Source organism: Dipteris shenzhenensis, chromosome 11 (genome assembly GCF_047967505.1).
Source record: "Dipteris shenzhenensis isolate YYH24624 ecotype China chromosome 11, Dip_SZ_1.0, whole genome shotgun sequence".
Taxonomy (NCBI): Eukaryota; Viridiplantae; Streptophyta; class Polypodiopsida; order Gleicheniales; family Dipteridaceae; genus Dipteris; species Dipteris shenzhenensis.
Window position 1 is genome coordinate 24370964 of NC_141606.1, and position 72089 is coordinate 24443052.

The 72089-nt window shown below is 43.5% G+C and overlaps 1 protein-coding gene across 1 annotated transcript; it reads right to left on the bottom strand.

Moving 5' to 3' along the window:
- Nucleotides 1-8418: 8418 nt before the first annotated feature.
- Nucleotides 8419-48840, bottom strand: LOC147896798 (uncharacterized). The gene is made up of 4 exons (XM_087381900.1): nucleotides 48502-48840; nucleotides 9989-10121; nucleotides 8882-9870; nucleotides 8419-8797 (listed from the first exon to the last, which is right to left on the bottom strand). Exons 1-3 carry the CDS (start codon nucleotides 48548-48550, stop codon nucleotides 8976-8978), a joined length of 1077 nt encoding a protein of 358 aa, XP_087238026.1. The 5' UTR covers nucleotides 48551-48840; the 3' UTR covers nucleotides 8419-8797; nucleotides 8882-8975.
- Nucleotides 48841-72089: the final 23249 nt, after the last annotated feature.

Below are 72089 nucleotides of genomic sequence, written 5' to 3' on the forward strand. Positions count from 1 at the left end.
ATGCCTACAACAAAGCTCATGAAGTGTTCTGAGTGGGGACTATCTCTAGTAGGAGGTTATGAGCTTTGCTCGCCCTATGTGAGGTGAAGCTAGGCATATGCCTAGAAGTGTTTGAGGCTATCTCCTCAAGTGCTAAACGTACTCCGATTACTCGCCTTGATCTTAAGTGCATGTGTCAATCAGTGCAGTTGAGGCCTCAATCTTAAGGGGTCGAGTCTAGCTCAATGCGGGGTCAAGGGGAGGTAGCCCCTTGTGGCCTCCCTGATGGGTTTTGTTTTGGTGTATTTTCAATGCATTTTTTCCCTATTGTTGGTCAAAAATATCTACAAAAAAGGCTGTGAAATTTTGTAGGTCTTTTTCACATCTAACGTGTAGAATTGACTCAATTCAATGCATAGAATTGACTTAATTCAATGCATAGAATTATGTTTGACCAAATGTGATTGGCAACTGAAGTAGAGATAACTAAAGTCCACTAAAACTTTGCCTCTGCACTTTTTGGATACCAAACAATTCAATGCGTAGAATTGATCATTTCAACACTTTGAAATGATAAAATTCAATGCATATAATTGATGTTGATTGTTTGGCTCCTAAAATTTGACTAGTAGTTGGAGTGGTTGTTGACTGACCATTGACTCGAGTGAACCAGGAGTTGAGTGACTGGTTTTATGTAAGTGCCAATTCAATGTATAAAAATAATCAATTCAACACATAGAATTATGACAATGCATCGCGTAGAATTGATTCTAACATGTGGGGTCGACACTTTTTTTCAAGAAATTAATTGTTTGTCAGGGGTGTTGTAATAGTTGAAATTTTTTTGGGGCAAGTGGCAATTTAACAAATATAATTGACAATTCAACACATATAATTGACAATTTGAAAGTTAGAATTAACAATTCAATGCGTAAAAATGTCATCTTTCGGAAAGTCCATTGTGATAGATTTTGTATGTGACCAACTTGCTTTTTGAGATTTTGGGTGGTTGTTTGGACTCAGGTTTGGACTATGATTAGATGGGGATGCATGGGGGAGTCTAATCTACCTATCTATGAAAGAAAAAACGAAAAGCAAGGGAAATTTGTTGTGGTTTTGACTTTTTAGTGAATTAACACAACGGTTAGAATTAACAATTCAACGTGTAAAAATGTCATCTTCTGGAAAGTTTATTGTGATAGATTTTGTGTCACCAACCTTCTTTTTGAGCTTTTGGGTGGTTTGGACTCGATTTTGGACTATGATTAGATGGGGATGAATGGGGGAGTCTAATCTACGTATCTATGAAAGAAAAAATGAAAAGCAAGTGAAATTTGTTGTGGTTTTGAATTTTTGGTGAAAAAGACAAACAACTAAGCTACAAGCAAAAATGGAAAATGAGCTTGCTTCCCTCCCTCTCTCCATTTCTTCCTACATCGGCTCTAGCGAAGCTCTCTCACTTGCTCATGAACCGGTCTAACCTCTCTTTTTCTCATTTTCTAACCTCTTTCTCTTCCCTCTTAACTCCACAACTAGCCTCTTATGAGAGCTAGGCTATGGGTAATAACAGGGGAAGGATAGTAACAAAAGAAACAAAGCACTCACTCCATGGCAATGGCACCAAAGCTGTTAAGAGAAAGGATCACCTACCTCTCTAATGTGTCTTGGGGATATAATGCAATGCCAATGAGGTGCTTAACCTCTAACCTACACCATGTCAATGCAAGGCGTCGATGCACTCCGATCCATGGGTTTTAAAAGCCATGGCCACTGGACTCTCTCTCGATGTTGCTCCACAAGAAGGGGAAGGTGGATGGAAAGGAGGAGTAGGTAGAATAAGCCTAGGTAAGGGTGAACAGAGACATAGCAACAATAAAGAGGAGGAAAGCAAGCAAACACCACACATCATTGCACATCATAAGGGAGTGGAGGAAGGTAGAAGCTTGTATACCTTGCAACAAAGAATGAATACCAAAGTCAAACACTTGGCCTTTATACTTGACCTTTTTAGGGTTTAGGGCAAACCCTAATTCCACTCCTTGACCTAATTCTCTCAAATGGCCAATATAGTTCTGAATTGAGATCTGATTGCATCAGCCTCTTCCTAGTAGCATCAGGAACAATATACAAGGGTTGAATACCTTCCTCTCTGTTTTAATTAGATGGATTTTTCATATTTACAAAGAATGATGACTATCGCATATGTACAAAGGGAAGTATCAAAATGTAGAGAGACCCATAGTTCCTCTGTTAAGCCCATTTATTGGGTTAATAGTGGTCCTCATCCCGTCCTCCTCCTCAATCCTTTGTTCTTTTTACTAGTCCTCCCTTACTCCTCTACACCCCATCCTCCTCCCTCCTCCTCCATGCATGCTACTTCTCCCTAAATCCTACATGCCTCCTCCTTACCCTTCTAGAAACAACCCAAGTTAAGCACTCCTCCCTTCTCCCTTCAACCTCCATGCATGTTATTATTAGGCCAGCTCTTCTCCATTTTGCTTCTATCACCTGCTCTTGTAACCTCTTGCCCATGCCTGCTTGTTATTCCCTCTTGATTCCCCCCACCCCCCTGCATGCTTCCTATTTCCTCTTCCCTCCTGCTCATTCATGCTCCTCTTAGTTTTTATTCCCTCCTTCTCCACCTACTCGTGGCACCATTTGAGTACATCTCCAACAAGTACCTTGCGAGCTTACAGTTATATGCAAGCACATATAGTTTGGGTTATAGGGGAACTTTTGAGTATGTGCTAGACAATCTCTGTTTGCAAGGGAAGATCACCTTGACTTTTGGGTGGAAGGAACCTTGTATCCTACCGACCTTGCCACCCAAAATAACCCTCCTTTTGTGAAATACATGATCTTGTTCAATTTGTTGCTCATGGGCATGTTGGATTGTTAGGTTATTGCAATCGATTAAACCATGCTCAATCAATGGATATGCAAGCAAGTGAGGTGCGTAGAGCCCAAGTAGAACAACTTGCACACTTGTATAATGCTACTATTGTTGAAATGCACAACTCCATTCAAGATCTTTAAATGCAAACAAGGATCTTCATGCCAAATTGGAGTTGGAGCGGAAGGAAATGCAAGAATCAAGCCATCAACAAGTTGAAATCATTTAATCTTTGAAAAGATTCTTGCAAAATGAGTGAGACAACACAATAGAACAAGTGTAAAAGGTGAAGGATACAACTTTGGGATTGAAGGATAAGAAAAGTTGTTTTGCATGCATTGGCACCCATTATTCGTACTCAAAAGAGGAGAAGCTATACTACAAGGTTGGTCCCAAATGTTTTGATGATTTTTGGTGCTTCATTGATTCTACTAGGATTTGCTTGTGGTATTTGCGCTTCATTGTTTCTATTATGATTCACTTGTGAAACTTCATGCCGGGTGTGATGGGTACAACGCACATGGAGACATTGAGCCTTCATACCTTCTACAAAACTTATTAAAGCTAGTGATGTCATTGGAATTTTGAAAGATCCAAGACACAAATGCTTGCGTGAACAAGTTGCTTGAGAAGTGATGGAGGACTTCAAGGGCATTGTATATGCAAAGGACATGCTTGGATCTTGTGATGCTATTGGTGTAAGTCATGAATCTTACATTTCTATTTTCAAACTATTGTAACTGAAAGAGAGAATGTACAAAAGAGAGATTCTTATCCAACCACAATGTTGACAAAGAAAAATAGGCATTGTCTCACAATAGCTTGGGTTGGGAGTATTGGAAAGATTTGTGTGAGTGCAGTACCAATCAGGCTTCAAATCCTCAGATAACGACTTTAAGAGCAAATTTTGTGGCAAAAGCTTGATGCACTGATAAAATTGCTTCGCTAAGGTCAATTTGACAAGATGTATTATGAAAGGTTTAGAATGGTGTTGAAAGAATTTGTGTAGTTGATGGTGAAATCATGGGGGGAGTCACATATAATGTATTTCATGGTAATCTTCTTTCATCACAATGTTTGTAAGTTGCTTTATATACATTTTGGTTGCTAGAATGATGTATGTACATGTCTCGGGCATATCCATGAATGGATATGGGGGTTTGCTTTATAAAATTTGGTTGCTAGAATGGTGTTCATACATGTCTCTAGCATATCCATGGTTTTGGGGGCCTCTACTCATTTGGAACACACAAGGCATTGAGAAGTCACATTATCCAGTTGGGGCAACCTACTTCAAGAACATAAGGCACCACTTGTAGCAATACATTGCACAAGATGTTTGATTGGTTTTTTAGCTCTTTAATAGGTAGAACTGTGAAGTGCCAAAAGGCAAAGGAATCGGAACTTGCAAAAATAGTTCATGTTGTATCAAAGAATAAAAGGAATTCTACTTGGAAGACATCTACTGGGAGTCGCAAAGTTGCATGTTGGTTGCATAGTACAATTAGACAAGGGAGTGGATGGATCCATTGAGAATATGTTGCTATCCTTTGATTGTTTATGGTCGTGTGTGTCTTGGTATAAAAGACGTGCGAGCGGCACAGGTTGGCATGCTCAAGTGTTGGGGTGACGAGGTGGCAAAGCCAAAAGGACGCTCGGGGGGGGGGGGCTTTAAAAAATGTTTGCTTCAAAAAATGCATTAAAAAGGAGCCTAAAATTATTATTATTATTAGCAACCACATATAGCTCAATCTAACCCTAAACTCTCACTTTTGTATGGCAAGAGAGAGATCCACTCCAAGACCCTACACTACTCCAACCATGGACTTCTCTCAGTAAGGTGAGCATCAGTCCTCCCAAGAATAACTCCTCCCTCTTCTACCCCAAAGCACAGTGAGCACGAGTCCTCCCATGAGGATGGTCCCCCACCATCACCTCCCAAATAGAATATGTTTTCTCATGGTATTGAGATGAACAAGGTACAAAGCATGCTTCTGAGGAGCAAACTCTATTTGACGAGTTGGAGGACATTGAGAAGCTAGCCGTTGAACATCCCACGAAGTAGACATCACGCAAGTCTATTTGTAATAAGGCTATTCAAGGAGGTGATTTTATGGGAATACGAGCTGGAGGACATTGAGAAGCTAGCCATTGAACCCCCCATGAAGTAGACATCACGCAAGTTTGTCTCTAATAAGGCTATTCAAGGAGGTGATTTTATGGGAATACTAAAAGAACAAATCCTTTCATATAAGTATAGTTGCGTATATTCTATCAAAATGATATAACTTTACATATGCAAGCTCTTAAGAGGCTTTACTAACAATATTCTAAGATTCCAAAAAAAGTTTACACGTGCAACCTCATGGGCAATAGGGGCCCCCAGTCAATGGAAAATGGCATTAGCGATTAGTTAAGGAGATGGGGAGGAATTATAACCCAAGGTCATAGGAGAGATTAATTGTGGAAATTGGCATAGCTTCTGGAAGCTTGAACGCACCACCTTTGAGATAGGATATAAGGTTGTGCTAGCCAACTAGTGGGAGCATGGTAGAGCTAAGAGCAAGGTAGAGGAAGGTAGAGGAGAGGGCGGGAGAAGGAGAGGAGGGAAGAAGAGTGGGAGGCAAAGAGATTAGATGCAACCAGAGAGCTGAGGATAATTGGGGAGTAGCATAGGATAATCAAGCGATTTAGGAAGAGTGAAGAGGATTTATTTATCTAAGCGATTAGGAAGAGAAAAAAGGGCCTCATAAGATTAAAAGTTAATCTTCTTGATTAGTGGAGGCCTATGAGGTATCATCAATGAGAAGGCTCAAAAGAGCTGACAATGGCATACATGAGGTGACATGTGCGTTTACTATGCCTAGTGCCATGGGTGGTTTTAATTTGAAAAAGGGTGGGTTTGCAAGAATACTATGGAATTGAGAAGAAAACTGCCATGGTTGGAGAGGGTGAATCGTGTGGTACCATGTGCTTAGTTAGTAGTGCAAAAAAAAGGTGGAAAAATGCATTTAATGCTTGTGCAAGTGGGTTGTCATGAGGTGGCGCAACGCATGGGGCAGCAAGATTGTCAAGGACTAGAGCACGCTACGCTAAACATGAAGCCAACACGTGTCTATCCCGCCCACCTTTAGGGGAAGGCACCCACCAAAAAGTAGAATTAAGTGATCCCCAAGTGAGATTTGAACCCTAAACCACCTAACACACACAAGAACAAGGAGCCAAATGTGATACCCATACGTGCCATATTCTATATATTCTAATATAGCTGCTCCTTTTCCTTCATAATTGCTTGCTAAACCACCATGAAATCTTGCCAAACCTGCCTTGCCCTCCATTATGACCCCTACACATAGGCTTGTATTAAGAAAAGTCATCTTTTACTTTTTAGTCCACTTCTCCCTAATGAGGCTTTCTTAAAAAGATTATGAGATTCCAAAAAAATTTAAACGTGCAAGCTTGTATACAACTTTATATAAGATGTTTCAACATCAATGCCCTTACATTAAGAAGGATGTAGCTCAATTGAAATTCATAAGATCTATGTTTAAGAAAAAAAAAATGGCACTAACCATTTATTGAAAATCAAAATTCTTTTTTTGGGGAAGTAAAGTGTTAACGATTACATTATAAAGAAAATGTTGATAGTTACAAAAAACAAAACAAAACCCTCAACAAACTCAATAGAGATGGACTAACATCAAGCCCTTATATATCAAGGCTATCTCAACAAAACCAAATTTCTACATCATATATCAAACTATGTTTCCTCATAGAAACTTCCAAAAGGCAAGATGAATTATTTCCAAAAGCGAAAAAGACAATTGAAGAATTATGCATTGGAGTAGGAAGGTTGAAATTCATACAAACAAAAAGCATGAGAATAGAGAAAACCTATTAAAGTAGTGAACATAATTTGGTTTCAAATTTATCATAGCATATATAGACATGAGCAAGAAAGGGGACTAAATAAAGGAGACACTAGAATCTTAAAAAGAATGCACAATGAAAGGAAAAGCAACAAAAAGATTTAGGCTAGTATCAACTAATTTTGGTTTGAGACTTCTTCCAAAGTAACAAGAAGCATCCAAAAGATGGGCAAAGAAGTTGTGAGAAGCATAATTAATGTCAAATAAAATGATCAAGCCATTGCACCATGGCCCTTCTTCTTTTAGCTGAAATGCCAAATCTTGTAACAAAAAAAAGCCTTGCATGTTGGGTGCCCATAGTGTGTAAACACCCTTAGATAGATTCCCACATTAAGCAACATCATGAGCTTCTTCAGGGGAGGCACTGCACACCTAGTTAGGTGCGATTAGGATAAAGGACTGCCGGTCATCTACAATCCATTGCTCCCAATTGGACATAGTTAGGTGTGCGGTGCCTCCCTTGAAGAAGCTCAATATGTTTTCCCAAAATGGAAATCTGTTAATTCTTTAGTGTGCTCTTGGAGTAGCCTTGGGCCAAAGTCTTAGAATATTAGGCCTGAGTGTTTCAAAGAGAATCTGACTTTCTTTGCCTTCTTTGCAGACATCCTGTCCACTGAGTCACTGCATGTGCCAGCAATGACTTGGGTGACAATGTTTTGGCCCTTTTGAATTTGGAGCATCAGAAAAATTCTCTACAGAACTACTCTGCGTTTCCTGCTATATATACACATATTGAATGGAGAAGCGAAAAACAGTGAAGACAGAAAGCCGCTGTTCTCAATACAGCAAGGATCCTCATCACCAATAAAACCAAACCTTTCTACCAAATTTGAGATCACAGAGTCTTCCAGCAATGAGAAAATGGGAATGATGGTCGACATGTTGGCTTGTCAGCAGTGCAAAAGGTGGGCTGACAAACAAGACGTGACATTTAAAGCCTTTTTTGGAAATCAAAGAAGGCAAGCTAAGGACGGTTAACGGAGCTCGGGCAAGGAGAGACACATGCATCATTGAAAGGAGTCAGAGATCCAAAAGTCTACGGATCTGTACGTCTACATACATAGAGTTACTGTACTGTGCATATACCAACTGCAAAAGCCACTTAGTAGAGATGGATGGAAGCCACTCGTAAAGCGACTATCATCAGGAAAAATTCAGCAGACGCACGCTTGATTCAGGACAAAGAACAGCGCTACTCCCAACCAAGAAACCTCCTTGATCCAGGTCCACCCTCCTGCCTACATGCCTATGTACCATTTGCAGGGCATCTCAAGAGTTTCTCTGTTACATTCATTTCCCAATCGTTGAATCGAATTAGCAGGGCACGTCCACTTACCTACCAGAGGTCTATCCAACAAGATGTACTCCAGCAAATGCACTAAATTAATCACGTATGACTTTAGCACTCTCAATAAGTAACATGTGAAAATTATTCCGCAAAAGTAAGAAGATATACAATGTTTCAATAACCATCGACCTTTTCTTAAAGCCAGAATCTTTAACCAAGCTGCCATAAAGATTAAAAAATATCAATTTATACTGCAAATTTTGTAGTCTTGAAAAAGATGAAACTTTAATGCATGTCAAAACCTCTTAATTGCTCTTAAAGAGGTCATTCTTCCATTGATTCTAAAAGCACTTCCATTATTTCATCTTTGAGAAATAAAGGTTTAATCTGCCAGTAGGTACAAGTGTTGCAGCTCACCAAGCAACTAAAGCTTTGGACTGCTATTACAAGAGCAACTCAACAAATGGTGTTAGCACTGTTGGTGCCAAATCAATCAACTAATGAAGACAGCATGTGCAATGTTGTGGGGCCATACATGAGAATCAAATAGAATACATCTTGATGTCCTGGAAGATGTAGAACCAATAAAGGTTCAACTACAAAGAAAATTATGAAGTTGCCATAAGATGACTTGCTGCATATGACCAATTGGAATACAGGAGATGTCCACATAGTCACCAAAGGACACCAACCACCAACTTCTCTTCACTGCAAATGACAATTACCATAAGAACGAAGCAAGACACAATAAAAGACACGACCACTATGACAAAAGAATTTACTTCTTTTTACCTATCATTTGGATATGCGCTTGAAAAGCTTTGGAATCCAACTTGCCATCTTCTTTTGTTTGGAAGTTCTTCTCACAGCTAAGAGGGGTGAAGTGTCATTCTTGGATGTTTTCATTGGATGCCACAAAATCAACTGCTGAATTCTGCAGTAATTGCACTACCCTTTCCTGAAGCTTATACAAATCAAATGTGACAACTCCATGTAACAACCTTTGATCAGTAGTACTGCCTTCAAAAATGACCACCAAAGGAAACTTGACCTCATAATCAGGGTCTCCAGCTTTACTGCACTTGTCAGGACTGAAATCTACATCCATGGTGAAGTGTTTATAGCCTTGTTTTCTTTCTAAAAATCGTAATTTTAACTTTGATGGTGCTGCTGTAACTCTGTCAAGAGAGACCTTAATGCCATACGCCACCTTAGCACCACCTTGTAACGTCCACTGTATAAGTTCTCCTTGAAGAGTGCTTAGTGACTCGTTGGCATAAGCCACTTCACCTATGAAAGGAGGGACCCTACTAATGGATCCCACACGCTGCACACAAAAGTCTGGTTCTTTGTGAGCACCAGTTGGTAATATTATCCTGGAAGACCCCAAACTCTGAATCACAGAAGCAACATTATCTTGAAGAATAAGTGTGGCCTGTGATACCAACGAAGTCATAAACCATCCTGCAATAGATTCATGGAGAAACGATGGATCTCCAAAGAGTAATGCTGCTCCTCCTCCTGAATCAATGAACTGAAAGGAAATCCTCCATGAGCTTTCTTGATCTTTATACCAATCATCGAATACAACAAAAGGCACATCATGATGGATCACAAAGGGCCCTCCTTCGCTGTTAGTTTTCACAGCATGCTCATAGCGTGCTATTGCAGACTTCAGCCCATTGTCAAGCTCTCTTCGAAAGTCACCATTGCGTTGTTTAGGAGGCTGAACTCCAGCTTGAACCTCCAACCCCAACACAGCAAGCTTCTGATCATAAGAACTGTAAGACAACAAAAAAATTAATATGCTGCAGCTTACCTCTCATTTCGATACTCAAAAGAAAGTGTCTTATGAGAGCCCATATTTTTAAATTAAAAGTATTTTCTTGGCACACTTACATATCAGGTTTGTCAAGATCAACAATGTATTTCTTGAAAGTAGCCTCGTCAATGTCTTCATGAAAGGCTGCTCTTGTTTGCAAATCATTAGCACATTCCCCCCACAACTCCCACCATTGCAATGCTTTATTTTCTGTGACAATACACACCATCATAAGAATCAGATTAGCAAATTAAGAGTTAGAGAAGGAGGGGGTATCTTGCAAGAGGGATAAAAACCAATGTACACAACAACATAATTTTGAGTAGTTAAAAGCTACTTATATACACACACAAGGAAATTCAAAGAAGCCAACCAAGAATAGTGCTCCACTCATGTCCCGAACTAATGTGCGCTTGATGTCTTAATCAAGGAAATTTGATGCCTAAGTCACAAATCTTGAAGACAATGGAGCACAAAAGCAATAGAAGAAGATCCCAAATATTGGCTTCATGTGACATCACCTGTTCACTAGATTCAACTCTATAACTACTGAGTAGATGGAGCTGAACATACCTAGATGAATCCGAAAAAATGTCCAAACTCATCACATAAAAAAGTGTTGTTTATAACTCCATGGCAGTCATCCAATAGATTATAAGCCATCAACTCCATTATGCATAGTAGGGACTAGCTACTATGACATCCCCACTAACGTCATAAGCTCCCAGTAGAGGGTGTAGAGCTTTGTACCAATGTGTGCTCTCATACCCACACAAAGTTCCGCATACTGTGTTTCTGTGAAAGCTCCAAAGATGCAAGGCAAACTCAGCCATAATCAAGGCTAGAACTTGAAGAAGTGCCAATCAAACCATAGTCCACTGCACTATCTTATGAAGAATATTTATTCTTTCATTTTAGTCTCTCAATTTTAAACTTGAAAAGATGGAAAGAATTATTACAAAACTAAGGGTAAAAAGAAGCCTAGGACGAATATTGGAAAAAAGTAGGGTGTGAAGGTATTGCCGATGTGGTTTTGAAAACTTCCAGAAATAGGAAAAAGTCAAGTGTGAAGGTATTGCTGATGTGGTTTTAAAAACGTCCATAAAGAAATGTGGACGCTCCTCTTAGTTCCCCCCTTTCCTCTATGTCGCCTCTTCCTCCCTCCTCTCCTCCTGCTCACTCAAAAACTTCACACACTTTTAACAAACTTCAGCAAGCAACTTCCATCGTGCAGAACTCTGCTACCTTAAGAGTTCTTTTGTGCGGGCCCTTGACACAATCTACAGCTAGCAAACTATCACTAGTTTTTAGTTCAACTAGAGGCAAGTGTTTACATCATGCGCAAGGCATGTGACTCGAGGATTCATATATTGACTTCACCATTTATCGCTCCTTGTGCAAGATGTTAGTTGTCTCTAATGGACAGAGGAAGAGATGGCACAAGTCAAGCTTCTTCATGTATGCACATGAATGGATTCTTGGCTTAGCCCCGCAAGACTAAACTTGCTCCAATCTCAAAGACCAAGTTGCATGGTGGATATCATATGGGTCTTGGGCTCGGGGCATGCCTACCTATTGAGTCACTCAACAAGGGCAGATCCAATTGGACGTCAAGATATGGCATCCAAAGAAAGTTGTACATTGAAGCCAGATCCTAAGGCATTAGCAGCTCGGATTTTGCATCTTGCAAGGAATCGCCCGGCTATGAACCTTTCAAACTCACATTCTACAATGCCTTTCTCAGCTTCAACTATCTCGAGCAAGAGACTGTTCGAGTGGCTTTTCACGTCCCATGAGTTTACACCTTACATGAACTATCTCCACAATAGTAGAGATCGCAGGCTACGAAAGATGATTGTTAGACAGGAGCTTTAGCTTGCCACGTTGACATTTTAATACTTCAAGAGCACAAGCTCTCCCTAAACCAGATTGCTTATGGGAAGATCCTTCTAGGTCACCTGCATTCGTAAGCATAGCAAGAGTGGGAGAGTTTGTATTCTATCCTATCATCTCATGTGATTAAGCATGGAGTTTGTACTCCAGTTCTTGCTACCCTATTGTCTCGTGTGATTGAGCATGGCATTCCCCCATATGTGCCTTATTGACTTAGGTTGGATATGAACGAGCAACAAATAAGCATCGTCAACATATTTGGTCCTGTGGAAGTGCAAGCTCAGGACTGTTCTTGAAAATTAGCTACCACAAGTCTTCCAAAGGTGGACTCAAGGATTTTTTGAGGTGACTTCAATAGTTTTGGAGTCTTTAGATGCATGACTCATAGATAAGAATGTTGAAAGAGAATCCTTCAACCAAGAGGACAACATGTCCTTTTACAGCATTGAGGAGCCAACCCCCGCATAAATGGGCTATGCGGAAGGACCCAAGGACATAATAAGACTCACCACCTTCTTGTCCACTGAGGTAAAATGACAGTAGGAACATTGTTGTATGCTAACCCTATGGAGGGATCTAACAAATCGGATGAATGGACAACTTTATACTTTCCATATAAAACACCAAGAGGGCTGAACCATACTTCTCATAAAGAGACAAAGAAACACAATACAAAGCTCCAAGAGCAATTTCCCAAGGAAGAGAATAAGGGAAAAAGGATGAGATGGAATCAGACGGATGTCTTTTGCTTGAAGAACCAAACTCACACCAAGATGAAGATGAGTTTACAATAGTTTCTTGATGGATTCAATTCACAACATCAAGGAGAAATATGATGGAAAAAGGAGACTATCTCCAATCAAGATATAAACATAAACAAACTGGTATAACCTTGTTCCAAGCAATAAATTCTCCTCTCTTCTACACATGTGCACCTTCTTAAATAGCATGGAGAAGATTCGAGGTTGAGGCTAGGAAGGAAAGACAAGATCCACACTTGGATTCATCTTTATGCCACCACCGCTTTGTGTAGATCTTCCTCATGCACAATGTAAACTGCTTCCTTCTAATCATGCAAATCAATCAAATCCATAGCTTTCATGAGGAACTCACCACCACCACATCTTGAAAAGAGAGGAGGAAGAAGAACATATGTGCATGCTCCAAGTGGTTGAGGTGAATCTTATTTCTGCATGATTGAAGAGGTCCACAAGATCAAGAAAAGGAGAAAGAGGAGAAGATAAGTGACCAAGCTTGTCAAGGCCATGCATCCACCCGAGGGTTGGGGCTGATCCACCACTCCTTCCATGAAGAATATGCATAGAGAAGAAGAGGAGAAGAAGATTTCGAAACTCTCTTTGCTTTCTAACTTTGCATCCAAAAAAAACTCGAAATCATGAAGAGATTCGTGGCTTTTTTACTCCTTCCCTTTTGGCTGAAAACACACACTCCAAAAAGCTTACTTGTGGCCCAAGCAACCCCTCATTAAATGCTAGTGTACCCAATCCATAGTCTTCCAATTGACCCTTGTTCTTGACCTTTTACCTTTGTCTTGCACTCTATTCACCCTTATTTGATCACAAAAATTCAGCCATCATATAGCCCCCTCCCAAGTCTGGAACACAAAGTGTTTGACATACCATGTAGGAAAAGCCAAATATAAAAAATAGTACATATATTGGTGTCATCCAAGGTGCTGCAAAAAACTGTCCACCAAGACACATCATCAAAAATCTGATCATATCTTTTCACCCTTAGGTTGGATTCCCAGAACTGTTAAAAACAAAGTTGTAGCCCACATTCCAAGCTTCAGTAGTTTTGAACAACTCAAAGCCAAATTCTAAGTTCTGAAATCTCAAAACAGCTCTGTTCTGTCTATAATAGAAAATAACTGCATGATGTACACTGCACTAGTGGAGCTTTGAAAGTACATAGCTTACACATATGATTTTGAATGACCACAAAACTTAGTACAGAGCTTCAATACATATAAAAGAGCACCTACTATAGGCTAGAACCTAACAACCACATGATGTTCATTATCAGTTTTACAAGTATTACATCATTCTTGAGATATAATTTTTCAATCGATACCCACTCACCCTCGAAGGGGGAATAATACCATCAAGATCTGCTAACAAATATGTGCCATTGTGATACTTTTCCTCCATAAGGAAGGGACCTTTCCATCAAACTCGGAACTTAATTTGGAAGGTGTTATCCAAACTACTACCATACCTTAGGACCAACAATCCCCTCTTGATCTTCTTGTCTTTGAGCTGGGCATCGAACCATTTTCTTCTTTTAGCCGATATCTCCTCATAGCATCAAACCGCTTCCTCTCTTTAGAGATCAAGTAAAGGCAAGCCCAAAGTCATAGCCTCCTGCTGCAAGTCAGGACCATCCACATGCTTTTGAAAGAATTGAAAAGAAGGCATCATTACCTCAAGAGGTAACACGGCTTCCTTACCATAAACCAACTAATAGAGTGAAAATCCCGTGCTGCTTTTTTCCGCCAACCTACAAGCCCATAAAGCCTTTGTCTAGATACTCATCCCAATCCTTTGGGTGCGCATCCACAAGCTTAAACAAAATCTTTTGACATGTACCATTAAATGACTCTACCAACCCGCTATATCTAGGGTAATATGGTATAGCATACTTGTGCTTCGCATCCAACAAAGCCTCCAACTCTCTCAAGATGTCTTTTTGGAATCCAATCCCTTGATCTATCACAATTTCAAGTGGAACTCCAAAGCGACAACACAAATCATTCATTAAAAATCTAGCAACCTCCACTCCTTTTGCACTTTGTGTGGCTATTGCTTCTAGCCATCTCGTCATATAATCTACAGCGGAAAGGTTGTACTGCTCACCCCTCGGTGTAGGAGCAAGAGGCCCAATGAAATCCAAATTCCACTTCTCAAAGGGAGCAAACGCCATGATAGTCTTTGCTGGTTCTGACATCAAGATTCTCTTTCCATGAGTTTGACATTGAGGACAACTTCTACACCAATGCACCACATCTCTATGCATACTAGGCCATATAAGCCCAACAAGTAAGACCTTCCTCTTTGCTACATCAGCTCCAAAGTGACCTCCACAACCCTCCTCATGAGATGCCGCTAAACAAGCACCAATTTCTTCATACTTCAACACCTTCCTCATCACACCATCTGAATACCTCATATACAAATCATCATTAGACAAACAAAATCTATTTGCTTTACGAACCTAAGCATATCTTTGATGGCGCTCCAAACTAGGATCACACTCCCCCATTGCCAACCATGTCTCAATGTCCTTGAGACTCTCCCTTCCTTTATATTGGGGCTCTTCAAACTAAACTGCAGAAATAGACGATGTCTTTTCTTGGGACTCCCCCAACTCATGAGCCCTCTTGTTATCCTCTCTCTTCACATGCCATACGTCAAATTTGGAAAGCCTTCTAATCAATCCTTTGAACTTGAAGAGCCATTGCTTCACCTCCTCTTTGTTTGCCTTCCATACACCTTGTACTCCCAACATCGTGGAATTTGCTTGTTCAAACTGCCCGTCCGTCTATGGATGGTAGGCTGAAGAAAACATCAATGTTGTACCCAAGTTTTCAAATAGACCCTTCCAAAATAGGCTGGTCATACGAGGGTCTCTGTCACTGACAATAGACTCAGGCATCCCATGGTACATATATGTTGCATGAACATTTGTGCCATATGATCTGCTGTAATTTTCTTGCGCACGGGGATAAAGTGTGCCTGCTAACTGAATCTACAAATTATAGTCCATATCCCATCATGCCCTGTGGGAGTTCGTGGTAGATCAAACACAAAATCCATGGCTATACTCTGCCAAGGTCTATCAGGAATAGGCAAAGGCTGAAGCAACCCTGCTGGTTTTTGCCTATCATACTTGGTTTTCTGGCATATCAGACATGCCCTCACAAATTCCTCCACATCTTTCCGAAGAGAAGGCCAATAGAAATAATGTTCTACCGCCTTTACTGGAATCAATGCCTCTATGGCCTGCATATGGAGGTGCATGACTCTCGGTTAAAACCTTTTGTCTCAACTGACGTGTAACACATAACTTGCCATGCATCATAAGAAAACCTTCTTTCAAGGTATAGTGCTCATGCTTGTGTCCCTCAATGAGCTGATCATAATTCCTTGCAAAAGCATCATCAATGGCATACTGACCCTTCATAGCATCCAACTCACTATGATAAGCAATAGAGACAGCATTTACTTGTGGCTTCTTAGACATAGCCTCGGTCTGAGGCTTCTTGGATAAAGCATCCGCCACTATGTTTTTCTTTCTTGGCACAGCCACTATCTGAAAGTGAAACATGGAAAGAAAATTTGCCCATCTAATGTGCTTTTCAGATAGTTTTCTCTGAGTGAGAAAATACATGAGAGATTGATGATCCGTCTGCACATAGAAATCAGCACCAAGCAAATAATGTTTCCACACTGTCAAGGCATGAATCACAGCCAAGAGCTCTTGCTCATATACATTCATAGAAATTTAGGCGTTCTAGAGCAACCTGCTCTCATAGGCAACAACCTTGCCATCCTGCATCAAAACGGCACCAATGCTGTGGCCATTGACATCACATTGAAGCACAAAAGGCTTCCTTAAATCTGGAAGAATTATTACCGGGTCCGAGCACAACCGTTTCTTCAATTCTTTGAAGGCCGCAATTTCTTTTGGTCCCCACTGAAAAGGTACCAACTTTTTCTATAAGGCATGCAAAGATGAAGCAATCTCTGCAAAGTTACGGATAAACCGTCTGTAATATGAGCAAAGACCCAAGAAGCTTTGTACTTCATGCAAATTCTTCAGGTGTGGCCAGCTTTTGATGGCTTCCAATTTAGCCGGATCCATACGCACACCATCCTGAGAAATGATGTGACCGAGGAAATGAATTTCCTCCATGAAGAACTCACTCTTTTTGCCGTTAATCATCAGCTTGTGCTTTTTCAGCTCGGCAAATACAATAGCCAGATGAGCTTCATGCTCCTTCCTATTCTTTGAATGCACAATGATGTCATCAAAGAATGTTCCAACAAACTTGCGATGCTCCTTGAAAATCCTGTCCATCATCCGAATAAACGTGGCAGGAGCATTAGTCAGACCAAACGGCATAACCAAAAATTCATACAATCCAAAAGTGGTTCTGAACGCCGTCTTATGTACATCCTCTGGCTAGATGCGTATCTGATGGTACCCACTCTTCAAGTCAATGCGACTGAAGATGGTTGATCCCTCAAGACAATCCAGTATGTCATCAATCCGTGGAATCGGAAATCGATTCTTAATGGTTATTTTATTCAAAGCCCTGTAATCGATGCACATACGCCACGATCCGTCTTTCTTATGTACAAGCAGTACCGGTGAGCAGTAGGGTGAAGAGCTGGGCTGCACAGTCCTTTTTTTAATAATTCTTTTACCTGGCTCATGATTTCCTCATGTTGTGCTAAACTAACACAGTATGGAGGCCTGTTGGGAGGGGAGCTGCCTGGGATGATGTCTATGGCATGATCCTGCTGCACTGGGTCTAGTCTTCTTGCCTGCAGCATCACCTCTTTTGTCCCCTTTTCCAGCATCAATTCCCTTGCTGGCTGAAGTGTCAGCCCTCTTCCTGTTGGGACAATCATAAAATTTATGCCCTTCCTGCTTGCATAGATAGCATTTACCTTCCTTGAAGAGCTGTTTTCGTTCCTCCTCCTTGGCTTTAGCACGGCCAACATCTCTCCTCTTTGCTGCACCAAATCTGCCCGGTCTATTAAAATTCTTAAAACCACCACCACTGGGTTTTTCACTCACATCTTTTGCTGCCCTATTGAAGTCTTCTCTGACTGGCTTTTTATATTCTTCCCTGTTGCTGCCCTTGAAGCCAGATACTCTTCCCTGCATCAACTGATAGGCAGTATTGGCAACTTCAATAAGATGTGACATGTTGGCATCTTTGGTCTTGATACAATAATCACGCAACTCAGATGGCAAACCACAGCAATACTTTTCCACCTACTCCTTGAGAGAAACAGTGTTGTAAGACTCAACAGGCAACAAGGCATTCCAAAATTTAGTGGTATACTCATCCAAATTGCGGCATCCTTCCGCCTTCAACTTATGCCACTGGGTCATTACTTCAACTTCAAAAGTTGAAGTCAACCAATGGGCTGCAAATAACCTTTTGAAGCCAACCCAAGTAGTTGGTGCTTTTCCCTGCATCACAATGTTAGACCACCATTGCAAAGCATTTCCTTTCAAGAATGTGGCAGCCTTTCGGATCTTTGAAGATTCATAAAAGATCCCTCCCATAAATGCAGTATCAAACTGCTGAATGAATGTCAAGGCTTTGGACCTATCACTATGCCCATGAAAAGGTTCAAATTTCACAGACGAACCACCTTCTTTATAGTCTTTTATGCGGGTGCGGGCATCCAAACCATCATATACAGGGGCCTGCAAGAAAGGAACCTGCTGTCCCTGAGGCACTACTCCTGAAGGATGTGCACTACCACCAGTAGGAAGAAGTGGGGCTTGCTGCCTTGCTGCATAAACATGGCCTTATTCATCATTTCAAGGGCTCCCATCAATCCCCCCCGCATCCCTGGCTGCATACCAAGGTTTGCATACATGGGGTTCTGCTGGGCAAGCATATCGACATCCATATTCTCCTCAGCATGGAAAATTGACCCACCACCAAAGAAAGATGATTGTGCCAACGGAGGGCCTATAGCTGCCTGCATCTGAGTAACATTCTGGGAATTGTTCCCATTATTTCCGTTGTTTCCTTGCACCACCGGTGTAAGTGGCACTAGCTTTGCAGGTAAAGAAGGTGGCATGGGTGGTAACTCCTGTGGCAAAGGTGGCTGAAATTCCGGTGCTACCTGTGGCATCTGAGTCTGCACCTACATCGTGGTCAACCGTACCATCTGGTCCATATTCTGTGTCAACTGATTTAACACCTGCATCATGTTATTCATCTGATTTAACACCTGCATCATGTTATTCATCTGGGCCTGCATACCTGCTAGGCCATCATCTGGGTAAGGCATAAAGTCATTATGTTGCTCAGCAACATCTTGGTACCCATCCTCGGGCTGCATGCTTCCTTGTGGATCCTGGTTGTTCTGGTCCATGTTATCCAAAAGACTAGAGCTGTACTATAAATTTCCAGCAATTAGGCTTCTCTGCCCAAGCTCAACCAAGGCTCTACCAATAGTATGACGAAGATGTCCTGGCAACGGAACCCTGAAACCGGGGTGGGAAATCAGTTTACAAGGGTATTTTAACCGTAGTAGTCAAGTCTTTTCTCACTTTCTCACAAATTAAATTCAACCAACAATTTAATCCATAATTTCCACAGATTGCACTGAAAACTTAAACACACAGGTGAGGCTAGATTGCCCCTGCTCAACAAGACACAGCACACCAGATTGGCCCCAAAAATCCCTGTTGGCGCCCCTTTCGGTATTTCTTTTTATTCAATTGGACAGTTCAATTACACAAAACACTACCCGCAGGTAAATTCCAATAACCTCGGATCCAGCCTAGCCCGGAAACAAACTTGTTGCCCTAACTGGGCCCTGTGGGTGCCAAAACTAGTGCAATCAATCAGTCCTCATCATAGGACAGGCCAAGCACAGCCAATACAGCATCCAAGAATCAATTTCCTGGTCAGCAACATGTACCAATCCCAATATAGGGACAATCCACCTCAGCCAGAGGGACAAATCCTCAGCAAAATCCAACCTGTATCCACGGAATAGCATGCATACACTCAATCCACACTGCCAGACCAGCAGCTATGATCACAAACCAACCCAGTTACCTCCAGAAGTGAACTCAAAATCAATCCTGTAGCCCACAGATGAAATCGCCTATGCCAGAGTGCTCCCAAGGTGAAAAACACAGCGTAAATCTAAAATCGCCCTGCTGAAATCTGCCCGAAAACTCTGTAAGATGATGCGCCCTGGCTTCTTTCTCTACTACCTGCTCTCTCAGATGCGAAATACAGCAACAGACAGCTAGCACACTGCCCTGGCAACTTGCCTTGCACTCGGAACTGCATAGGTGCTGAAAGATATGCGAAAATCTGCCTGGAAGTGATGAAAGACAGCAAACAGGGTGCGAATTCCAGCAAAAACTCAGCGTGGCAGCCACCAGTAGGAGTCGTCGACCTCTCCCCAGCCAGTGGTCAGCAGCAAGCCAGCGTGGAACAGTCTGGAGAGAGCCTGGGAAAGAAATCGCACCTCCTTCTTACTGCAAACTGACAAAATTCTGCATGCATACTGGCTGAAAAGCGTGGGCACCTATCTGTAGCACGAGTCCTTCTATTTTTGGGTTCCTGACTGCCAATTATGTGCCTCTGCTGAAAATAGCATTTTTAATTCATAAAAAGCAAGTGACATTAAACCACTCTTTTGTGTCAGACATTAAATGCTTGGGCCTAGTCCTTGACCCCCAATTAATTGCACTAGCACATGGCACCCTGCACATTTAATTTTCATGCACTTGTTGATGGAATTTCACCACCAAAATTAATTTCCTTATATTAAATGTGATCCTACTCAGTATTATCACGTCCCCGTGACAAAACAATCACCATGAAGAACATCTTCCACAATTCTATACACAAGCTGGCATAACCTTGTTCCAAACAATGAACTCTCCTCTCTTCTACACATGTACAGCTTAAATAGCATGGAGAAGATTTAAGGCTGAGGCAAGGAAGGAAAACAAGATCCACACTTGGATTCATCTTCATGTTACCACCGCTTTGTGTAGATCTTCCTCATGCACAATGTAAACCGCTTCCTTCTAATCATGCAAATCAATCAAATCCATAGCTTTCATGAAGAACTCGCCACCACATCTTGAAAAGAGAGGAGGAAGAAAACCATATGTGCATGCTCCAAGCCTTCATGGTTGAGGTGAACCTTCTTTCCGCATGATTGAAGAGGTCCACAAGATCAAGAAAAGGAGAAAGAGGAGAAGATAAGTGACCAAGCTTGTCAACACCATGCATCCACACAAGTGTTGAGGCTGATCCACCACTCCTTCCATGAAGAATATGCGTAGAGAAGAAGAGGAGAAAAAGATTTCAAATTTCTCTTTGCTTTCTACCTTTGCATCCAAAAAAACTCAAAATCATGAGGAGATTTGTGATGTTTTTGCTCCTCCCCTTTTGGATGAAAAAACACGCTCCAAAAAGCTTACTTGTGGCCCAAGCAACCCCACATTAAATGCTAGTGTACCCTCTTTTGTCCCCCTTGACCCTTGTTCTTGACCTTTTACCTTTGTCTTGCACCCTATTCACCCTTATTTGATCATAAAAATTCAGCCATCAACGACACCAAAAAGCACACCAATGCAGTAATCCCCATCACCAACCATGACAACAAGGCCACTGCAACCTTGGATGGTAGGCCTAGAGTTAGAATAATCACCAAGGAATGTTGGGAAGCTTGGGGCAAGCCTAAGTTCGAGGTGACATCCCTTGTGGTGAAACGAGCAAATGGGTCAATAGCAAGGTCCTTAGAAATTGTGAAGAACGATAGTATTATCACATTTTGTCTATCTTACAGACACTCATTTGTACTCATGAATTTCAAAAAACAGCAAGGCACCTATAATGTCATTCTAGGATGGCCCTTTATGCGACTCTCCCGACTAGTCCATGATTGGTCAACCAATTGCATGTACTTGAGAAAGGAAAAGGCCATTCTAAAGCTAAACTTGGCCACATGGAAGGCTCGTCCCATGAGCCACAACCTACTAGTATAAGAGTCAATTACCACCAAAAGATATTGCCTCAGGGAATGCCATACAGATGAATCACGAGGCAAGATCCAATGCATGCACCCTCCTTGAGCCCAATGACTCAGAAGCTCCCATGCAGCCTTAGACTTGCCAATTGACGAAGAAATGCAATGGATGCCCCCAACGATGACATATCGAGTGCCAATGTATCTATATACCTAGATGAATTCAAAAACATGCCCAAACTCATCACATTAAAATTAAAAAAAGTGCGGTTTATAACTTCATGGTAGTCATCCAATCGATTATAAACCATCAACTCCATTAGGAGCTACCATGACATCCCCACTAACGTCATCAATGCCCAGTAGTGGGTGTAGAACTCAGTATCAATATATGCTCTCACACACACAAGGCACACAAGAGCATACATTCATACAAAGGTCTGCGTACCGAGTTTCTGTCAGAGCTCCAGAGGGTCTGGGCAGACTCAGCCATAATGAAGGCTAGCACTTAAGGGAGAAGGCTAATCAAACCATAGTCCAAATTTACTTAATTTTAGTCTCTCCCAAATAAAAATAAAAAAGATAGAAAGAATTATTACAAAACTAAGGGTAGTAGATAAGGCATACGCACCACTGAAGATAGAAAAAATTATCACAAATCAGCTGGCCATAACTTGGACGAAAATTTCACAAATGGAAATTTGCATATCCGGTAGTACGGCAGAAATATATACCTAGATGAATTCGAGAACATGCCCGAACTCATCACATTAAAATTAAAAGAAGTGCAGTTTGTAACTTCATGGTAGTCATCCAATCGATTATAAACCATCAACTCCATTATGCACAATAGGGACTAGCTACCATGACATCCCCACTAATGTCATTAGCGCCCAGTAGTGGGTGTAGAACTATGTATCGATATATGCTCACACAGGCACACGAGCATACATTCATACAAAGGTATGCGTACTGAGTTTCTGTTAGAGCTCCGGAGAGTCTACGCAGGCTCAGCCATAATGAAGGCTGGCACTTAAGGGAGAAGGCTAATCAAACCATAGTCCAAATTTATTTCATTTTAGTCTCTCCCAAATGAAAATAAAAAAGATAGAAAGAATTATTACAAAACTAAGGGTAGCAGATAGGGCATACGCACCACTGAAGATAGAAAGAGTCATCACAAATCAGCTGGCCATAACTTAAACGAAAATTTCACAAATGCAAATTTGCATGTCCGCTAATACGGCAAAAATATATACCTAGATGAATTCATCACATGCCCAAACTCATCACGCCAATGTATCCCTTAATATAATAAATACTTATAATCAAATAGTCAATTGAGCTAATGTACACGAATCCAAAGTAAACAGCGAGGAAATTGAGAGAAAAACAACAAGAAATTTGAGAGAAAAGAAACAATAAATCCTATGCAAAGTCCATAAACATGGCCCAACTCGTAGATTTGGAGAATGACAAGGACCGCATAAATCCTATGCAAAGTCCCCTGGCAAGATTTGTGGTATAATTGCATGTATAGGAACGGAAGGCACAAGCACAAAAAATGATCGATAACGTGCTCTCCTTCAAGGTGTTTTACAAACATTTCCACCAAGTAACCCTCAACCCTACACCCTCTAGAATGATATGGGCAGAGTACTAGTGTGGTAGGTACAATTAATATACCATTAGTATGCGACTCCTTCAAGTACAATACAAGAACTTGTGATCCTAAGGCCATAGGGGATGCCCACCTCCTACCAAATCAACTTGTTACAAGAGAATAGCAACCATTTGCTTCCCAAATGATACATCTACAATCAACTTTTGTGAGAAGAACCCAAGCCTCACTTAAGAAGGTAACTATGAGCTCACCCCCTATCCTCATCATCTACAATACCTTCTACTCCCAAAGCCAAGGTAATACCACCACCCTCCAAAGCACCACGCCATAGTGGGTTCTCAGGGACTTCTTTGTAGGATTGATAAACGAGAGAGCAAATACAAGGTACAAGAGTCGATAGTTATCAGCCGTCACGTCAACTAGACTAAAATGAAAAAAAAAGTGCATAGTACTTATAGGTAGACCCTAGGACTAAGTGTCCTAGGTGTCACATAGGACTAAGTGTCCTATGTGGCATAAAAGACACAAAATACACTAAGTGCCTACAAGGCACATACCAGGGCCCATAGGGCATCACTAGAACAGGGTGAAGATGGCCTACAAACCCCCCTCCATGGTATGGGCTGAAGTATTTTGAAAAAGTCTCAGAATACCTGGTATTTTCTGGTCATGGTGACACATGTTCATCCAAAAGGATATAGCCACCTATGAATGTACAAGGTATGTCAGATCATGTAACAAAGGGAACCAAGTGTAAAGCCTGTCAAAAGACTTCGAGCTTAGGACGAGGAAGTGCCTTTGTAAACATATCTGCTATGTTGTCCTCTGTGGGAAGATAGGACAACTCCTTGTCTCCTACTGACAACCGCTCTCGAACATAATGATAGTGAACTTCAATGTGCTTGGTACGCGCATGAAACTTTTGCTCCCACAGCTCCCATGGTTACTATCCGGACAGTGATTGCCCTTGCTGCCCAATTCCATTGGCCTATTTTTCAAATGGATGTGAAGTCCGCATTTCTTAATGGAACCCTGGAGGAGGAGGTATACGTGGAGCAGCCATAGGGCTTTCAAGATCCAGGGTCCCCGTTAAAAGTCTACAGGTTGAAGAAGGCGTTATACGAGCTAAAACAGGCTCCCAGAGCTTGGTACCAAAGGATAGATGTATTCTTTCAGAAGATAGGGCTAAGTCAAAGCCCTTCTGAGGCAAACCTCTACTTGTTCATTGAGAAGGGGTTGTGATTGGTACTCATCCTCTATGTTGATGATCTTATCTTGACAGGTGACCATGTCAAGAAGATTTCCCAGGTCAAGGAGCTACTCATGACTGAGTTTGAGATGACTGACCTTGGGTTATTACACTACTTCCTTGGGATAGAAGTAAAGCAAGCCAAAGACAGGATCTGTTGGAATATGGAAAAAGAACTAGAACTAGAAACTGGAAATGGAAATGAAATTACAAGACTAAAAGACAAGAAATACCTTGAGAAGAGTGTAGACAAGACACAAGCTAGACTGATAGATTACAATGATGTGACCCATTGAATATATGGGCCAAAGTACAAGACATAAAGCAAGAGTGCTTATGGGATAATTGTAGAAGTGCCACATGGCACACACTCAAGACATAAAGACTAGACTTAGACAAATGTAGATTAGGAAATAGTACACTTAGTGTGCACTTATCTCCAACACCCTCCTTAAGTGGACACTAGGAGTAAGACAGAAAGACAAGACTAGAAGACAGACATAAAGACTGATAGACTGAGAGACAAGATAGAAGACATGACAGAACAAAAAGATCCTGAGACACCCCTCCTCAAGTGATATCCTCATATGGGTCCACAAGGGTAGGGACAAGATGGATCTAAAGCACAGTCAGATTGATAGACAAATAGACAGACATACAAGACTAGATAGACAGAAGACTAACTGTAGACAAATAGAAAGACCAAAACACTAGAACCCCTTGACCTACATCATCGGTGGTCAAGGTGGTAGACAAGACATAGAAGTAATCAGAAAGCCCACTTCTCATCATGTGAGGAAGGAACAGCAGGATCAACTGATGGAGATGTTGCAGCAACATGGGCTGAGGTAGATGCAGGAGCTGATGTAGAGGTTTTGGAGTAGCAGTCCCTCTCTCGGTGATTATCACGGCCACAAATGGTGCATGGATGAGCCTTGAAACAGTCCTTCTCCACATGATTAGTTTTGCCACAATGGGTGAAAGGCTTTCTTACCTTAGAACTTCCTTTCTTTGCTAAAAATGCAGTGTCAGTTACCTTTCGTTGTTGAGTTCTTTCTTCCTCTTGGAGAGCATTGATGATACCCTCAAGAGAAGGATTATTATGATACTTGAAGGTAGTGACAAGAGTATCATAGGAGTCAGGTAAGCTTTTGAGAAGCACAGCAATAGCAATATCTTCCGAGATGGGAGACTTAACTGACGCAAGCTGAACCATAAGACTGCGAAGATAATTAACATGAGAGGCTATAGTAGCTCCTTCCTGCATATGTAGATCAAAGAATGAGATCATAAGTGCAATTTTAGAGTTTTTAGATCGAGCTCCAAAAAGAGTATCCAGAGTGATCCATGCTTGAGGAGCAGACTGTATGTCGGAGATGTGATGAATGTAATCATCTCCAAGGCCGAGCAATATGATAGCATAGGCTTTGTCGTTCTTGACAGTAACAACTTGCTCAGATGGACCTTCGGGAGCATCAAGGTGAACAATGTCCCAAAGGCCTTCTTTCATAAGATGGCACTTGATTTTGATTTGCCAAGTATGAAAGTTGGACCCATTGAATTTGTCGATAGATATGAGAGAATGAGAGGAGGATGCCATGTGGGAAGGTCTTACCTCTTGCTAGGATGCAAGGGCAGTGTCTATTCCCTTACAATATTGCAGAAATAAATGAGAAGAAGAGATCCCAGAAGCCAGTTCTCTCACCACTTTGTCAGGGCCATAGCATATGACAGCCCATCGAAGCAGGAGGAACCAGCAAAAAAGGAGAGACTGTTCAGCAAACTGAAAGAGGCAAAGTGTAGTACCTTAAACCCGGGCAGAGGTAGAGGTGCAAAAGGATGCAGATGGAGTTGGAGAAGTCAGTCTGTGCAGGTACGGATTCCGTACGGACTGTACAGACGTACGGATGACAACGCAAAGTATGGACGACGTCGCAGAGTACGGACGTATACGGACGTACGGCGCAGAGTACGGACGACGGCACGGAGTACGGACGACGTACGAACGGAGTACGAACGACGTACGGTGGCGTACGGAAGAGTACGGAGAGCAGAGGTGGATGCTAGACTGCGCAGATCTGTCGGTGACAGCAGGTTCTGCGCAGATCTGACGTGACAGCAGATCTAGCGCTCAGATCTGGCTGAGCTGCGCAGATCTGAAGCGCAGATCTGGCGCAGAGATTTGAAGCGGGTGCAGAAATTTGGAGCAGGAAAACATGCAGCAGAGGAGACAAGAGGCAAATCTGAGCGGGGGGGGCAGATTTGAGAAGAGAGAAGACGGAGAAGAGGGATCAATCTAGCTCTGATACCATGTTGCTACATAGTTCTCAATAAATGCACGCATCTTAGGCCAATAAAAGGTATGCTTCACAAGAGACAGAGTCCGATTTATACCCGGATGTCCAGCACTAGGAGCATCATGACACTCCCAGAGAATCTTGGATCTAAGTTCCAGAACATCTGGCACACAAATCTTTCCATTCCGGAACAGCAAGCCGTTCCTAATCATCCACTGACCTCCCGCCGCCTGTACCGTAGGTGGCACAATCCCTGAGTCCTGGTCAACCATGGAGCTCCCATCCTGGACTCTCTGCCAATAAGAACTAAAATGACTATCAGTTGCGTATAGCCCTCTCAAGGATTGAAATAGGTCTGAGGATATTTCCGTAAATGACATAGCATTTACAAACTTGACTCGACTTAAGGCATCTGCCACACTATTCAATGAACCCTTTCGATAACGTATTTCAAAATCAAAATCTTGCATTAATTCTGCTCATCTAGCTTTCCGTCCCCTCAATTCAGACCCATCACACACATACTTAATTGACTGATGATCAGTCAATACAAGAAACTTCGAACCATACAAGTAGTGTCTCCAAACCTTAAGGGCATACACTACAGCATAGAGTTCCTTTTCTAGTGTGGGCCAACGATATTGGGTGTCGTCTAGCTTCTTACTCTCGAAAGCTACAGGTCTGCCCTCTTGGAATACAGCTGCCCCAATCGCAAAATCACTTGCATCGGCCTCTAAAACATAAGGCCGGGTAGGATTGGGTAATGCAAGAACGGGTGCTTCCTTGATAGAAAACTTCAAGGTTTCAAAAGCCTTGTTCAATGCATCATTCCAAGAGATCTGCTGGATAGACCTGCGTCCACGACCTTTCAATATGTTTGTCAACCGTGATATGTGAATAATCATGCACAGACTTCCGTAGAAATACCGTAAATCCTAGGAAAGAACGAAGTTGTTTCACAGTCTGAGGGATAGGCCATTCTAAAACCTTCTGGATACGATCCAGATCAATGCTAATACCTTTAGAAGAAATCTTGTGTCCTAAGTAAATGATCTCCTTCATAAAGAAGTCACATTTACTCATCTTGGCATAGAGCTTATGCTGTCTTAGAATAACTAAGACAATCCGGAGGTGTCCTATGTGATCCTCAAGCGTTCGGCTATATACCAAAATGTCATCTAAGAACACTACAACGAATTTGCCCAGAAAATCTCGGAACAAATCGTTCATCATCTGCTGAAAGGTGGCACGAGCATTGGTCAAACCAAAAGGTAATACAAGAAACTCGTAGTGACCATACCTAGTTCGGAATGCGGTTCTATCTATGTGTTTAGCATAGATACGGATTTGGTGATAACCCGTACGCAAATCAATCTTAGTAAAATACTTCGCTCCGGCCAAACGGTCTATCAGATCATCGGAACGAGGTAGAGGGTATCGGTTCTTAATTGTCACTTTATTTAATCGTTTATAATCTATACACATTCTCCATGTAGAATCTTTCTTCTTTCTTAAGAGGACAGGTGCATCCCAAGGTGATTTACTTGGGCGAATATAGCCCATATTCAGGTAATCCTGTAGCTGTGAAGCTAGCTCATCCTCCTCTAGCTGGCTCATCCTATAAGGTGGTACACTAATAGGTTGAGCCCCTGGGACTAAGTCTATGCGATGATCTACTGCCCGTTCTGGAAGTAAACCTTCCGGCAGTTGAGCAGGGAATACATCCTTAAAACTATCTAACAACATTCTCAATTCACGGTGTTCAAACACACTTAAATCATTCTTGTAAATTACAGAGACAACAAATGAAGAAAGCAGAATCAAAACACACTGATAGACATCATAATGAGAAGTGTTTAATATATTCTGAAGCTGCATCGCAGATACAATAGGTCCCTGAGAAGAGGGAATTTTATCACACTGAATACAAAATTGGGTGTCCTTATCTACAAAAGAAAGGGTATGCTCCGTCCATCCAATCTGAATATTATGGGTTTTAAACCACTCTATTCCGATTAACAAGTCTACATGCTCCAGGTGCATAACATAACACGTAAGAGCCCCTGTGTATTCTTGAATCCGGATAGGAAGCGCTTCAATCATGCGATCCCAAAACTGCTTCCCAGCTGGAAGCTACACCTCATAGGTGTGATCGCTAGGTATCGTGGACAGCCCCATCTTCTTCACAAATTTGTAATTAACAAAGTTGTGAGAGCTGCTCGGATCAAAGAGAATGTGAACTTGTTGGTCCCTAACTTCTCCATAAACTCGGAAAAGATCATGGGAACCAAACAACGAAGTATTGAAAGTGCAATTACAAGAAAGTGGGCAGGTAATGACATTTACAGAATTACCTGTCATCGAAACTTGGTTCGCTCCCTTGGCTGTGGTACGTGGACCCACCTGGAGCTTCGGTCCGAGCGCTAACTTTTGATTCTTGCGCTTTGGACACTCATTCTTGGTGTGGCCTCACTCCTCGCAGTAGAAGCAACGCCCTTCTTTCTTAAGCTTCAATGTGCGAAGGAAACGGGCTCGGCCATTCTTTGCCTGAGTCAAGTGTTTCTTGGAGGCGTTGTCTATAAACTTCGTCTCCCCGGTACCAATCGTAGACTGAAAGAACTTCCGTTTGTTCTTTCCACTCGTGTCGGAAACTGTAGTTGCCTTTGCACCGGCCATGGTATCATCATAAATACGCGCGTAATTCATGGCCTCTTGCAACGTTGTACATTTGTTGTTCTTAATTTGCAACTTGTAAGAATCTAGCAAACCATCCACAAAGAAACCTAACAAGGTCACTGGATCCATCTTTGTGGCTCCGGTCTGTAGATCCCGAAACCTTTGAAGATAAACCTCAAAAGTCAAGTTCAGCTTGGACATATCGAGGGCTTTGAGCTTGCCTACGATATCATAGTCGTCCTCCTTCTTCAGAAACTCCTTCTTGAAGACCCCTTCGAAATCTATCCATGTTACAGGCTTAGGTTGGAGTTCCTTCCACCATAACAAAGCCTTTCCTGACATGAAGCCAGCTGCAAGCTGTATTTTCTTGTCATCTGGGTACGGGTGGAACTGGAAGTGTACTTGCCACTTGTGCAACCAAGTGTCAACAACCTCCTTGGTTCGAGACTTCTGATCTCCGGGAAAAGGATCTAGAGTGATGTTCGGACCTAACACTAAAGCCATGGCATCCACGTGCGTGAGCGCCTGAACAGTGCTAGTCAGAAGTGTGAGGAGTCTGAATCCCTTGGAGTTGCTGCGTCAACCCCGTTTGATTCGCATTAACTTGCTCAAACTTTCCATCAAGAGCAGTGGTGAATTCACTGAAGGCTTTCTTCGTAATCAGATCGTCGTAGAGACCCTGGTCTTCCTCCGCAGGGTAGTCCAAATCCTGGTCACCCATGGCAAACTCAGGATTTACAGAATCAGCCATGTCTGAAATCTGATCTGAAAAGAGTAGCGAACTGAGAGAAGTGACCGGTGGAATCGAAGCTGGAAGGAGAGTGGAGCAGAGAAAAAAAAACTGTCCCAAGAGTATGTGACGAAAGAAGAGAAGCTGGCCGAGAAGAAGGGGTACAAAGCTGGTGAACAGCTCGTGTAGGTGAACCCGGAGACTCCCCCTGCTGGTTCGCTGCAGGCTGCACTGTACGGAAATCTGCTGCAGGCCGTACTGTACGGAAATCTGCTGCAGCTATAGCTGTACCTAGGTGACGAAATCTGATAGAGGTGTGAAGAGGACTTCTTGCGCACACGTGCCTAAGCTGTGGCTGAGCTTAGCGATCTCGCCAGGCTATAAAGAAGATGGTGCAGCTAATCTATGAAGCTATGCTTTCTAGAAAAGCCCAAACTTGGAGGGTTGATGCTTTTTTTAGCATGCACACCCTCCTAAACTTGGAGGGTTGCTGCTTTTTCTCGCCCCACCCTCCCAACTTGGAGGGTGGTGCTTTTTCGCACATCAGCCTCCCCGAACAGCCTGGCCGCACCCTGCTCCAGCCTATGGCGCACCCCCCTGCCTGGCCGAATCTCGCTCCAGCCTGGCGCACCTGCCTGCCTGGCCGAATCATGCTCCAACTTGGCGCACCTACCTGTGTCACCTAATCTACTGCGCAGCCTTGACCAGACTCGGAATCCCCTAGGGTTCCCCTCAACCCTTCATCTACCCAACAGCCCCTCTCACGCCTCTCCTCCAATCCTCTCCACTCTCTCCTAGCTACACCTCACACCCTCTCTTACCTGAACCTTCAGCAATCTCGAATTCCTCCTCACTCTCTTCTTCCTACCTTTTCCCTAAAGTCTGACCACTTCCCATAACTGATGAACCTACAAAAACTTTGCAGCACAAATTTCGAAATTAGGGCATACCTGGAGGAACAAATCGTCCAGAATTCTTGGAACAGAAGTTCCTACCTCAGGAGCTGGCTCTGATACCAACTGACACGTCCCAGCACTCCTGAAACCTCTGACCTGCAAGCAAACACAAGAACACACACACAACGTGAGAAATTGAGCAGGCTGCTCACCACTCAACCATGACATCTACGGGATGTGATCCCGAATCAGGAGATGTCCCCTCCGAGCCACGAGCTGAGCTACTGGCACGAACTCCCAACAGATCCAAACCAGCCTGGTGTCCCATACCACCAGGTGGCGCTGTGAAGCCTAGGATCTGCTACTGGGCCTTGGGCTACGCTATGATGCAGACGCGCGTCCGCGACTCAATCTAGGATCAGACCTAGCACCTGGGAACGAAACTTGCTCCCATCGGCTCCCTGAGAACTGAACCCCTGGGCTCCTTTTATAGACTCGGGCCCCAAGCGCCAAAAATAGCGAAGACCTCTAACTGGTTCGTACCCTTGCCACTCAACCCGAGAATCAAGCCTGCCTAGCTCTAAGCCTCCCCAGGCTACCTGAGCTAGTCTTGTGTACCCAGTACACATCAGATACCAATCTGTGCACATGACATAGGTTTACAGGTGCTGAGGTATCTAAAGGGTACTTGCACCTACGGGATCACCTACACCAACGGCATCAAACTAGGCAGGTTTTGTGACAGTGATTGGGCAGGTGATGTTGACACCAGAAGATCAACAACAGGGTACTGCTTCTTACTTGCATCTGGTGTGCCATCTCTTGACTGAGTAAGAAGCAACCCACAGTGGCCCTTTCATCTACCGAGGCAGAGTACAGAGCCGCATGTACCGCAACTTGTGAAGCACTGTGGTTGAGGTGGATTTTGGAGGACATGGACGCAAGTCAGGAGGACACAACAGTGCTGATGTGTGACATTCAGAGTTGCATAGCCATTGCCAAGAATCCAGTGTTCCATGCGCGGACCAAGCACATCGAAGTTCATTACCACTTTGTTCGCGAGCTCATCATCAACGACGTGATCGAGCTCATGTACTGCCCGACCGCCGACAACTTGTCCGACCTCTTCACAAAGGCACTCCCTCGAGAACAGATGGAGCACCTCATCAGACGTATGGGGATTGGCCCACAATTGTGACGTTGAGGGGGGGTGTTAGAATCTCACTGTGCCCACCTGTGAACCCCCGATTTGAGGGGACAAGGGACAGTGAGAGGTAGGAGGGCTGGGGAGAGACCCAGGCCGACATCAGAGGGAGGAGCACATGGCAAAGATAGGTGACCAGCACACAGGCTGGTCGCAGCCTGCAACAGCAGGTATGAGGGGGCTCTAGGCCTCACATGGAGGCACCTGCAGCAGCGCAGACTGGCCGCCTAAGGCACCCTTATATAGGGGCCTGTGGCTGGTCAAGTCGGCCCAACCAGGGCCACCGATGTCATGTGCACGGATTGGTATCTGACGTGTACTAGGTACACAGGACTAGCTCAGGTTAGCCTGGGGAGGCTTAGAGCTAGGCAGGCTTGATTCTCGGGTTGAGTGGCAAGGGTACGGACTATTTATAGGTCTTCGCTATTTTTGGCGCTCGGGGCCCGAGTCTATAAAAGGGGCCCAGGGGGTTCAGTTCTCAGTGTGTAGTTGGGAGCAAGTCTTGTTCCCAGGTGCCAAGTCTGTTCCTGGATTGAGTCGCGGGCGCGCGCCTGCACCTTAGCGTAGCCCAAGGCCCAGTGGCAGATCCAGGGCTTCACAGCGCCACCTGGTGGTATGGGACGCCACGCTGGTTTGGATCTGTTTGGGAGTTCGTGCCAATAGCTCAGCTCGTGGCTCGGAGGGGACATCTCCTGATTCGGGATCACATCCCGCAGATGTCATGGTTGGGTGGTGAGCAACCTGCTCAGATCTGACGTGGTGTGGTTGTTTTGCAGATCAGGGGTTTCAGAAGTGCTGGGACGTGCCAGTTGGTATCAGAGCCAACTCCTAAGGTAGGAACTTCTGATGCGGGAATTTTTGACGAAATTTTCCTCCAGGTATGCCCTAAAATTCGAAATTCGTTGATGCGTATTCTGCTGGGTTCCTGGGTTAGTAGGGGTGGACAGATGTTAGGAAAAGGAAGAAGAAAGGAGGGAGAGATTTCAAGTTTCCTGAAGGAGCCTGTGAGAGAAGGCTGTAGGAAGCAGGAGAGAGAGCAGAGAGGTAGGAAAGAGAGGGAAAAGGGCTGCGAGGGAGGCGGAGATGGAACGCCCAGGGCAGTACGGAAACAGGCGGGTGCAAGGAGAGGCTCAAAGGGCAGCGAACAGGCTGCGATCAGCCTGCGTGGAGGGTGCTTTTTTTCGAAAAAAGCACCCCCTCCAAAGCTGGGGGAGGTTGGCCTTTTTTGGAAGCAGGGCTTCCTAATAAGGCTGCCCTGCTCCCTATATAGATGGGGCAGGGTACCAGCCCACCCACAGCCTCGCAAAGAGCCTTGTAGCTGCCCCTCGAGTTGCGTGCCTGCCTGCTTTAGCCCTGCATCAGCCTCAGCCTGTTCGCACCTGCGCCAGTTATCCGTACGGACCTGTGCCAGCCATCCGTACGGATCTGTGTCAGCAAGCCTGCGCCAGCCCTGCAACAGCACTGTACAACTGCGCCAGCCCCACGTCAGCTGCTGCGAACCCTGCCTGCGTCAGCTGCCTCTGCATCACTCCTGTACCTGCAAACTGTACGGTCGCCGTACAGCCACGTCAGCTGCTGTACGGCCTGCGTCAGCAGCCGTACAGCCACGTCAGCAGACCGTACGGCCTGTGTCAGCAGCCGTACAGCCACGTCAGCAGACCGTACAGCCACATCAGCAGCTCGTTCGCCGCAGGATTTCGTACGTGCATCCGGTGGCGGGTTCAGCGAAGTTTCGGGATTCGTGGGCTTCCGGTTCGCCAGTTTTTCAGCATCTCTTTCCGTCAGCATCTCTTGGGACGGTTTTCCTCTGCTCCATTCTCCTTTTCGCTTCGGTTCAGTCAGTTATTTCTCTCAGTTTATATTCAAATCAGATTTCAGTTATGTCTGATTCTGCTAATCCCGAGTTCACCATGGGAGAGCAGGATTTGGATTACACTCCTGTGGGAGAGGAGGATCAGGGTCTCTATGATGACCTGATAACAAAAAAGGCCTTCAGTGAATTTACGACTGCTCTAGATGGAAAATTCGACCAGGTCAATGCAAATCAAACGGGGTTGACACAGCAACTCCAGGGGATTCAAGCAACTCTCACCCTTCTGGCTAGCACTGTGCAGGCACTCACGCATGTGGATGCTATGGCTTCAGTGCTAGGCCCGAATATAACTCTAGACCCTTTTCCGGGCGAACAAAAGTCTAGAACGAAGGAGGTAGTTGACACTTGGTTACACAAGTGGCAGGTACACTTCCAGTTCCACCCATACCCAGATGAGAAGAAGATCCAGCTCGCAGCGGGGTTCATGTCAGGTAAAGCATTGCTATGGTGGAAAGAACTCCAGCCTAAGCCCGATACATGGACAGATTTTGAAGGCGTCTTCAGGAAAGAGTTCCTGAAGAAGGAGGATGATTACGATATCGTTGGCAAGCTCAAAGCCCTCGATATGTCAAAATTAAACTTGACCTTTGAAGTTTATCTTCAAAGATTTCGGGATCTGCAAACCAGGGCCACTAAGATGGATCCAGTGACCTTGTTAGGTTTCTTCGTGGATGGTTTGCCAGACTCCTACAAGCTGCAAATAAAGAACAACAAATGCACAACGTTGCAGGAGGCCATGAATTATGCGCGCATATACGATGATACCATGGCCGGTGCCAAAGCAACTACGGTTTCCGACACGGGTGGAAAGAACAAACGCAAGTTCTTTCATCATACGACTGGTATTGGGGAGACGAAGTCTACGCACAACGCCTCCAAGAAAAATTTAACTCAGGCTAAGAATGGTAAGGCCCGTTTCCTTCGCACTTTGAGGCTCAAGAAAGAAGGGCGATGCTTCTATTGCGAGGAGCGGGGCCACACAAAGAATGAGTGTCCCAAGCGTAAGAACCAAAAGTTGGTGCTTGGACCGAAGCTCCAGGCGGGTCCACGTACCGCAGCCAAGGGAGCGAACCAAGTCGCGATGACAGGTATTTCTGTAAATGTCATTACCTGCCCACTCTCTTGTAATTGTACTTTCAATACTTCGTTGTTTGGTTCCCATGATCTTTTCCGAGTTTATGGAAAAGTTATGGACCAACAGGTTCACATTCTCTTTGATCCGGGCAGCTCTCACAATTTTGTTAATTACAAATTTGTGCAGAAGATGGGGCTGTCCACAGTACCTAGCGACCACACCTACGAGGTGCAGCTTCCAACCGGGAAGCAGTTTTGGGATCGCAAGGTTGAAGCGCTTCCTATCCGGATTCAGGCCTACACGGGAGCTCTTACATGTTATGTTATGCATCTGGAGCATGTAGACTTGTTGATCGGAATAGAGTGGTTTAAAACCCACAATATTCAGATCGGATGGACGGAGCATACGCTTTCTTTTGTAGATAAGGACACCCAATTTTGTATTCAGTGTGATAAAATTCCCTCTTCTCACGGGCCTATTGTATCTGCGATGCATATTCGGAATATATTAAACAATTCTCATTATGATGTCTATCAGTGTGTTTTGATTCCACTTTCTTCATTTGTTGTTTCTGTAATTAACAAGAATGAATTAAGTGTGTTTGAACACCGTGAATTGAGAATGTTGTTAGATAGTTTTAAGGATGTATTCCCAGCTCAACTGCCGGAAGGTTTACCTCCAGAACGGGCAGTAGATCATCGCATAGACTTAGTTCCAGGGCCTCAACCTATCAGTGTACCACCTTATAGGATGAGTCAGGTAGAGGAGGATGAGTTAGCTTTACAGCTTCAGGATTACCTGAATATGGGCTATATCCGCCCAAGCAAATCACCTTGGGGTGCACCTGTCCTCTTAAGAAAAAAGAAAGATTCTTCCTGGAGAATGTGTATAGATTATAAACGATTAAATAAAGTGACAATTAAGAATCGATACCCTCTCCCTCGTTCCGATGATTTGATAGACCGTTTGGCCGGAGCGAAGTATTTCACTAAGATTGATTTGCGTACGGGTTATCATCAAATCCGTATCTATGCTAAACACATAGATAGGACCGCATTCCGGACTAGGTATGGTCATTACGAGTTTCTTGTATTACCTTTTGGTTTGACCAATGCTCCTGCTACTTTTCAGCAGATGATGAACGATTTGTTCACGGATTTTCTGGGCAAATTTGTTGTAGTGTTCTTAGATGACATCTTGGTATATAGTCGAACGCTTGAGGATCACATAGGACACCTTCGGGTGGCTGTGCAGCTGGAAAGAGGCAAAGCAGTGGCATAGAATTACTGCGGAAAAAGAAGGGCTATGACAGTAAAGTGTGCTAAGAGCAGGGACAGCCGTTCGTACAAGTGTCGTACAGCAGCAGCAAGAGAGAACTAGGACTGGCAGATGACCTGTAAAAGAGGTGCCTGTTTGGCAGGGCCTTATATAGGCAGGAGGGACCAGTCTGATAAACACTGGTCGGGTCGACCAGTCTGCAGCAGGTCGGCCTACTCTAGTTGTTCTAAGACAGCATAAGCTTTATGCCAAGATGAGTAAATGTGACTTCTTTATGAAGGAGATCATTTACTTAGGACACAAGATTTCTTCTAAAGGTATTAGCATTGATCTGGATCGTATCCAGAAGGTTTTAGAATGGCCTATCCCTCAGACTGTGAAACAACTTCGTTCTTTCCTAGGATTTACGATATTTCTTCGAAAGTCTGTGCGTGATTATTCACATATCACGGCACCCCTGACTAACATATTGAAAGGTCGTGGACGCAGGTCTACTCAGCCGATCCCTTGGAATGATGCAATGAACAAGGCTTTTGAAACCTTGAAACTTTCTATCAAGGAAGCACCCGTTCTTGCATTACCAGATCCTACCCGGCCTTATGTTTTAGAGGCCGATGCGAGTGATTATGCGATTGGGGCAGCTCTATTCCAAGAGGGCAGACCTGTAGCTTTCGAGAGTAAGAAGCTAGACGACACTCAATATCGTTGGCCCACACTCGAGAAGGAACTTTATGCTATAGTGTATGCTCTTAAGGTTTGGAGACACTACTTGTATGGTTCGAAGTTCCTTGTATTGACTGATCATCAGTCAATTAAGTACGTGTGTGATGGATCTAAATTGAGGGGACGGAAAGCTAGATGGACAGAATTAATGGAGGATTTTAATTTCGAAATACGTTATCGTAAGGGTTCCCTGAATAGTGTGGCAGATGCCTTAAGTGGAGTTAAGTTTGTAAATGCTTTGTCATTTACGGAAATATCCTCAGACCTATTTCAATCCTTAAGAGGGCTATACGCAACTGATAGTCATTTCAGTTCTTATTGGCAGAGAGTCCAGGATGGGAGCTCCATGGTTGACCAGGACTCAGGGATTGTGCCACCTAGGATACAGGCGGTGGGAGGTCAGTGGATGATTAGGAACGGCTTGCTGTTCCGGAATGAAAAGATTTGTGTGCCTGATGTTCTGGACCTTAAATCCAAGATTCTCTAGGAGTGTCATGATGCTCCTAGTGCTGGACATCCGGGTATACATAGGACTCTGTCTCTTGTGAAGCATACCTTTTATTGGCCTAAGATGCGTGCATTTATAGAGAACTATGTAGTAGGTTGCCGGGTTTGTCAGGTTACTAAGGCCGAACGCCTTAGAAGCGCGGGTTTATTACAGCCATTACAGATTCCAGGTAATAAATGGAAAAGTCTTTCCATGGATTTTATTACTGGTTTGCCACGAACGCGCAAGGGTCATGACTCCATTTGGGTCATAGTCGACCGTTTGACAAAAATGGCTAGATTCTTACCTACTAGAACAACTATATCAGCTGTTCAGCTGGCTCACGAGTTTGTGGACCACTTGTTTAACCTGTATGGTTTGCCATCTGACATAGTCAGTGACGGGAACTCAAAGTTTACAAGTAACTTTTGGACACTTGTATTTGAGAAGTTGGAAACTACTCTAAGTATGAGTTCCTCGGATCATGCACAATCCGATGGCAGTACAGAGAAGGTCAACCAGTTGGTTGAAGACATGCTTCGGGCATATGTATCTAAGAGACAGTCTTCATGGGAAGATTATCTACCTATGATAGAATTTGCTTACAACAGTGCAAAGCATTCTAGTACTGGTTACAGTCCTTTACGGGGTTCAACCTAAGTCACTAGTTATGGTTGGATTAAAAGGGATTCAGAATGATGCTGCTAAGAACTTCTTGCAAGACATGCAGGAAATGTTGCAGTTTGCCAAGGAGTCTATTAGAAGTGCCCAAGATCGGGACAGATTTTATGCTAATAGACATCGTTCACCCAGAGAGTTCTCTGAAGGAACAATGGTATATTTGCGAATTCCTAAAGAATCCAAGAGCCTAAGTACTGGTTTGGTTCCGAAATTATCCCCCAGATACTGTGGCCCATTCAAGGTCATTAAAAGAATTGGACCAGTTGCATATCGACTAGAATTGCCTCCTGATGTTAAAGTACATCCAATCTTTCATGTCAGTAGACTGAAAGAAGTCTTGGGTGCAGATGATCAACTTGTTTCTCCTCATGAGATTATAGAAGTTACAGATTTGACTTTTATTCCTCACGAACCTGAGTGTATTCTTGAATTTCGTGAAAGACAGATTCGTAATCGTACTATCACGGAATACAAGATCAAGTGGAAGGATCGTGTTGAGGAGGATGCAACATGGGAGACATTACAAAACCTCCAAAAAACATTTCCAGATTTTTTAGCGAACTCAGGAATGAGTTCTTAGAGGAGGGGGAGTATGTCATGTGCACGGATTGGTATCTGACGTGTACTAGGTACACAGGACTAGCTCAGGTTAGCCTGGGTAGGCTTAGAGCTAGGCAGGCTTGATTCTCGGGTTGAGTGGCAAGGGTACGACCTATTTATAGGTCTTCGCTATTTTTGGCGCTCGGGGCCCGAGTCTATAAAAGGGGCCCAGGGGGTTCAGTTCTCAGTGTGCAGTTGGGAGCAAGTCTTGTTCCCAGGTGCCAGGTCTGTTCCTGGATTGAGTCGCGGACGCGCGCCTGCATCTTAGCGTAGCCCAAGGCCCAGTGGCAAATCCAGGGCTTCACAGCGCCACCTGGTGGTATGGGACGCCAGGCTGGTTTGGATCTGTTTGGGAGTTCGTGCCAGTAGCTCAGCTCGTGGCTCGGAGGGGACATCTCCTGATTCGGGATCACATCCCGCAGATGTCATGGTTCGGTGGTGAGCAGCCTGCTCAGATCTGACGTGGTGTGTGGTTGTTTTGCAGATCAGGGGTTTCAGGAGTGCTGGGACGTGTCAACCGACCAGGGCCAACCCTGGTCGGTTTATAGGGCCCTATGGTCGGCCACCAGACAGGGTAACCGACCCTGCTGGTCGGTCATCTGAAGGGGCCTGGGCAGAGCCTATAAAAGGCCCACTCCTACATTCAGCCCAGCATCCAGTGCAGTACAGAAAGCCCTTCTTCAAGGCTTAGCACTCAGATCTGGGATAGTTTTTGAGAGAGAGTTCATCAGTTTTCTCCAGCACCCTGCTGAGATTTGTATTGCTCCCTTGGAGCCATTTTCTGCCCACCATCCGGTGGATGAATATACTTTCTCTATCCGTCTATATTTGCTGTTATATCTGAGTGTGTTTTTACTTGCATCTATGATCATCTATCTAAGTTGAGTGTGTAAGAGTTGGAGAGATCTTGGGTGGAGGATTGAGTGATTCATTCCCTCTTCATTTCTAACAGATCCTGTCAATCAAGCCCCATCTTTGTCAGTGTCCTCAGCTGAGCACTCCAATGACCACTCAACACTGTTTGAGATATGGATCTCCCCAACTAACCATCTCTCTATGTCAGCCATCCTCACTATAACCTCTGGATCCACAAAGCACACCTCAGCAACAGTCAAAGAGGTCACCAAGAAGAGCTCCTCTGAGACATAAGGATCTTCTTTCTTCTGATCTTCTGACCCTAAGCTGGCCCCCTTCCCTTTCTGATCAGCCTTTTTCTTTCTGCACTTTTCACATGATGTCCTGGTTGGTCGCAAAGAGGCACTTTCCCTCATGTTTCCTTTTCTTCTTGTTGTCTTCTTCTGAAAAGTCCACTCCTTCATCAGTCTTCTTTTCCTATTTGGGCTTGCCTTTGCCAGGCCTACCCTTACCCTTACCTTTGCTCTTGTCCTAAGTTGTTAGGGCTTTATCGTCGGTACCTTCCAGCCTCTTTTTCTGAGCTTCCTGCTGCAACAACAAAGGCACTAACTCCTCAAAAGTAATCGGTGCCACTCTATGTCCTGCAGTTATAGTACCATAGCTCTGAGGGAGCTCTCCAACAATAGCCTCACCATCCTGGTCAAGCTCGAGGTCTGGCCTAGCGTAGCCAGTTGATTCCGTAGAATCTTCATCTTCGTTATGTGCTCTTGCACCGAAGATCCCTCATCCATGCCCATGCCAAAGAGCTCAGTCTCCAAATATCCTCGCCTCATTGCTCAACTCATACGTATCCTGTAAAATAGTCCATGCCTCGAAAGAAGTGTCAGCCATATGTATATGTCGTAAAACCTTGTCTGTCGTCATACCCACTATGATAGCCAAGGCCTCCGCATCTCGAATGTGCCATGGTCTCATAAGTATCAGATCTGGAGGTGTCATCACTACTGGAGCAGTCGGTGTCGCCGGTGTTGTCACTGCACCAACTCCACCCATGTGGCTATCTCCGATGACTCTCTCAGCACCAAGTGGCTCTTCACTTTCATCTTCCAAAGCAGGTAATTGGTTTCGTCCAACTTCCCCGCCATGGCAATGAACTGAGTAATAAAATATCCACAAGCAATATACTTGCCTGAACCTCTCCCTCCCTGCCGCAAGGGTACAATCCTCCAGACGTGGAAGCAAGAATCTCCAAAGCCTTTGAATCAGGATCTCCTCACCGAGGTCTTCCTACCTTCAAGCTTCCTTGCTAGTGATCTTCCATCCAAACTCCCCGGATCACCAAACGGGCTCTGATACCATGTTAGAAAAGCTGACCTAGCCCCACAGGTTGCTCACACAGCGGAATTACATGTGGTGGAAATTCTGGACTAATCACACAGCAGTGCTGACAGGGAATTCAAAACTTTCTTTACTTCAAACAGCCATAAAGCAAACTAGCAAATAGACTGTGCACAGGAGAAGATATAGAAGCAACTAGCTATAGTTCTGCCTGGTCATAAACCAAGCCAAATACAATACAAAAGTTCTTCTACTATCAGCTTGGCACCTCTAGATCTCTGAGTTTGTGTTACTCCTAAAGAGCTGCAGTAAACTCACTGCCCAAAGGTGTAGATGACCTGGTACAGTTTGCTGTCCAAAGTACAGCCCAACTATGTGCTACAGGCAAGCTCAATTTGCTACAGCCCCAATTCTTCCTCCCTGAGTAGGCCTGAAGAGAACTGCTGTTGCTGCTGCTCCTATCTTTTTTTGTGAAAAGTAGTGCTGATTATATTACTTTGAGAACATGATTACAAGAGGCCAGCCTTCCAGCCGGTGGGGGCTGCAATCACAAAACGGACGCAGCCCTGCACAATGTCAAAAATAAATATACAAGCCTCTCAGGGCGGAATCAACTAGGTGTGGGCAAATAGCCACAAGGGGGGGGGGGGGGGGGGGGGGGGTAACGCCACTTAAGGCCCTGCAAAGCATGCTGGAAGAAGAGATCATGTCGATCCAGGTCGCGGAGAAACCTCCTCCTCTTCTCTCGGCCGGCACGGGAGTCACCCTGAATTTGATCCCACTGACCCCTGAGCGTGTGGATAATCTCACTCTAGATGTCAGCCATGGTCTATGCAATTGAGGGTGTGGTGCCTCCGAGGACCTGCGTGCAGCGTGACGTCCAAATGAGCCAACCCACTATGCTGCCGATGATCTCCCAAGCTGGGGACCCGCTCTTGCGAGCCTGCATCCATGTCCATCATATGCTGCGGAATACCCTCAATAGGTCCCCAAGTCCCCTATGTGATGAAGTATACCGGGTCCTGGTGCCCTACCTCGAAGATCTGGTAGTGACCTGCTGCCGTATTGCACCAGCAAAAGGCACCCCAAGTGATCAGACCTAGCTCGTGGTACCGCACGAGCCAAAATCCCAAGAGCACACCTCCACACGTCCTGGGCGCGTGTACAACCCTAGAGGCAGTGCTTCGATGTCTCCTCTGTTTCCTGACATACTTGACACAGCCCCTCTTGCCCTATCTACCGCAGCCAGCTCCCAACTAGAAGCCCTCTGTGGGCAATCAGCTGGAGAAAGTAGGAAATCCGCCGCGAACGCCAGCTTGCCCAAAGGGTCTTCTAGAACGCCTGCAAAAACACCCTGAAAACACCCTGGAGATCCCCTGGGCATACCAACCTCGGCCGCTTAGTGGGGAGTCTACTCTGCATCCTCCCAAGAATCTGCTCGCCAAGTCTCGCGCTGTAGGAGAAGAAAGGGGCCGGCCCCTGAGATGGATCCATTGGTGGCCACTGCCACTCTCCCGGATCCCAGTCTACCTCTGCTAGGGCCTGGCCCTCCCATAACCATAGCCGCCACTACTGCACCTGTGTTTGCTTGATCAAGGCCTTCCCTTGAAGGCCAACCACCCGAATCCTCTACTAGGCGAGAAGGGGGTCTATCACCACCCCATCCCTCCAAAGCCGGCTGTCCTCAGCAACTGCGAAGAAGTGGACTTTGGAGTCTGCCAACCACCCTGCCACCACTAGTGGGATGCCACGCAAGGTGAATTGTCCTAGCCACCGTTCACCTCCCGGTAAGCGCTCCATCATCACTAACGGCATCATCCACTCTACAGGGATCGCCTTGTCAATCTCTGTCTGCCTCATCTGTGCACCTCGTACCCCACCTGCTGCTGCTCGCTAGCGCTGTCGCCTCCAAGTGCCTGAAGGTATCTCTCCAAACATGCAGGGATCTCGCAAGTCCCCGCACCCAGCCGTCCCAATCGATGTGCGTATCACTCTCCTAGCTGCTGCCATGTGCTATCCACCACCTGGCCATTCCATATGAGTGGCCGACGATCGATCTTCTCCTGACTATTGGGGGGGGTCTGAGTGAGGCTGAGTCGTAGCCGTCTGCAGACAGCAAGAAGACTACGAAGAAAGGGCGAGTGTGGCTGAGTGAGCGGGACAGCTGTGAAGATCCACCAAACCGAGGGCAACCACTCACCACCTCTCCTCGGGACACAAGTGCTAATCCCCTGCTGAAGCAAGAGTTTCCACGTCTGCCCCTCGAGGTCAAACCATGGATATCGAGCTTGCCCAACAAGGCCAGAGTCTGGAGCTCCGAATCAATGATGCCCAGGCCCCCCCTTTGACTGCAGAAGGATGACTATCTGCCAGGCTACCCTGGCTTTGGTATCTTTGGTGCCGTCAAATCCTGACGAAAGAAAATTCCCAATCAACCTCCTGAGCTATGCCACGCAAGACCAAGAGAAGCACCAACACGAGGCTGCATACCATGCTGTGGCAAGTAAAACCTGGTTGACCATAAGGGCCCGACCTATCAGTGAGAGCCGCGCAGTGCTCCAAAATGCAAGCTTCCGTCGAATGGATCAAGCACAAGTAGAAACTGCTAGGCTGGGGTAACGTCCAAGCCCACTTGGAACCCAAGGTAGCGTGTAGTCTAGCCTCCGGAGATCCACCTGAAATCAAAGAAGATCCCCCATTGAGAGCTGGCCCCTCGATCTGCAAGGAAACCAATTGACTTGTGCCAATTGACTTTCGCACCCACCACCAAACAAAAGACCTCCAATGCCAACCTCACCCTCTCCAAGGTCACCTGCAGCAATGATGCAAGATGAATGCACCCAATGAACACTGACCAAGGCCCCATTAAATAGGGCCCAATCTGCCCAGTAGGTGGTCGGCCAGACTCTATCCAGTTTCTTGCCCCAGTTGGCTCCCCAACTAACTCCAAACAGATCGCCTAACTTTGCCAAGTCTCTGCCAACTGTTTCCTGCCTGTCCAGCCTGCCAATTGCCTGCTCCATGGCTCAAATCTGGCCGACCCTCCTGTCTACACACAGTCGACCTGCTTCTGCCTGAATCCTGGCTGCTATTGTCTCTTGCTGCCGACCTGACAATTCTTGCTGCCTCTGGCTCCTGGATCTGACCTCTGATCTGCAGATCTCCTCCTGGCATGTCGACCTAACTGCTGGCCACGTAATGGCTGCCCAATATCCAACTGTCTTGCAGATATGTAACCTGATCTGATACACTTTCTGCACCCCGATCTGATCTCTCCTGCCTCGATGCACACCTCACAGATGGGGAGATGCCTAATCCAACACCCCCCCTCAACGACACATCTTGGCCCGACACTAAGCAGTCAATAATCATCCTCCTGTTCTGCCAGACCTGGTTCTGCCTCAGCACACCATTCTCCCTCACAGATGGGGACTCGGGAGATGCCGAGTCCAACAAGGTTCCACATTGTCATACTCGGGATTATGCGAGAAAGGAATAGGTCTAGGAGGTCAATTACCCCCAGTGCCCAAACCATTACCACCAACACGTGGCAAATCATCTCCGGATCTAGGAAAAACACGTTAAGATACATTAACTCCCGTTCTCCCTACATACCATGATTCCTTCCAGTCATAGCATACATAAGATTCTGATTTGCAGTCTATGCTCCTGGTTGAAACCCTGCCAACCGACTGGCTGGTGCATTCTGCTTGGATGTTTGCGGATTGATCATGGCATCAAATACCGATCCTCCACCAAAATGACTTTGTTTGTTTGTGGCTAGAGGAACAAACAATGGTTCTTCAGACTAGCCGTAGCTGAGATCTCCCGCTACCCCCCAGCCCCCTTGCCTTCTACCTCACGCTACTCTCAATCGCTCTTCGCGCCCCCCTATCTAGCATTTCGCGCTTCCCTCCTCACGCTTTGACGTCGTTCTGCTCATGAGGAGCTGATCGCCAATCTGCCATGCATCTCCACCAAGACCCATGAAAAGTTTGGGAGCTCTTCTGACGTAATTATCAACACTGGAAAGGCAGGTCTGACCCCTCCTCCCTCCAACACTATAGGAAGGTCCGACCCCTCCCCTTTGCCTTCCCTCTAGCAAGTGTAGCGAAAGCTTGAAGGGGGGGGCAGGGCTTTCTAGCATTACTGTGATCAGGTAATGGAGGAAATGCCTCCTACAAGTGCCACTGGCCATTCGAAGCTACTGCTGAGTAGAGGGTACCGTTTCTATTGATTCTTGGCCTGTTGGCCGCTTGTTGGTGGCTCCTTTGTGTTTCTTTTGGTGGGCAAAGACGTGCTGTAGTACCGGCTCCTCACGCGCAGGTTTTCGTCATTCCCTTGGTCAGGGCTCACATGTGCTTTCTGGCCCCTGCCTTGGTTGGCCGAGCGTTTAGGTTGGCGGCATTGTAGTGGCCTTCAAGCTAGTTTCTTGGCGCTTCCTCCTATCCTACAGCTCCCCTTTCAATCCATTTTCCTCCCTTTCGTCCTCGCCATCCCTGGGTAAACCAACTTTCTTTCAACCCCTCCAAGTTTAGTTTCTACCCCTTCTTCTTCTAGCAGACTCTCAGGTTGTCCTCGCGATATGGCAGCATCGTGCCCGAAACTAGTGGCCCCTCGTGACCCCCCCCTTCCTTCAGCCTATCACGTCACCTTGACAGAGCAACAGGTCACTCTGGTGAAGAGAGCTGCCACATACTTCATCGGAACCTTGGTGTATGGGCGGGTCATAGGTTACTCTCCTTCACAAGCAGACATCAAAGATTGGCTCCAAACCAGTCTATTCCTCAAGGACAGTCATACCAAGGAGGTGGCCCCCATGGACAGGGTATTTTTTGGCTCAGGGTCTCCTCTATGAGGGCTACGAGCGATATGGTGTCTTGTTCACCACTTGTAGTAGACAGGAAAATCATCACCCTCGTCCCATGGTATAGGGGCTTCTGTGCCTCAGATTTCGACACTCGTTTCCACACACCTCCAGTTCCCTGGTTTGGCAACAGAGCTCCGTGGGACTTGGGAGCCCACTTTGGGTGGGTTATGCAGGATAACTTCGCAAATGCAGTAGCCGCTGCAGGTGTTCCTTGATAAGAGAGGAACCAATGAGGATTTGAGAACCAGACCCAAGACCTAACGCACCGTTCAAGGTGACAGAAGTGGAGGGAGGGTTTTTTGCTTGAGATTGTGCATGATTTCCAAATGAACCAGAAAAGAAAGCAAAGTTACCTCCTCACCTACCAATAGACTACTGAGACATGCTATTCAAAGACCCTCAAGTTAGGCTCACGGTCTTCCAAAGATTATGGGTAACCTCATGATAGTCTTGCACATCAGACGTAGAGGACACCAAATTGGGTAGAACAATACACATGCCAAGGTGCATACGTACCTTTAACAAGTGTCACAAGTGTCGACTCAGTAGATAGCGATTTGACCACCGAGCTTCCAAAATCATATAGGTCCTCCTACAATCTAGTTGGTGAGCCAGCGGCTGCAACAACGCCCTCCAAGAAGGGTTGAATATGTGAATGCTCTAACGGCTTGGTATTGGGTTGCTCCTGTAAGATCTACGAAAGGAGATGTATGGAAGCGGGAAGGAGGAGGATCGGCGGTAACTGGTTGGGAAGACTCCAGCAATAGCTCTCAGAATGAAGACACCACATCAGAAATCTCATATTCTTTTGCAAGCAGACTCCCCATTAAAAATCTCATCCTCCTCGGGAATGTCAAAGGAACAACCCATGTTATGAGCTTTTTGCATCCTTTGAAAGCTAATGTTCATGATGCTTTGGTACTATGTGCGGGCAAGACTTATTGCACAACGGAATATAAGAGGCATGAATGAAGCCTCCAAGGAAACAGCCGGTGAAGAACACGGGCTGCTTAGGCTGGATCAGAAGTTTATTTGAATAGCTGCTGTAATGCAGTGGGTAAAAACGCAAGAGAAGGAAGCAAACAGGGTCTCGAGAACATGGGCTGGAAGGGAAGGCAGCAAAAGACACAAAATCCAAGGCATTTAAGGCAGAGAGATGACGATGAAGAGGCTGCAGATCCCAGGCAGCAGTGTGCTGCTAAAGGGTACAAGAGAGCGTGTACGCTGAGGGGGCTGCTAAGGGCGCAAACTCCAAACCACTTACAGCGAAAGAGAATGCCTGATCAGGGTTAAAGATGATTGCACAAACAGGGTTGTAGACAGGCCCGGGACCAAGGCTGCAGACAATCACTGAAGGTGAGTAAGCCATAGAGCCATACTTGCCGCAGTTGGCCAGGTAAAAGTTCCCCATGGTCCAGGCCTGGGGGCACAGCCAGTCGGGCCCCTTGAGGGCCCTTGGGCTGTTTTAGGGCCGAACTAATTCTAATGTGCGCCTTGTTGGGCCCGTTAGAGCCTGGTTTTGGCCTGCTTTGGGCCACTTTTAGAGCTAAAATAGCATGTTGCTTCGCTTGGCTAATAATATCAGGCTGATAATATTAGTCGGGGGTAGGGGAAAAATATCCAAAAATGTGAAAAAAAAATGTCACTCTTGCTTCCTGCGCTCCTATGTCGGACTGCAACCTTGTGCATTAGAACAGGTATGGCTTTGATCCCAACTACCACAAAGAGCAATGCTAACACATTTGGGCGGAATCCTGGTACAAACAGTATTATAGAAAAACTGCTTCACACTTACCTTAATAAGACTGCTTTACAACACAGAATAAAAAATAATTTGCACATTGAAGAGCCCAAGCATGTATAGCGTATGAAAGTACATTTCATACAAGATGGGTAGCCAGCCCTGCTGACCGTCAGAACTAGGGTAGAATCCACTCACGTGCCCAACATGGAGACTGCTGTGTGTTGCTTCCTATAACGCCCAGTGCTCTTGATTGCAGCAGAGAACACGGCAAATGGAATGCAAAGTGTGCACAACCCTACTTATACAGGCCACATCAACCCCGGGGCCTAACTTTCAGTCTGCTTGGCAATCCAATAAATGTCAGCTCAGCAAAAAGGTTAGCTCCTAGTCGACTATTTACTAATGCCCATAAAAACCACGTGAAGCCTCAAGAGAATATCCCGCAGATTCCCGCTGTAACGAATCCCATGCATGCCTACCACTCGGCTGTAATGGTGCCCTAAATAGCATATACATGTCAGCCCAACCCTTCCGCGCCACTTTAACATGTAGAAGAAAGGATCGGCAAAAAGAGCTACATCATCCCATGTCCACGACACTATAAGCGGATCAGGGCACCATCATCTCTCACCATAATTGCACGTTTTTCACGCCATCATCATCAACCACATTGCATCTGCGACAATCCAATTGTTCTGTGAAGGAGGGGGGAGGTGTGTACCTGTAAGATGCAAGGAGTCACCAACAATGGCTGAAGCAGGTCGGGGCATGGCGATTGGAGTCAAGCTAAATCTGCTGCTGCCCTGGTCTTTTCTCAGGAGACGGGTTCATCATTGGCCATAGCAAGTCGCATCGTTAAGCACAAATCTAAGCGCCAGCTGAAGAGTGAAACCCTAGCTTGTCACCTTGGAGAGAAAGGAGAGCAGACCTTGCATACGTGATTTGAGAAACTACGCTTTTGAAAGAAAGCTCCGTCCTAAGAAGACCAGTGTTTTACGTCCACTTGCGCACGTCAGCATAGCACGTAGTCATAAGAGTACTAGAGAAACCAGACACCTTTTCATAAAATCTCTCCATTAAAATGCAAGTTAGTGGGTCTCCGAAAATCTCTTTTACTCTTGATCAAGGTATGCTAATGGGCAATTAACCAATCATTCTCCTTCTCGCCAGTGCACATGTCTCCCTCTCCTTCTCGCCACTTTCACCCTCAGTCACACTTACTCCCTCACTAATAAAGCGGTTGTATGGCAGTTAAGAGTGCTGCATCTATAAATTTATAGAAGTTCCGCACGTTTTTTCCTTGCACCCTAAGGATTGTGACACATGGGAACATTGCACTCGTTCAAAATGGCACGACACATGTGGAGATGGCTAAGACCATCATCCGAGAGATCAAAATGCTAAAAATTTTCCTCACAAGTCTAGAACTTCTCTTCATAGAACTCATGAAATAGAATAAGTTCGGCAATTCATCTCTTAGTTCACATGAATATAAAGTGATTTCACAACCAACTTTTTCTCGAGTGTAGAATAGAACATTCAAAACATTACTCTCTTGAAAACTAGCACATTCTCAAAATGTAGTACGTACATCTATAAAGTTGAAACTAGAGTCAACAAAGAACCGGATGGAGGTGAAAAGATATTCACGTAGAGAAGAGCGAAATAGGGGGCCCTAGTTAATGAAAATCCCTATTAGTGCTCATTAACAGGAGATAGGTAGGGCACGATTAACGCAAGGCAATTGGGTTGATTTAATTTTAAGGGGGGGAGGAGGGGGGCATTTATGAGGAGAGGACATGTCAAGAGGGGCGGGGGGGATGCATGATGGGTGAAATTTGGGAGCGAGGAGCATTTATGAGGAGAGGACATGTGAAAGGGGTGGGCGTGTAAGGAAAGTAGTATATAGTGGTATTATAAGGAAGTGTTATATATCATTGGTTTGTAGCATAGTGGTAAGACTGACATGGGTGGAGGGGAAGGTTGAGTTTGAATCTTTTGGGGAAGCCCCTTTGATCAAAATTACTAAAAATAAGTTAATTGGGACTTCTTGGATGTAGGCTTAGAAGCTTAATTGACAATCCATAATTCAGCAGTGGTCAATCATATGTTAATTAGGTTCCATGTCACAAAACAAATGCCATTAGAACCAAATATGTTGCAACAAACACCTTCATGAAATGTTTAGTATGTTGGAGGATGTACTTAAAACTCTACCCGACAAAATATATATACATCACTCATGGAAAAATCGATCAAAAGAAGATGTGATATGGACATGCATATCACAAGTGACTCTAATTCTCAAATCACTTAGCCAAGTGGTGTCCCTTCCAATATCTTTGACAAAGATGCTCACACATTGTGATGAGCAAATTTTTTATTAACATTTTGCAATGGAATTATGGCATAGTGATCCCAATTTCACAATTGGTTCACTATCCAAAAGTCTTACAAACTTGGAGAGAACATGATGTCACATGCATGGTGATTTAATAGGCCATGGTGAGACCCCATGGGTGTCACACCATATTTTGAAGTTCTTGATGACTAGAGAGGCATTAAATCTTCATATGAATAAAAAAAGTGCAAAAGACGATAGATAGTCATGCGAAAGATGTGTAAAATGAGGCCACACAAACAAATAAGGACACTGAAGCTTAGATTACAATGGTAGAAATTGATGCAAATTTTGAAACAAGTTAGGGCAGACAAACGAAGGATGTCACAAACTGAGATTAGTCCAACTATCATTCCAATAGTTGACACATTCAAGAGGTTTCCTAATACATTGTTGCTTCAATTGGATAATCGTGGATCTAAGAATAAAAATTGGTTTGTCTTTGCCTATTTATATTTGTTGTTGGGACATACACATGAGTGTATTGATGCACTGTATATTCATTTTTTAAAGAAGCTTAAAACAAATCAAACTTTCACATTCCCTCACTTGATGAGAGGCTTCAATGAGTGCACTAGAGGGATCCAACGCATTTTCTTAAGTTAGAAGTGCAAGATTTTAAAGATTATGTGCAAGGCTAGTTATATTCAGGGGCAGACATATTAGTAAGTTGTTCCAAGCCATTGCAATCTAGGTGTCACATGAATGAAGAGATTCCCCTAATTCAATATAAGATACAACCCAAGTCATGTGAGTGGTCACCTATAACTCGAATTGAACTATGAAAGTGTGATGATGAGGGGACATCTATGATTCCTCAAGGGGTTCCTAAGGTTGTGCATGTTTATGAATACATTAAGGATAATATGCAAGTTATGCAAGGCTTAAATACCTTTGTGAGTTGGCAAATTAGTTTTGTGGAAAATAAAGGAGACAAATCAACTTATGCATGATGGATGTAGCCTATCATCAAGTATTGGGAGACCATGATTGGGTGAAAGAAAGATAAGGTGGTACGCATGACTTACGAAGATGGCAACCCCACAGAGTCCTTTTTGCCTTCACCATTTCTGCAAGACTCGATCCAAGCGTCACGTCCTACCATTCCATGTTTACATGTACTTTTTTTAAATACTTTTATTGGTGATCACCCTCAATATATAATACAAATGTTTTTTTATATCATAATATTATTGAAATAATAATAAAATGAATAGTTTTATTTGGAAATATTGCAATAACATGTGTAATTTTAGTGGCATGGAAAATAAAAATTCTCAAAGTGGCCCACTTACTAGCTCCTTAACCATTACCTCCCCCAACAACATAAAACTCCTTTCCAAAAATGACAAATAAACATAACTTCTGGTAGTAGGGAATTTAAAAATCCTCTAAGTCATCAATTCATGTAGAAAAGACTCAAAATTTTTCTAACTCATAATGCAAGCACTAGGAAGAACGACCACATTTCTAGCCTATATAGGATGGGAACCAAACTTTTAAGAATCAAATCGATTATGATTTTCAAATTGATCACCAAATTCTTTGGTGAAGGAGACAAAATCTCTCATGTTGAATGATTTGAACAAAATAGTAAGACATTTGATGACATTACTTTTCAGAATTCTACATGTTCAAGGAATCTCACACACTGGACGTGGTCACATAATGGCACAAAGAGCCTTCAGAACCTAAAGTAGTTAAATCTTCCCCCAAATCTCAACATCCCTCGAAGGCAGAATATTGACAAGTTAGGCTGGCATTTTAAAAGTGATGACATGAACATAGTGCTACCCATTTCCTATGGTGAGCAAAAATTTCTAGAAATCTTAAAGGGAGAAGCATGTGTTAGCATTATTACAAAATAGTGGTGGGAGAAATGGAGAAGCGACCCAAAATAGAGAATACTTCCTTGATGGTCAAATTGGCTGATGGAGCAACAACTCAACAAGTTGGAGTGCTCAAGAACATGAAGAATAAAACCTTTGGCTTCACATATCATGTATGGTTGTTATGATGGATTTCCATAACCAACCCAGTTCTAGGAAATCATACTGGAATTTTTGGATTGTGGCACTCCAAAAACATTTATTAGTGGAAGGATGAGCAAGTCATGAGAGTGGATCTTCAAGACTAGGAATGAGTCTCATACTACCCAATTGTTTACTTCAGTCAACTACTTCCCAAAATGTAGTGAAAGGAACAAGGCTAAGGACTAGGACAATTACTGGCAAGCCCCACTCATAGAACCAACTTATAATTGGATGCATTTGTAGAGAAGAGGGGGATGCAGATTGCTAGCTTGATCAAAAGGTACAAGATGTGATCGTAACACTCAACATGATAACTATACTAAAGGCTTCTAAGTTAAAGATGAGAGTGGCTTGGCATGTTGAATGGTCAAAGGGGCTATCTTGATGTAAGGGAGTGTATCGCTAAATGTTGAGCATGAAGTAATACAATAGAAGAGAGTACTCTTGGATGCCCACATGTGTACCTTATGTAAGAGCTTCTATTGCATGCTCTTGCACTATCAATGGTATCAAAGCTGATAGACTCCTAAAGAGCACCCAAAAGAGCTCAAGCAAAGAGACATCAAAGGTTGAGAGTGAAAGAAGATGATAGTTATTAAAGAGAGATGCCACTTGAGGGAGTGGCACCAAGAGAGCTTAATGAAGTCTACATCTAGAGCGGGAAGAGCTCTAGAAGGATCGATCTCGAGTATCAAGTGTAATAGGATGTTAAGCCTTTTGCTCAACTATAGTTGGGAAGTGGCAATGAGCTGAAGAGGATGCTTAGCTCTCTTCTAACCCTCTTGGAGAAGAAACAATTGGCAAGGGTGTCAGCCTTGCTACCGGTCTCACTCTTCATGCATACATATCGAGCGGGAGGAGAACAGAAGAATAGAAGTGTAAGCGTGGTGAAGGGGAAATCGATTCACGTCATGCACGAAGGGAAGTAAAGAACATGGATGCAACAATCACCAAGTACAAAATGTAAACAAAGTAGATAAGAGTGAAGAAAGCTTGAGTTCTCCATTGTCAAAAGTGAGAATGAAGACCAAAGGACAAAAACTAGCCTTTATGCATAGGCTTTTTAGGGTTCAACCCTAACCCTAACACAATAAGTCCTTTAGAACTCCTCCTCCTCTTCAGTATATTGCCAAATTGGCGAGGCCTATCTATTGCTACTCCTAGTATAGGGAACAAGAATATGGCTTCTCTAATATCCTATACTTGATGTTGGAGTTTTATTATCAGAGTAGAAGTTAAGGAAAACATGGTTAACATGCCCCCCGTCCTGAAGTAGATTCTATCCTCGGAAGCTCATTTAGCTGTTGCGTAATAGATGTTCTTTTTGGACCCAATTAATGAGATTGTGTCGGCTTAATAACTCTGGTACTCCTTATTGCAAAATGAGTAGTATGGCCGCCAAAAATTTGTATCGTGCATGTCTTCAAAAATTGCCATATGATAGCCATCCAATATTTAACCCTATAGTACATCTGAAATGATTCGTGCATGTCTTCAAATTTCTAACTCATATGGTCCCTTATTTACATCAAAAACTATTTTGTTGTGGACGCGCTGCCATTGTTCCTCCCCTGATTCTGGACAGTCTCGAAGGATCATAACAATCAATTCGAGATAGTCGCAAGTGGCCACAAATGCTAGGTCAGGAACCTCATGATAGCAGTCAATCCACTCCTATAAGCGGGTGCATAAGGGCAAGGAGGTGTGGACTTGCCAATTAGGTAGCTATGGAAAATTGTAGAGGTAATCGAGATCTTGTTGCCATAGCTGCTTGAATGTGGCCCATGACCACCGTCTCCTGTATGGCATAAATCGAGGATCTGCTTGTATGGAAGCGAGTGCATTAAGGTATCGGGTCCACAAGTACTTCTTTTTGAGGTATTGGAGTCGCCAAGGTGGATGAAATCCCCAATTTTTTGGAGTCAGTTCAAGATCTGTGGCCATTGCACTTGCACTGCCTTTTGTATTCGTTGGATTCTTCATACGGAATTCTTTGAATTTTAAATTCTCTCCAAGCACCGGTTGGTACGTGCTTGGTGGTGTGTCAGCCTGATTGTAAGGAATTTTCTTTCCTTGCCAAATCTTCATCATGTCTGATTCTTTTTTCTGGATCCTGTGTAGTTGATGTGGGCTCTTTTGTGAAGTAAAACAACATGGGTGGCTCTCTTTCTTGATCTAAATCATCATGTGGAAATTCCGCTCTAGCAAGTTGTTGTTGGGCGAGAAGGTAACCATCAACCCTAACCAATGCAGATAAATTGGATCGGGTGGAGTTGGTGTGGGTGCTTGTGGAAGCGGTGGTACAAGTGGTGCGGTATGTGCAGCTTTAGTAGTGAGTGTGAGTGGATTAGGTGTGAGTATTTTTGTGGTTGTTTGTGGTGGTGTTTGTGTAACCTGTGAAGTGGGTGTTTGTGATGTGCTAGGTGTGGTGGGTGGTGGTTGTGTCGTTTGCTCATCAGGCCCTTGCTCTTGATTTGTGTCAGGGAGTTCTACCTCTTATTGAGGGGGTGGAGGGGGGTCAAAAGATGTGGGCTAATTCTAGGAATCTAGTGGGTAGGCTATATGGGTGCATCATATATTAATGTATTAGGACCACCTAAGTATTTTTGGAAGAGGTTAAGGATCCAATCAAAAAGTATAAGTATGTGGATAGACAACCAATCCTTGAATTTTTAATTTCTTGTAGGCATTTTTTACAAGTGATTTTCCCGTGTCTTCTAACCAGCTAATTCCACACAGATATCATCTAGTGTTGCTGGGAATGTGATTAATTCTTCTGGCATGCTAAGCTGGATTATATCATCGGTATTATATTCATTTGCTTGTTCTTCAAACCTGATATTGGCTTGCTGTAAGGAGATATCATGTGCTTGCATCTCTTTCAACTTCTACTCAGCCTCATTTGCTCCAGTCATCTCCATGTCGATCCTTAAGCATTGGGTTTGAATCCACTGTTTATGATGCTGGTTCTGTGTAATTTGTTACTAAATCAATTGGTATTGCCTTTTGAAGTTTTTTCTTGTAGCCGCTGCTATGTCCACTTGGGCTCAAAAGACTCCTTCGTGTACTTTAAGCATCTTTTGTGGATATTGTTGCAGAAATTGTTGGTACTTGGCTTGATTGTCAAACACTCCTTCCTGTACAATGTCTTAATTCCCTGTGTACTTTGAGAGATGATGTAGAGTGTTCAAGTGCTTCCTTTGGTGGGGTTATTAGTGTTTTAGGTGTGTCATGTTCTTTGTGCTGTTGATCTTCATGGTGAGTTATCATCCTCAATGAATCTTGTGTTTGGCCCTATGGATCGGCTTCTTGTTGACAATAGTGTTCAAAGTATTGAGGCCGAGGTGATGGAGGGCTCAGGAGTGTGGCTAGCTCTTGCCCTTCTTCTTGCTGTACTTCTTCTTCCTCCTATATTCTTTGTTGCTTCTTCTCCTTGGCTCCCACCCTTGTGTATTGTTTAGTTTCCCTTGTTGCTTGTGGTTTGCTGGGTGATTCTTCTTGTTTATCCTTGGTTTCCTCTTGTGCCCTTGCTAGCTATTACGCAAGTAACATCCTCAATTTTGACAATTCATTGTATTTTGTACAATCTTCCAATAAGTAATGTAAAAACATATAGGCCGTGGGCCAAGGTTGTTAGAATAGGAAGGCTAGAAAGATAGGCCAAGAAATTAGGGTTAAACCTCCCTTCAAAAGGTCCTTGTATAAAAGCCAAGTGGTTTGACTTGGTCTTCATTCTTCAATTGGTGGAATAGAGAGAACAAGCTTCCTTCATTTTCGTGTTTGGTGTCCATTATCTCTCTTTCTTCTACTCTTGTTGCTATGACTATGAATCGATTCCCCCTTCACCACGCTCACATTTCCTCTTGTCTCCTTCTCATTCCCTCTCCCCTTACGATTGTCTAGCAACATGGAATGATGAATCCAAGGATGGTGTTTGTGACACCACTGCGCAATCGCATATGCGCAATCGCATACGAGGCAGCTCTCACAAGGAAGTGGCTTAAAGGACGAGCTCTCCATAGTGGCTTGGCTGGAAGATCCCCATGACACGTGAGTCTCTGCTCGAAACTTAACAACTTTGGTGTCGTTGCCGGGGAGGTAAGTCCAACCTTGCTTGTTTCTATGCTTTTGTTTTCCTTGTCTTTACCCTTCAAAACCGTTAGTTGGTTGCAACAGAGGGCTAGAAATTGATGAAAATGTGTGATTTAACTGTTGTTTTTGTTATGGAAAGTTTAGATTGTTGTTAATCAGTTCTTTCTCATAAAAAACAACCTATCACAGTCAGCCTTTGGGCTAGATTTGACCCTTGAACTGACTTGTGTGGTCAAATAACCCAGCGCCATCGGATTAGCAATGTGGGATTAATCCCAACAGCACTGTCACCTATCACCTGACAACTATAAATGTGCCAGCTGTCACACCCACCAACCCTAAATAACCCTACGTGCTGAACTAAAAATATGTCCCAACTCTTGATCTGAGGTGTGATTCAGCAGAAAATACTTGGCACATTCACAACCAAAAGGCAAAACTAGGAAAGCATGCAACTTTTAATTCAGTGGGCTGAATTGTATAATCCCACGCGCTGAACTGAACTGAGACTTTTGAATTGTCAACAAGGGGTCAGTACATTTAAATTAATTCTGCATTCAAACTTGACTTTTGTACCAAACGCTGAATTAATTAATCCAGCGCAATGAATTGTGAAATTATCTTTAGTTTCTGGACCAGAACTTGGACCAGAACTCCATCAACTCTCAGATTCCTCTTGAACTTTGGAAATTAGTTTATGACTCAGGGAACACACAACTTTTTGGTCATGCCGAATTAGCTTAATTTGGTGCCACTGAATTAACCTTAGAGTGACAAAGACTTCCCTAACAAATACAAGCTGAACTAGTGATTTGTCACCAAATTGAAGGAACCCTGAACTTTGAATTTATACATGCACCTTAGGTCCGAGCAACGAATCCTAGGATTTAAATTTGTTCCAGAAGACAACGCTTCCAATGTGGACTTAGAGGCCATCTTGGGCCCGAGAATATCCACTAGAGAGAAGTCTTCACTGAATAGCACCTCATCTGTACTAGGACCATTCTTTGAATACGACTCAAGTACAGACGAAACATTGAGCATGGAGGATAATACACAGAACCAAAACAATATTCAAGTATCCATTGCTCCAAATTCAGGGACTCAGTCCCCAACACAATCAACCTCCAATAGGCTTTACGAGGGCATAACCAATTTCTTTGGAAGGTTTGACCCACGATCACAACTTTTTGATGACACAAAAAACGTAAACCCATTTGCTCATACAAACACACAGTACCACCTGTCGTTATGGAAAACATTGCTAGGGTGATGACATCACCCTTTGAAACAGATCTACGGTCTCAAAACTTACATGCTGAAGACGGACCCAGCTTTTGATTTAATTCGGAAGCAGGACCATCTGAGGCACGAGGAGACTATAGATCATACCTAGACATGCAACAACCTGAGGTAGTTGCTCAGAGAATTCCTCAATCACTGAGACCCCGACCCCAATTCCAAGGTAGACCTCAAAACCCATGACCCCCCAACATGACAATGGCTTATCAAGGGCCAACACCTAGGTTCAACCCGGTGTCAATAGAACCAACATTCACTCCAACTCATCCAATGGTGAATCCACAAAATGAAGCACCAAGTACATCATACTATGTGGATCCCAACATGAGGCAATACCCAAGACCGGTCCCACCACAACAACAGTATGGGCCCCAACAACCGTCATATCCATATCCAAGCCAACCACCAATGCCATATCCGTAGCCACCTCCTATTCATCAGACGGTATTTTATGATGAAGCGCTCAGGGCGTTAGTCCAAGCTATAGGAAGGGGGGGGCTAGCGCCACTGCAGTACCTGTGAGCTAGAGATAATCATGGGTCCAGAAACAGGTCCATAGCCATTGCCAAATTAATCACAAAATTCCAAGGAGAAGGTGATCCAATCACCTACGTTGAACGCTTTGAGCAAATATGTGCCACCTTCGAAGATGTCTCTGACGGTGATAAAATTGGAGCCTTTGGAATACAATTAGACGGCAAGGCAGGAGCATGGTATCGGGCACTTAAACCCAAGGAGGACACGTGGAATACTTTGAGAGGGTCTTTCATCTTGGAGTATTCTCCAAAAGGTCCAAAGTGGAGCCCTGTAAACTAATTGAACCAAGTTCAACAGGGCAAGGATTCCTTGCAAGATTACATTGCGAAGATCAAACACCTAAATGCAAGGTGTGAGCCTCATGAAAGGCTCAGTGACGAACAACTCTTACCTTGATTTTTATTGGGGTTAAGAAGTCCAAAGCTGCATGATCAACTTACTGCGCTACATATAACATCCTTCGAGGCATGCAATAAGGAAGCGATCAGCTTAGGAGACAACATGAGAGAGGGAGATGAAACTGTTACAACATCTATACCCTCGATCGTGGGATCCAAAGACCTTGATGCGAGTTCTCATCCCGAGTTTCTAAGGAGCAATCCAAGGAAGCCAAGGATATGAACATCAATGAGCTTGCAGATCTCATAGTTGCGAGGTTAAATCCTCAAACAAAGAATGCAACTCATAGGGATAACCAAGGTAATGCGCACTTGTATCCAAGACGCGATATGGTTTGATGCAGTGTATGCTTAGGGAATCATCCATCTAATGAGTGTCCAAGGCTACAGGCAAGACCACTAGCCTTGTGGTGTGGACATTGTGCTAGGTGGGGGAACCATGAAACATCCCAATGTAGATACCCTAGAATGTTGCCCCCAGGGCAAACACAGATGTATCAACCAAGACTGCAACAACTAGCACTCCCAGCTCCGCCATTACAACCTAATCAAAATGATTCAAGGAGCTAACAATCCTAATCCAATACCATATCGAGCATAGAATGTGCCATTACCACCACCAATCCTAGGACCTCAATCGCCTCCACCAAGAATCACTCCAATGAACCAAGTGATGGTGGAACAAATGTCACAAGATTGGATGAAACTAGATACAAGGATCACGGAAACTTACACTGAAGAACTGCTATTCACTCCAGAGGAAAACGAATACATGAGTTACCTCAGTCATTATGTTTTTAGGGAGATCAACATATCCCAGTGTACTAGACAGTGCCAATCAATGCCAAGGCTAGGGATATGAATAACATGACTCAAAGACCTCTGATCCAATGCTACAAATGCAATGGACCACACAAGGCAAATGAGTGTCCACAAAAGGCACAAGTGGGACAACTTGTCTAGTGCTATGGATGTTACTATAAGGATTGTCCATATAGACACAACAACGCACCACCAGTTACCACCGCAGTTGCTGCCAATGTCCCATTGTGCAGTGGCTGTGGTATTGATCATCTCTATAAGGATTGTACAATGAGAAGAGCACCTGTAGATGCTTTAAATCCGAAAACGACAAGTCTTACTTGTTAGGGATTGAACGCGGATGCATTGCTCAAGTATCCTTAAACGCAATCACACGCATGCAAGCCAAGGAGATCATGTGGGAATTGTGCAAAAGAGAGAGAGAAGGTCAAGCGAGAACATCACAGACTCCTAAACCCCAAAATAACCCACCCAAAAAGCAAGCGATCAAACTGGGTAAGGGAAAGGATAAAGTGATAGTGCAGAGCGGTTTTGATGAGGACACTGCCACAATAGCAACCTCAAGAATGACGGGGAGTTTAGAAATGAAGTCCAATCAAGGAGGAAAAGGAGAGGAGAGCTTGAAGGACAGAAGGGAGGAAGAGCCGTGACCTAATACATCCAGTGGATTTCACAAATATCCTAATCCCACCCAGGAAAAGGAGAATTTGGTGAAGGCCAAAGCTCTTGTCGAAGAATGTCAAGCAACCCAGGTAGAAACTAGGGCACCGGTGGATATTAAATTCCCACAACATCAAAAATACCTAACACATAAGATAGTTGTCAAAGTACCATCCATCATAGCAGAACAGAATGAGGATAGATTGTCGACTGACAGTCCCTTGCTTATGGATCGGATGTTTGAGGACGATTTGGTCATGGAACGGTTAAGACATTAGGGTCTCAACAACGTTCATGATGACATGGAAAGACAGTTTGATGGCATTACAATGCCAGATGGACCAAGAGATATCGTAGGACTTGCAGCATTCTTGTCCATGGAAGTCAAGATGCCAATTGCTTCATTGCTTAGGGGAAACCCAACACTATGGCATGACTTATCAAATTGGATGAACGGACATCTCAACTCGATGACAGAGATTCATGATGAAGAGCTAACTAAGGAAGGATCAAACTTAGAAGATGACATGCCTATGGTGCCTATCAATAAGTTAGGTCAATATTTCAAAAGTGATGACTCAAATGCAGTCATTCCTATATCATACCATCATAGGAAGGTAGAAGCTATCCTGGATGGCGGTATAGGAGTGAGCATCATGACCAAACAATGTTGGGAAAAATGGGGAAGACTGCCCATGGAAAAGACCTCGTTGATAATCAAGTTGGCTGATGGGACCACTACAAGACCAGTTGGTGTGGTGAAGGACTTAAAGATCAAAACCTTCGGCATCACCTATCACATCTGGTTTGTGGTCATGGACTTCAAGAATCCAATTGACTCCTATGACATAATGCTAGGGAGGCCATTTCTGAGATTAACAGGGATAGTGCATGATTGGTCATCAAATACGATATATCTCAAAAAGGATACTTCAGTGACGAAGGTGGACCTGACAATGTGGAAATCTCATCCACTAGGTGGCAACTTGTTTGCTGCTGTTGAATCAGAAACAACAGCTAGAACAACAACTGTTAATCAGTTCAAAGCTGCAAACGAGAGGGTAATGGGAGGAGATGATGATGAAACATGGTACGCGCGTCTACCTAAACCCAGGTATTCACACAATTGGATGCATTTACTTGCAATCATGGATGTGCCTGAAAAACGAGGAACTCGCTTGGTTAAGGATGAGAGTGGCTCAGAAAGCACAGTAGTCCCACTCCGCATGATCAATCTCATAAAGCATGACAGGAAGCTTAACGATGTATTACCAATTAAACCAAATCTCCAACATGTTAAGCAACGAAATGTCAAACCAACTCCATCCTACACCACAGCCAAAACGGGTGATGATGTGGTAGCGTATGTAGAATGTGACCTTCAATGGTTACGATATGTGCATGCAACTACGGTCGACCACGAATTCACGAAGGATTGGGGTAGAAGAATGGAAAAGATCCTAGTCCCGGTAGGATCAATGAAAGTAGAAGAACCGTCACGAGGGATGTGGCGGAAGGATGGGAACAAGGGCGAGGAAAAAGCTTCGAACTTAAGAAAATCCAAGGGAGCCATTGGAACCCTGACCAAGAAACAACGTGAGCCTAAACTTGAAACAACAACGAATACGACGCCTACATACAGTAAGAAATCTCGACCGTCTTCGCCTGATAAAGGTTCAGACAAGTCGTTAAAGGAGGAAAACCTAAAGGATGTCCCTGTACACTTTAAATCTTACTCCATCCAAGACAGAGATATATTCTGTGAAAAGGCTAAGAGGATAGTTGACACGTATGATGATGGAGTCTACGAAGGGCTAGCAAAGGTAAAAGAAGTTAATTTGGCCGAACCTGGAGAGACCCCAAGGCCAGTGTTTGTGTCAGTGGACCTTACCGAGGAAGAAGAAGGCGACCTTATTGCGCTGCTAAAAGAATATAAGGATTGTTTTGCCTGGTCATACGAGGACATGAAAGGTGTGCCACCAGAAGTGGTGCAACACACAATTCCCATACGAGATGATGCAACAAAGACCTTATGACATGAATCCCAAGTATGAGACAGTGGTAAAGGAGGAGATTGATAAACTTCTCGATATGAGTTTCACGGTATTAGAGAGTGCTCTAATGACCGAGGTTAGAGAAACTCAAAAGGTGGATGAGTTCGTCTAGAGCCTTTGGCTTAAGGCTTGCGTATTCAAAACTGGGGAAAAGGATGACTTGGCATCCAGAAAAGGCCAAACTTATGCAAGATATGCCATAAGGGATGGTATGCTGAAAAGAAATGGCAAGGTAGTAGTACCTAATCAGAATGATCTCAGGCAGAGTCATTCAACAATGCCATGATAGCCCATGTGCGGGACATCCAGGAGTCGAGAAGACATATGAAGCGAGATTTCTTTTGGCCAAAGATGAAAAAGCATATTCATGAATATGTGACACGTTGTTTTTCGTGTCAAGTAAGTAAGGCAGAACGGGTGAAGCCACCCGGACTTTTACAGCCCTTGGAAATACCACTAGGTAGGTGGGAGAGCATTTCCATGGACTTTATTGTAGATCTGTCTATGACACAAGGGGGATATGATTCTATCCTTGTGGTGGTTGATCGTCTTACCAAGATGGCTCACTTCATTCCAACTAGAGAGTCTGTGAGTGCCCCGCAAGTGGCAAATTTGTTTATTAGACATATATTTCATTTGCATGGATTACCCAAATCCTTAGTCCTCTCAATGAAATTGGCCAACTCATGAATTAGAGTTGTATGCTATTGTCCATGCTTTGAAAACGTGGAGACATTATTTGTATGGGTCAGAGTTTTATGTTGATGTTGATCATGATACTCTGAAACATTTTTGTAAACAACCTGACTTGAGAGGCCGCCAAGCTAGGTGGGTAGAACTCATGCAGGAGTTTAACTTGACGATTCGGTACCAAAGAGGGAAGGATAATAAGGTTGCTGATGCGTTGTCATGCATTATGCATAATATGAGTTTCACGGTATAAGAGAGTGCTCTAATGATCGAGGTTAGAGAAACTCAAAAGGTGGACGAGTTCATCCAGAGCCTTTGGTCTAAGGCTCGCGTATTCAAACCTGGGGAAAAGGATGACCTGGCATCCAGAAAAGGCCAAACTTATGCAAGATATGCCATAAGGGATGGTATGCTAAAAAGAAATGGCAAGGTAGTAGTACCTAATCAGAATGATCTCAGGCAGAGAGTCATTCAACAATGCCATGATAGCCCATGTGCGGGACATCCAAGAGTCGAGAAGACATATGATCTCATGAAGCGAGATTTCTTTTGACCAAAGATGAAAAGGCATATTCATGAATATGTGACACGTTGTTTTTCGTGTCAAGTAAGTAATGCAGAATGGGTGAAGCCACCCGGACTTTTACAGCCCTTGGAAATACCACTACGTAGGTGGGAGAGCATTTCCATGGACTTTATTGTAGGTCTGCCTACAACACAAGGGGGATATGATTCTATCCTTGTGGTGGTTGATCGTCTTACCAAGATGGCTCACTTCATTCCAACTAGAGAGTCTGTGAGTGCCCCGCAAGTGGCGGATTTGTTTATTAGGCATATATTTTGTTTGCATGGATTACCAAATCCATAGTGTCAGACAGAGATGTCAAATTTACCGGTCATTTTTGGATTGTGGTGTTTGAGACACTAAGGACTGAGTTCGGAATGAGTAGTGGGAATCATCCAGAAACAGATGGTTAGGAAAGAATCAACCAGATCTTAGAGGATATGCTTAGAGCATATGTGTCATTGAGGGAACATACATTGGACAAGTGGTTGCCATTATTAGAGTTTGCCTACAATGATAGAAAACATTCCTCTACAGGGTTCAGTCCGTTTGAGCTGAACTATGGTTATAGACCAGTGAATCCAACTATAGTTGGAGTACCTCATAAATTGCCTAGTGCCGCGAACTTTGTGGTTCAGATGCAAGAGATGCTAGCACTTGCAAGAGCTAACATCTGCCAAGCTATGGATAGAGCTAAGGCGTATGCGGATGAAAACCGATTCGCTAGAGAATTTAAGGAAGGAGAAAAAGTTTTTCTCAGAGTTCCTTCGCACTCTAAGTCTTTGACTACATGAGAGTGTGCTAAGTTATCACCTCGATACTGTGGCCCATTAATTCTAAAAAGAATAGGCAAGGTAGCCTATAAATTAGAATTGCCACAGGGTTGTAAGGTGCACCTAGTGTTTCATGTTTCTAGTTTAAAGAAATTTTTTCATACAAGCGACTCACTAATCGAGGGTGTTGTTTAGTTTCAGGAGATAGAGGATAATGCAAGATGCAAACCAACAAGAATCCTAGACCGAGGAACAATGCAAGTACGCAATCGAAAGATACCCATGGTGTTGGTTGCATGGCATGGTTTACCTCTATCAAAAGCTACGTGGGAATCCGTATACCAGTTACAGAGAGTATTCCAGGGTTTGAAAGCGATATTTTTGTTGCAATGCTTTAGTGGGCATGTACTTTCAATGTGGCTTGCTTCCAACAGCAAAGGAAGTCTTTGACAAATTGCCAACTTGAGACATCGTGTCATGGACCACGCTAATTGCAGGATATGCTGAACATGGACCTCATGAGGAAGCATTGAAATGTTTTGAATGCATGCAACTGGAGGGCATCTCTCCAGATGCTGTCACATTCGTTGCAGGGGTAAAGAAAAAGCCCGCAAGTGCTTTGATTGAGGTGAACAAGAAGGTGCATGAGTTTGTGGTGGGAAACATTCAAAGCAAGGAAATTTTAGCAATGCTAGAATCCTTGAGTACATGTGCGAAAGAGGAAGGGCATATACCCAATGTAAATTTGGTCTTGAGGCCTATGGTTAATGAGGAGAAGGAAGTAGCATTATGTGAGCATGCAGAGAAATTGGCCATAGCTTTTGGGCTTCTCAATGTACCACAGGGCCAAATGCTACATGAAACTAAAAATTTGAGGATGTGCAGTGACTGTCACAATACAAGTAAGATCATATCCAGGATTGAAAAACGGGAGATCATTGTTCGTGACATCTACCACATCCATCATTTTAAAGATGGTTCATGTTCTTGCAGCAATGTGTGTTGATTTGTTTTTTCACTTTATTCTCTTTAGAAGTATACTTTGACACTCTTGGAGGCCATAGCAGGGGGTTGACATTTGTAGCCCCTCATCGCCACATTGTTAGTTCTCTCTTATATCATCTGTCATATCTATCTCCTTATCTTCTGCTACTTGTAGAGAAAAAAACATTGTAAGCGAGGAGAGACAAATAGTGATCGATGAACCCAAAAGCTTTGATACATTCTTTGATGAATTCTTTAAATAAAGGTATAGCAAATTCCCTTGATTTGATGATGCCAATGCCCTATTATTTTCTTAATCAGGCCCATAGAACCCCCTTGCTTGTTTCAATTACAACGATGCATACGTTGGCCTACTCGAGGATGTGACAAAAAAATTAACCTTATTTAATAGCAATTTCTATTGATTTGATGATGCTAATGCCCCATTTTTTAATTAATCAGGCCCATAGAAACCCCTCGCTTGTTTCAATTGCAATGATGCATACGTTGGCCTAATCAAGGATGTGAGAAAAACTAGGAATGCCCTGACCAATGGGTTTTACATGTCGTCGTGGATTATTTTATTTCTTGTTTGCAGACTCTCTCTCATTATAGGCAAAATAGAGAGATGCTCATGAATTATGCTCAGAAATGCTTTTAAAATGTGTCTCCTATAGCTAGAAGATGACCTCGAGGAAACTTTCTTCAGATCCATGCAATTAGTAAGATGTGTGCGAGGAACAATGTGAATAAGGTTTAGGGCCATCTCATTATGCCAGTAGCTTTGAAAATGTTGAAACTACCGACTTTGAAGAACTACTGATTATCCTAAAGTTCAATAAACATTATCAGATTGTTGGCAAGAGGAAATCTTCCTCTTTCTTCCTTTTTCTAGTGTAAATCATTTGTGTGTAGTCTCAAGGCACCCATGACATTGCCATCCTTCGTCAATCAGAGTATACTGCATGTTCTTCCCCCATTCTTTGGGGCCCTTTCTCGGATTTTGTGTTCAGTCTCAAGTCACAGATGGCATTGTTGTTGTTAGTCAATTAGAGTATATCCCTCTCCTTCGCCCCCCATACTAGCTAGTGTGTTTTGTGATTTTATCAATCATAGAGACATATTTTGTTGGAGCTCCAGATGTGTGTTTGTCTACTAATTTGACTCTCGAATGAATCCAAGAGATATGATGTAACAATCACCTAGAATATTCTTCTTACTCACACTTCTTGTAACACTGCATTGCAGCTTGGAAGAGCTTGCTCCTTGTGGCTTTGGTATGAAGTTCGTGGACATGTCCTACACTTGTTGTTTCACTCACAAGAGCTCCATCCAGGGAACCTTATTCTCCACCTCCTGATACTCGACATGCTGCTCGATTGTGGAACATGTGTAGTTCTCCAAGAATATGGGATGAGGAGTTTAGACATAGACATGATCAATAGCATCTTTGCCAAGATCTGAGTGTTGAAGCCCATGTGTAGCCATGAAATTGTGTCAACGTGGGGCAAAAGAATGCACATGGGTTCTACTTTGTAGGTAACATATGAAAGTTGTGATAGTCCATCGAGGAAACATTGTTAGAAATGTGTTGAGTGCGCCCCAATCATATAATTCCAACATAGAGAGGTTCTCTATCTTTCTAAAGCACTCCATAACAAAAAAGTATTCAAATGTGCTTCACATCCTTAGCATGTTTGTGAGAAGCCCTGCGTCCATAGTTTGTGCCAGTATAGACCAATGAACATCCTTGCGTGAAAGTTTTATGTAGGAGAACACAATTCTTTTTCCTCAGCTTTACGTGGATAGACCTGTGCCATCTGATTCTCTCAAGATGAGCAACATACTCTTCAAAAAATAATCATTGCATGTGAGACAACACTACAAGGTTATCCTGTATGAGACAACCTTGCAAGAAGACAATTAACGATGTGCAAGCTCCAAAGGATCATATGCAAACAAAAACTAGGGTGGCTTGGCCAACCAATTTTTTGAGTTCCCCCCCCCCTCCCTCTCTCTCTCTCTCTCTACATATTCTCACGTATTCTCTCTGAAAGATTTTTGACATCAGATGCGTGGAATTCTTATCTCGATCCTAAACTTTCATTCAAAATGCACAAGCATTATATATTCACGTACACGAAGAAATGCATGATAGTGATGCTACAGTTAGCCTCGGCCAACTTTGTCGTGTAGTCTTCGATTGCTTCTCATACCAAACTTGTGAAAGGCCCTATAGAAAGGTTAGTAGGATCACTAACCAATGGCCTTCTGTTAAGAAATATAAAGAGACACATTTGCGTTTAAATGCAACCAAGTACTCTTTTGGGTTCTCATCCATCCTCCCACAGAATACAGGGATGTCTACCATTGGAAATGGGGAAAAAGAGAGAGGCGAGGTAATGTTTATTGGCAAACAATGGAAAGTGGTAGCTTCAACTGAAAATTAGGTGAAGATACATCCACAAAGCACACATAGGCAGGATAGGGTGTAATTGGTGTATTGTGAAACACTAGATGAGAAGAATCTTTAGCATAGAATAGCTCATAAACAACCTTAAAAGGTCCAAACCTTATTGGTTGAGGCATGATACTGCATCCATCTTGGATTGCTCTTTATAGGCGAGGATTAGGGACACGGCATTGCATGAGGTTATTAATCAAAGCAAACAAGAATGCCATGACAAATATCAACAATTGGAGAGCCTGCACATCACCTTCAGCTTCTTCCAACTCCTCTAACCGCCAGGCTATTTCTTCAAGGGGTGTGCGGTTTGGCATCCTTCTTTTGAGCAAGTCTTCTTTTAGACTTAGAAGTTCGGGGGAAGTGTGCCCATTCACACCTAGTCGGTTTATTTCCATTCTATTTGTCTTATCTTGTGATTGTCATTGATTGTATGCTATGGATGGATGTATTGCTATGGTTGTCTTAAGCATTTAAGTAATTCAATTGGAATTTATGTTTTTGCATAAGCACGACTCTTTACATCTAGCATAAGTCCCTAAAATTATCACCCTCTAAATTCATGATGCGAAACAACTCCAGCCCTCCTCAAAATTGATGTCTTTGCTTGCTTCAAATTTCCTATTTTTGTTATGAATCCAAGGAGCTACACCTTTACCCAACTTTTTCTCATACACTCTAAGGTCCATATTGGACAAGTGGCTCAATATGGACTCGAATAGCATAAACTTGGCCTAGGTTGGTCATGTTAAGATTGTGACAAGGCAAAAACTTTGGTTGTCAATGGAAGATCCTTTAGACCAATATTTCCTCAAATGTCTTGTGATTATGCAACTGTTGTATACACTTTCGCATGTTTGCTGAGACAAAAGTGACAAATGATCATGCAAAGTGTCATGCCAGAAGTCATTAAGATTAGCCACCAAAGGTGAGCACGTGTTTTAGGATCAATCGCTATTTTGAGTGTTGATGCTAGTGGTTAAAATGTCTTAAGAGTCTTAAGCTTAAAAACTGAGGATTGTTGGTAGAGCTTGGTGTCAAGTTAAGCTACTATGAAGGTTGATTTTTACCTGACTAGCACTACAAAGATTTTTGGAATTCTCAAACCTTATACATCCAAGTGCAATTTGTGAGCTGTTGGATCATTTTGTTTTAATTATTGAAAGGTTCAATGGTTCAAAGGTAGAATAAATGTGATCCTGATATTAATAGCTTCACGCCAATCTTATCTCTAACAAAAGGTCAGCGTCTTTAAAAAAAACAATAAAATGTGAACATCTAAAAAAAGAACTCCAGTGGTTGTTGATAATTTTGATGCGGATCCTAAGATCTTGTAGAGGACCTTCTCATCTCCTATGATGCAAACGATAATAACTTGGATATTAATGGTGTATAAGTTCACTTGTCCCCACAAATTAGCATTGTCATAGCTATCACTCACAAAACTGCCCTCGTCATCCTCCCCCTTTGCTTCTTCTTCCTCTTTGTTCTCATCGAGGGTGCTCATCGTGTGCAGGTCAAATCATACAATGATGGCATATGCGTAAAACATATGAAAGCATGAGTTTGAAGGCCTATTAACAAACTCATCTACTATGATTCAAAGTACGCCAATTTTGAAATATTATGGTGACTTTATCAGTTCCATAGGCTTTTGCAAGACATGCTTGCACAACCCATCAATTCTCTAGCAAATTGCAAAGACTCGCAATTCATATAATTCTTGAGGCTTAAACTTGTAAACTTGTCCACTTGCAATGAAACAAGTTCATCAGATGATGATGCCTATTGAGGAAGATTAGTCCATCCCCTTCCAAGATAGAAACAACAAACATGAAGAAGTTGCTCATAGAGTCATAAGGATTGTGCCAGTTTCTTCTACCATGTCAGGCATGCTTCTTAGAGCAGGAGGATTTCATTAATCTACAAGTTGTTGTGCACTAGCTTTGGTTGATCGCACTAGCTATAGGTAAGAATCACCTCTACGATCGTCTCGCTACCAGTGAGCAATCGCAACAGACAAATTGTTCCCTCCTTAGTACCTCACAAAGAGATTGACTATAAGAGATTTAAATTGTGAAGCTCGAAGCAGCTTGTTGTAAGACAACATCTTCCAAACCTACAAATGATTGTGTGAAGGAGACATTGAAAGCCCAATGAGAAAGGTGTGACAATACCAATATTCATATTCTCTATGTTAGTCTAGTCTCTTGAGTCCTGTTATTGTTCTAGCACTCTAATCACAATCAATTCACAAAACTATAGATCGTTAAAGATTGAGTTTTGTGATAGCTTCTTGTTTGCAGGCCTCAATTGGTTGAGGAAATAGTTGATGTTCATGACAAGAGTGGGTGTTGGAGTTTGATATCAGACCTTCTATCGAAATCAGAGTACATAGCTATGAATTATATAGATAAGGCCGAGCTTACCATGAGAAGATAGAAGGTTTATGGGCGCACAAATTAGAATCACGTCTGCATAAATCACGTCTTACAAGGTTTATGGATGCGCAAAACCATGCAGATAGCAAATCACTCTGGTAGGGTGCCTTCTAATTAGGAAGCAAATACGGATGCACCGAAACAATGGTATTCGAGACACTAGAAATATTAAAAATGGTAAGAACGTGGCTTTGTCAAATTTGCAAGAATATATCAATGGCCATTTAGAGTGAGAGAACAATGTTGGTTACAAGAACAAGGACAAGGTTTAGGCCAATGCACTGAGGGAAGAGATAACACATACATACACCAAGCTTTGGATGGCTATCCAATGGTGTAAATGTGATGCGCACGATTTCAGTGGACGTAGTAAGCTAGAGATTGAGTAGAAAATGCAATTAATTAATTTCTCTCACCCTCCCCCCTCCTCAATTTGCAATTAACCTATTCTTTAATGTCTATTAATTCAGCCTCCCTCCGAATTGGAATGCAAGAATGTTGATTTGGGAGTATCATTGGATGGTGGAGATGTTGGGTTCTCTACATCTTAACATGATGCGCATGGCGTAAGAGCACCAAACAAGTAGGTGCGTTGATCTCCATCACACCATCAAACTGATAACAAATGTGCTTGTCTATAAATGAGAGCTATATTCAGCACCTTTGCTAGTGTGTAATTGCCAACTTTGCTAAGGTACGAGTCATCTTCATGCCAACTTTGTGTTTGCTACCTTCACAAAAGTTAATTGCATCATTTTGGGATGATTCCTTCATTATCATCCTCTTAAGAGTTGAACATTAGAACAATTGAACTCGATGGGAAATGCCCAAAGCTTCAGATTTGGCACCACTAACATATTCGAGCCTCAGTCTGTTGTGGTGTGAAAGGGTCTTCCCCAATAGTTGCATGCAACCAAGTCATGGATTCTTTGTACCTCAGTCGTTCTCACTCCAATAGATATGTTGCAACCTCACTCCTCCAATTGATTATATGTTGGAATCTCCCTCTCTCTTCATTTCAATTGGATCACGACAATGTCACAAAAAGTCATAAGCTCAAAAAATGTATTGGAAGTGCTTTTATTTGTGGTCAATTAGCATACAACTCACAATACAAATGATGCATTGGTGAAACATGATGCGGCAATCCAAGGCTATTGGTGTTATCAATGTATGCTTGTGGAGGTTGAAGAGGAAATAAGCATTTTGCAAAAGGAGGGCAAGCTTAGCATTTCAGGACACTGTCTATGTAATTCACGTAAGTATGGATTTGCAACATTGTTTCAATTTCTTTGTGAAGTACATCCAACACGGGATGTGATGGCCAATATGCTATACCTCCAACATTGGTGGTGCTTTCTTGAAATGGGGGAAAGGCATGCTCCCCTATGATTATAAATTTTTGGAGAGAGTTGTACCGGCTCTCCACCATACATTATGTATGGGTTTTTTTTTAAAACTCCTCATCTTTCTACACATATTCTCTCGTGCACCTTATTGTCATGTGAGTTGGCATTGCAAAATCATTTTCCTCAAACATGTACTAATTGCCTTGATTTTCTTATGTTTTTGGCAAAGTTTGCAAGCTCAAAGTACGGCCATATGTTTCACGACTTCATTCTATCATAGGTAAGTGTAATACAACTCTTTCATTACATTCTTTGGGTTCCTAAAATTCTCATCATTATTTGGAATTTCCAAAATCAAGCAAGGGATATGGCTTTAGCATAAACATGAATAAGAAAAAAACAACGATGCCAATGTCAAAAAAGCACGCACAATAGATCAGTAATACATCAAAAAATACAACACAACAAGACAATTAGGCTACAATACACTTGATGGCCACCATATGAGATCAAGAATACTACTTTTTGAAAAGAAGAAAGCTACAACGAACTCTACTTTTTGAATATTCTTATTGGGACGACCATTGGTGAAGGGAAAACTCCTCTCCTAGGAATTGGACCCTGCACATGATTGACACCACAAAAATCAAATGAAGCAAGATTCTGCACAAAGAAAAATGAGAGGAGAAAAGAAATTTCCACAAAAAGCTACAAAATGTCAGGACAAACGTTTTCCAGCAATAA

What these genes read in the sequence shown, in the direction of transcription:
- LOC147896798 (XM_087381900.1), bottom strand. Translation starts at nt 48,550, where the DNA reads ATGCCCCGACCTGCTTCAGCCATTGTTGGTGACTCCTTGCATCTTACA. An exon ending in TGACTCCTTGCATCTTACAG is followed by an intron (nt 10,122 to 48,501) that starts GTACACACCTCC and finishes GTATTGTCACAG; the next exon opens with AAAATAAAGCATTGCAATGG. An exon ending in GATCTTGACAAACCTGATAT is followed by an intron (nt 9,871 to 9,988) that starts GTAAGTGTGCCA and finishes GTTGTCTTACAG; the next exon opens with TTCTTATGATCAGAAGCTTG.